We start from the raw sequence: 72,089 nt of genomic DNA on the forward strand, positions 1-72,089 counted from the left end.
ACTCGTACGGTATTGCAACGTTTTGGTGTGGTTTGGTACCGTAACGAAGGACTCGTAAGGTATTGTACCGTTTTGGTGTGGTTTGGTACCGTATGGATGTACTCGTACGGTATTGCACCATTTTGGTGTGGTTTGGTACCGTAACGAAGGACTCGTAAGGTATTGTACCGTTTTGGTGTGGTTTGGTACCGTATGGATGTACTCGTACGGTATTGCACCGTTTTGGTGTGGTTTGGTACCGTATGGATGTACTCGTACGGTATTGCACCGTTTTGGTGTGGTTTGGTTTCGTAACGACGGACTCGTAAGGTATTGTACCGTTTTGGTGTGGTTTGGTACCGTATTGATGTACTCGTACGGTATTGCACCGTTTTGGTATGGTTTGGAACCGTAACGAAGGACTCGTAAGGTATTGTACCGTTTTGGTGTGGTTTGGAACCGTGTGGATGTACTTGTACGGTATTGCACCGTTTTATTGTGGTTTGGTACCGTAGCGAAGGACTCGTAAGGTATTGTACCGTTTTGGTGTGGTTTGGTACTGTATGGATGTACTCGTACGGTATTGCAACGTTTTGGTGTGGTTTGGTACCGTAACGAAGGACTCGTAAGGTATTGTACCGTTTTGGTGTGGTTTGGTACCGTATGGATGTACTCGTACGGTATTGCACCGTTTTGGTGTTGTTTGGTACCGTATGTATGTACTCGTACGGTATTGCACCGTTTTGGTGTGGTTTGGTACCGTAACGAAGGACTCGTAAGGTATTGTACCGTTTTGGTGTGATTTGGTACCGTATTGATGTACTCGTACGGTATTGCACCGTTTTGGTGTGACTTGGTACCGTATGGATGTACTCGTACGGTATTGCACCGTTTTGGTGTGGTTTGGTACCGTAACGACGGACTCGTAAGGTATTGTACCGTTTTGGTGTGGTTTGGTACCGTATGGATGTACTCGTACGGTATTGCACCGTTTTGGTATGATTTGGTACCGTAACGAAGGACTCATACGGTATTGTACCGTTTTGGTGTGGTTTGGTACCGTATGGATGTACTCGTACGGTATTGCACCGTTTTGGTGTTGTTTGGTACCGTATGTATGTACTCGTACGGTATTGCAACGTTTTGGTGTGGTTTGGTACCGTAACGAAGGACTCGTAAGGTATTGTACCGTTTTGGAGTGGTTTGGTACCGTATGGATGTACTCGTACGGTATTGCACCGTTTTGGTGTGGTTTGGTACCGTAACGAAGGACTCGTAAGGTATTGTACCGTTTTGGTGTGGTTTGGTACCGTATGGATGTACTCGTACGGTATTGCACCGTTTTATTGTGGTTTGGTACCGTAACGAAGGACTCGTAAGGTATTGTACCGTTTTGGTGTTGTTTGGTACCGTATGGATGTACTCGTACGGTATTGCACCGTTTTGGTGTTGTTTGGTACCGTATGTATGTACTCGTACGGTATTGCACCGTTTTGGTGTGGTTTGGTACCGTAACGAAGGACTCGTAAGGTATTGTACTGTTTTGGTGTGGTTTGGTACCGTATGGATGTACTCGTACGGTATTGCACCGTTTTGGTGTGACTTGGTACCGTATGGATGTACTCGTACGGTATTGCACCGTTTTGGTGTGGTTTGGTACCGTAACGACGGACTCGTAAGGTATTGTACCGTTTTGGTGTGGTTTGGTACCGTATGGATGTACTCGTACGGTATTGCACCGTTTTGGTATGATTTGGTACCGTAACGAAGGACTCATACGGTATTGTACCGTTTTGGTGTGGTTTGGTACCGTATGGATGTACTCGTACGGTATTGGACCGTTTTGGTGTGGTTTGGTACCGTAACGAAGGACTCGTATGGTATTGTACCGTTTTGGTGTGGTTTGGTACCGTATGAATGTACTCGTACGGTATTGCACCGCTTTGGTGTGGTTTGGTACCGTAACGAAGGCCTTGTAAGGTATTGTACCGTTTTGGTGTGGTTTGGTACCGTATGGATGTACTCGTACGGTATTGCACCGTTTTATTGTGGTTTGGTACCGTAACGAAGGACTCGTAAGGTATTGTACCGTTTTGGTGTGGTTTGGTACCGTATGGATGTACTCGTACGGTATTGCACCGTTTTGGTGTTGTTTGGTACCGTATGTATGTACTCGTACGGTATTGCACCGTTTTGGTGTGGTTTGGTACCGTAACGAAGGACTCGTAAGGTATTGTACCGTTTTGGTGTGATTTGGTACCGTATTGATGTACTCGTACGGTATTGCACCGTTTTGGTGTGGTTTGGTACCGTAACGAAGGACTCGTAAGGTATTGTACTGTTTTGGTGTGGTTTGGTACCGTATGGATGTACTCGTACGGTATTGCACCGTTTTATTGTGGTTTGGTACCGTAGCGAAGGACTCGTAAGGTATTGTACCGTTTTGGTGTGGTTTGGTACTGTATGGATGTACTCGTACGGTATTGCAACGTTTTGGTGTGGTTTGGTACCGTAACGAAGGACTCGTAAGGTATTGTACCGTTTTGGTGTGGTTTGGTACCGTATGGATGTACTCGTACGGTATTGCACCATTTTGGTGTGGTTTGGTACCGTAACGAAGGACTCGTAAGGTATTGTACCGTTTTGGTGTGGTTTGGTACCGTATGGATGTACTCGTACGGTATTGCACCGTTTTGGTGTGGTTTGGTACCGTATGGATGTACTCGTACGGTATTGCACCGTTTTGGTGTGGTTTGGTTTCGTAACGACGGACTCGTAAGGTATTGTACCGTTTTGGTGTGGTTTGGTACCGTATTGATGTACTCGTACGGTATTGCACCGTTTTGGTATGGTTTGGAACCGTAACGAAGGACTCGTAAGGTATTGTACCGTTTTGGTGTGGTTTGGAACCGTGTGGATGTACTTGTACGGTATTGCACCGTTTTATTGTGGTTTGGTACCGTAGCGAAGGACTCGTAAGGTATTGTACCGTTTTGGTGTGGTTTGGTACTGTATGGATGTACTCGTACGGTATTGCAACGTTTTGGTGTGGTTTGGTACCGTAACGAAGGACTCGTAAGGTATTGTACCGTTTTGGTGTGGTTTGGTACCGTATGGATGTACTCGTACGGTATTGCACCGTTTTGGTGTTGTTTGGTACCGTATGTATGTACTCGTACGGTATTGCACCGTTTTGGTGTGGTTTGGTACCGTAACGAAGGACTCGTAAGGTATTGTACCGTTTTGGTGTGATTTGGTACCGTATTGATGTACTCGTACGGTATTGCACCGTTTTGGTGTGGTTTGGTACCGTAACGAAGGACTCGTAAGGTATTGTACCGTTTTGGTGTGGTTTTGTACCGTATGGATGTACTCGTACGGTATTGCACCGTTTTATTGTGGTTTGGTACCGTAACGAAGGACTCGTAAGGTATTGTACCGTTTTGGTGTTGTTTGGTACCGTATGGATGTACTCGTACGGTATTGCACCGTTTTGGTGTTGTTTGGTACCGTATGTATGTACTCGTACGGTATTGCACCGTTTTGGTGTGGTTTGGTACCGTAACGAAGGACTCGTAAGGTATTGTACTGTTTTGGTGTGGTTTGGTACCGTATGGATGTACTCGTACGGTATTGCACCGTTTTGGTGTGACTTGGTACCGTATGGATGTACTCGTACGGTATTGCACCGTTTTGGTGTGGTTTGGTACCGTAACGACGGACTCGTAAGGTATTGTACCGTTTTGGTGTGGTTTGGTACCGTATGGATGTACTCGTACGGTATTGCACCGTTTTGGTATGATTTGGTACCGTAACGAAGGACTCATACGGTATTGTACCGTTTTGGTGTGGTTTGGTACCGTATGGATGTACTCGTACGGTATTGGACCGTTTTGGTGTGGTTTGGTACCGTAACGAAGGACTCGTATGGTATTGTACCGTTTTGGTGTGGTTTGGTACCGTATGAATGTACTCGTACGGTATTGCACCGCTTTGGTGTGGTTTTGTACCGTAACGAAGGACTCGTAAGGTATTGTACCGTTTTGGTGTGGTTTGGTACCGTATGGATGTACTCGTACGGTATTGCACCGTTTTGGTGTTGTTTGGTACCGTATGTATGTACTCGTACGGTATTGCACCGTTTTGGTGTGGTTTGGTACCGTAACGAAGGACTCGTAAGGTATTGTACCGTTTTGGTGTGATTTGGTACCGTATTGATGTACTCGTACGGTATTGCACCGTTTTGGTGTGGTTTGGTACCGTAACGAAGGACTCGTAAGGTATTGTACTGTTTTGGTGTGGTTTGGTACCGTATGGATGTACTCGTACGGTATTGCACCGTTTTATTGTGGTTTGGTACCGTAGCGAAGGACTCGTAAGGTATTGTACCGTTTTGGTGTGGTTTGGTACTGTATGGATGTACTCGTACGGTATTGCACCGTTTTATTGTCGTTTGGTACCGTAGCGAAGGACTCGTAAGGTATTGTACCGTTTTGGTGTGGTTTGGTACTGTATGGATGTACTCGTACGGTATTGCAACGTTTTGGTGTGGTTTGGTACCGTAACGAAGGACTCGTAAGGTATTGTACCGTTTTGGTGTGGTTTGGTACCGTATGGATGTACTCGTACGGTATTGCACCATTTTGGTGTGGTTTGGTACCGTAACGAAGGACTCGTAAGGTATTGTACCGTTTTGGTGTGGTTTGGTACCGTATGGATGTACTCGTACGGTATTGCACCGTTTTGGTGTGGTTTGGTACCGTATGGATGTACTCGTACGGTATTGCACCGTTTTGGTGTGGTTTGGTTTCGTAACGACGGACTCGTAAGGTATTGTACCGTTTTGGTATGGTTTGGTACCGTATGGATGTACTCGTACGGTATTGCACCGTTTTGGTGTGGTTTGGTACCGTAACGAAGGACTCGTAAGGTATTGTACCGTTTTGGTGTGGTTTTGTACCGTATGGATGTACTCGTACGGTATTGCACCGTTTTGGTGTGGTTTGGTACCGTAACGAAGGACTCGTACGGTATTGTACCGTTTTGATGTGGTTTAGTACCGTATGGATGTACTCGTACGGTGTTGCACCGTTTTGGTGTGGTTTGGTACCGTATGGATGAACTCGTACGGTATTGCACTGTTTTGGTGTGGTTTGGTACCGTAACGAAGGACTCGTAAGGTATTGTACCGTTTTGGAGTGGTTTGGTACCGTATGGATGTACTCGTACGGTATTGCACCGTTTTGGTGTGGTTTGGTACCGTAATGAAGGACTCGTAAGGTATTGTACCGTTTTGGTGTGGTTTGGTACCGTATGGATGTACTCGTACGGTATTGCACCGTTTTGGTGTTGTTTGGTACCGTATGTATGTACTCGTACGGTATTGCACCGTTTTGGTGTGGTTTGGTACCGTAACGAAGGACTCGTACGGTATTGTACCGTTTTGGTGTGGTTTGGTACCGTATTGATGTACTCGTACGGTATTGCACCGTTTTGGTGTGGTTTGGTACCGTAACGAAGGACTCGTAAGGTATTATACCGTTTTGGTGTGGTTTGGTACCGTATGGATGTACTCGTACAGTATTGCACCGTTTTATTGTGGTTTGGTACCGTAGCGAAGGACTCGTAAGGTATTGTACCGTTTTGGTGTGGTTTGGTACCGTATGGATGTACTCGTACGGTATTGCAACATTTTGGTGTGGTTTGGTACCGTACCGAAGGACTCGTAAGGTATTGTACCGTTTTGGTGTGGTTTGGTACCGTATGGATGTACTCGTACGGTATTGCACCATTTTGGTGTGGTTTGGTACCGTAACGAAGGACTCGTAAGGTATTGTACCGTTTTGGTGTGGTTTCGTACCGTATGGATGTACTCGTACGGTATTGCACCGTTTTGGTGTGGTTTGGTTTCGTAACGACGGACTCGTAAGGTATTGTACCGTTTTGGTGTGGTTTGGTACCGTATGGATGTACTCGTACGGTATTGCACCGTTTTGGTGTGGTTTGGTACCGTAACGAAGGACTCGTAAGGTATTGTACCGTTTTGGTGTGGTTTGGTACCGTATGGATGTACTCGTACGGTATTGGACCGTTTTGGTGTGGTTTGGTACCGTATGGATGTACTCGTACGGTGTTGCACCGTTTTGGTGTGGTTTGGTACCGTATGGATGTACTCGTACGGTATTGCACCGTTTTGGTGTGGTTTGGTACCGTAACGAAGGACTCGTAAGGTATTGTACTGTTTTGGTGTGGTTTGGTACCGTATGGATGTACTCGTACGGTATTGCACCGTTTTGGTGTGACTTGGTACCGTATGGATGTACTCGTACGGTATTGCACCGTTTTGGTGTGGTTTGGTACCGTAACGACGGACTCGTAAGGTATTGTACCGTTTTGGTGTGGTTTGGTACCGTATGGATGTACTCGTACGGTATTGCACCGTTTTGGTGTGGTTTGGTACCGTAACGAAGGACTCGTAAGGTATTGTACCGTTTTGGTGTGGTTTGGTACCGTATGGATGTACTCGTACGGTATTGCACCGTTTTATTGTGGTTTGGTACCGTAACGAAGGACTCGTAAGGTATTGTAAAGTTTTGGTGTGGTTTGGTACCGTATGGATGTACTCGTACGGTATTGCACTGTTTTGGTGTTGTTTGGTACCGTATGTATGTACTCGTACGGTATTGCACCGTTTTGGTGTGGTTTGGTACCGTAACGAAGGACTCGTAAGGTATTGTACCGTTTTGGTGTGGTTTGGTACCGTATGGATGTACTCGTACGGTATTGCACCATTTTGGTGTGGTTTGGTACCGTAACGAAGGACTCGTAAGGTATTGTACCGTTTTGGTGTGGTTTGGTACCGTATGGATGTACTCGTACGGTATTGCACCGTTTTGGTGTGGTTTGGTTTCGTAACGACGGACTCGTAAGGTATTGTACCGTTTTGGTGTGGTTTGGTACCGTATGGATGTACTCGTACGGTATTGCACCGTTTTGGTGTGGTTTGGTACCGTAACGAAGGACTCGTAAGGTATTGTACCGTTTTGGTGTGGTTTGGTACCGTATGGATGTACTCGTACGGTATTGCACCGTTTTGGTGTGGTTTGGTACCGTATGGATGTACTCGTACGGTGTTGCACCGTTTTGGTGTGGTTTGGTACCGTATGGATGTACTCGTACGGTATTGCACCGTTTTGGTGTGGTTTGGTACCGTAACGAAGGACTCGTAAGGTATTGTACTGTTTTGGTGTGGTTTGGTACCGTATGGATGTACTCGTACGGTATTGCACCGTTTTGGTGTGACTTGGTACCGTATGGATGTACTCGTACGGTATTGCACCGTTTTGGTGTGGTTTGGTACCGTAACGACGGACTCGTAAGGTATTGTACCGTTTTGGTGTGGTTTGGTACCGTATGGAGTTACTCGTACGGTATTGCACCGTTTTGGTGTGATTTGGTACCGTAACGAAGGACTCATAAGGTATTGTACCGTTTTGGTGTGGTTTGGTACCGTATGGATGTACTCGTACGGTATTGCACCGTTTTGGTGTTGTTTGGTACCGTATGGATGTACTCGTACGGTATTGCACCGTTTTGGTGTGGTTTGGTACCGTAACGAAGGACTCGTATGGTATTGTACCGTTTTGGTGTGGTTTGGTACCGTATGGATGTACTCGTACGGTATTGCACCGTTTTGGTGTGGTTTGGTACCGTAACGAAGGCCTCGTAAGGTATTGTACCGTTTTGGTGTGGTTTGGTACCGTATGGATGTACTCGTACGGTATTGCACCGTTTTATTGTGGTTTGGTACCGTAACGAAGGACTCGTAAGGTATTGTAAAGTTTTGGTGTGGTTTGGTACCGTATGGATGTACTCGTACGGTATTGCACTGTTTTGGTGTTGTTTGGTACCGTATGTATGTACTCGTACGGTATTGCACCGTTTTGGTGTGGTTTGGTACCGTAACGAAGGACTCGTAAGGTATTGTACCGTTTTGGTGTGATTTGGTACCGTATTGATGTACTCGTACGGTATTGCACCGTTTTGGTGTGGTTTGGTACCGTAACGAAGGACTCGTAAGGTATTGTACCGTTTTGGTGTTGTTTGGTACCGTATGGATGTACTCGTACGGTATTGCACCGTTTTATTGTGGTTTGGTACCGTAGCGAAGGACTCGTAAGGTATTGTACCGTTTTGGTGTGGTTTGGTACTGTATGGATGTACTCGTACGGTATTGCAACGTTTTGGTGTGGTTTGGTACCGTAACGAAGGACTCGTAAGGTATTGTACCGTTTTGGTGTGGTTTGGTACCGTATGGATGTACTCGTACGGTATTGCACCGTTTTGGTGTGGTTTGGTACCGTAACGAAGGACTCGTAAGGTATTGTACCGTTTTGGTGTGGTTTGGTACCGTATGGATGTACTCGTACGGTATTGCACCGTTTTGGTGTGGTTTGGTACCGTAACGAAGGACTCGTAAGGTATTGTACCGTTTTGATGTGGTTTAGTACCGTATGGATGTACTCGTACGGTGTTGCACCGTTTTGGTGTGGTTTGGTACCGTATGGATGAACTCGTACGGTATTGCACTGTTTTGGTGTGGTTTGGTACCGTAACGAAGGACTCGTAAGGTATTGTACCGTTTTGGAGTGGTTTGGTACCGTATGGATGTACTCGTACGGTATTGCACCGTTTTGGTGTGGTTTGGTACCGTAACGAAGGACTCGTAAGGTATTGTACCGTTTTGGTGTGGTTTGGTACCGTATGGATGTACTCGTACGGTATTGCACCGTTTTGGTGTTGTTTGGTACCGTATGTATGTACTCGTACGGTATTGCACCGTTTTGGTGTGGTTTGGTACCGTAACGAAGGACTCGTACGGTATTGTACCGTTTTGGTGTGGTTTGGTACCGTATTGATGTACTCGTACGGTATTGCACCGTTTTGGTGTGGTTTGGTACCGTAACGAAGGACTCGTAAGGTATTGTACCGTTTTGGTGTGGTTTGGTACCGTATGGATGTACTCGTACAGTATTGCACCGTTTTATTGTGGTTTGGTACCATAGCGAAGGACTCGTAAGGTATTGTACCGTTTTGGTGTGGTTTGGTACCGTATGGATGTACTCGTACGGGATTGCAACATTTTGGTGTGGTTTGGTACCGTACCGAAGGACTCGTAAGGTATTGTACCGTTTTGGTGTGGTTTGGTACCGTATGGATGTACTCGTACGGTATTGCACCATTTTGGTGTGGTTTGGTACCGTAACGAATGACTCGTAAGGTATTGTACCGTTTTGGTGTGGTTTGGTACCGTATGGATGTACTCGTACGGTATTGCACCGTTTTGGTGTGGTTTGGTTTCGTAACGACGGACTCGTAAGGTATTGTACCGTTTTGGTGTGGTTTGGTACCGTATGGATGTACTCGTACGGTATTGCACCGTTTTGGTGTGGTTTGGTACCGTAACGAAGGACTCGTAAGGTATTGTACCGTTTTGGTGTGGTTTGGTACCGTATGGATGTACTCGTACGGTATTGCACCGTTTTGGTGTGGTTTGGTACCGTAACGAAGGACTCGTAAGGTATTGTACCGTTTTGATGTGGTTTGTTACCGTATGGATGTACTCGTACGGTGTTGCACCGTTTTGGTGTGGTTTGGTACCGTATGGATGAACTCGTACGGTATTGCACTGTTTTGGTGTGGTTTGGTACCGTAACGAAGGACTCGTAAGGTATTGTACCGTTTTGAAGTGGTTTGGTACCGTATTGATGTACTCGTACGGTATTGCACCGTTTTGGTGTGGTTTGGTACCGTAACGAAGGACTCGTAAGGTATTGTACCGTTTTGGTGTGGTTTGGTACCGTATGGATGTACTCGTACGGTATTGCACCGTTTTGGTGTGGTTTGGTACCGTAACGAAGGACTCGTAAGGTATTGTACCGTTTTGATGTGGTTTAGTACCGTATGGATGTACTCGTACGGTGTTGCACCGTTTTGGTGTGGTTTGGTACCGTAACGAAGGACTCGTAAGGTATTGTACCGTTTTGGTGTGGTTTGGTACCGTATGGATGTACTCGTACGGTATTGCACCGTTTTGGCGTGGTTTGGTACCGTAACGAAGGACTCGTAAGGTATTGTACCGTTTTGGTGTTGTTTGGTACCGTATAGATGTACTCGTACGGTATTGCACTGTTTTGGTGTGGTTTGGTACCGTAACGAAGGACTCGTAAGGTATTGTACCGTTTTGGTGTGGTTTGGTACCGTATGGATGTACTCGTACGGGATTGCAACATTTTGGTGTGGTTTGGTACCGTACCGAAGGACTCGTAAGGTATTGTACCGTTTTGGTGTGGTTTGGTACCGTATGGATGTACTCGTACGGTATTGCACCATTTTGGTGTGGTTTGGTACCGTAACGAAGGACTCGTAAGGTATTGTACCGTTTTGGTGTGGTTTGGTACCGTATGGATGTACTCGTACGGTATTGCACCGTTTTGGTGTGGTTTGGTTTCGTAACGACGGACTCGTAAGGTATTGTACCGTTTTGGTGTGGTTTGGTACCGTATGGATGTACTCGTACGGTATTGCACCGTTTTGGTGTGGTTTGGTACCGTAACGAAGGACTCGTAAGGTATTGTACCGTTTTGGTGTTGTTTGGTACCGTATAGATGTACTCGTACGGTATTGCACTGTTTTGGTGTGGTTTGGTACCGTATCGAAGGACTCGTAAGGTATTGTACCGTTTTGGAGTGGTTTGGTACCGTATGGATGTACTCGTACGGTATTGCACCGTTTTGGTGTGGTTTGGTACCGTAACGAAGGACTCGTAAGGTATTGTACCGTTTTGGTGTGGTTTGGTACCGTATGGATGTACTCGTACGGTATTGCACCGTTTTATTGTGGTTTGGTACTGTAACGAAGGACTCGTAAGGTATTGTACCGTTTTGGTGTGGTTTGGTACCGTATGGATGTACTCGTACGGTATTGCACCGTTTTGGTGTTGTTTGGTACCGTATGTATGTACTCGTACGGTATTGCACCGTTTTGGTGTGGTTTGGTACCGTAACGAAGGACTCGTAAGGTATTGTACCGTTTTGGTGTGGTTTGGTACCGTATGGATGTACTCGTACGGTATTGCACCGTTTTGGTGTGGTTTGGTTTCGTAACGACGGACTCGTAAGGTATTGTACCGTTTTGGTGTGGTTTGGTACCGTATGGATGTACTCGTACAGTATTGCACCGTTTTATTGTGGTTTGGTACCTTAGCGAAGGACTCGTAAGGTATTGTACCGTTTTGGTGTGGTTTGGTACTGTATGGATGTACTCGTACGGTATTGCAACGTTTTGGTGTGGTTTGGTACAGTAACGAAGGACTCGTAAGGTATTGTACCGTTTTGGAGTGGTTTGGTACCGTATGGATGTACTCGTACGGTATTGCACCGTTTTGGTGTGGTTTGGTACCGTAACGAAGGACTCGTAAGGTATTGTACCGTTTTGGTGTGGTTTGGTACCGTATGGATGTACTCGTACGGTATTGCACCGTTTTATTGTGGTTTGGTACTGTAACGAAGGACTCGTAAGGTATTGTACCGTTTTGGTGTGGTTTGGTACCGTATGGATGTACTCGTACGGTATTGCACCGTTTTGGTGTTGTTTGGTACCGTATGTATGTACTCGTACGGTATTGCACCGTTTTGGTGTGGTTTGGTACCGTAACGAAGGACTCGTAAGGTATTGTACTGTTTTGGTGTGGTTTGGTACCGTATGGATGTACTCGTACGGTATTGCACCGTTTTGGTGTGACTTGGTACCGTATGGATGTACTCGTACGGTATTGCACCGTTTTGGTGTGGTTTGGTACCGTAACGACGGACTCGTAAGGTATTGTACCGTTTTGGTGTGGTTTGGTACCGTATGGATGTACTCGTACGGTATTGCACCGTTTTGGTGTTGTTTGGTACCGTATGGATGTACTCGTACGGTATTGCACCATTTTTGTGTGGTTTGGTACCGTATGGATGTACTCGTACGGTATTGCACCGTTTTGGTGTGGTTTGGTACCGTAACGAAGGACTCGTAAGGTATTGTACCGTTTTGGTATGGTTTGGTACCGTATGGATGTACTCGTACGGTATTGCACCGTTTTATTGTGGTTTGGTACCGTAACGAAGGACTCGTAAGGTATTGTACCGTTTTGGTGTGGTTTGGTACCGTATGGATGTACTCGTACGGTATTGCACCGTTTTATTGTGGTTTGGTACCGTAACGAAGGACTCGTAAGGTATTGTACCGTTTTGGTGTGGTTTGGTACCGTATGGATGTACTCGTACGGTATTGCACCGTTTTGGTGTTGTTTGGTACCGTATGTATGTACTCGTACGGTATTGCACCGTTTTGGTGTGGTTTGGTACCGTAACGAAGGACTCGTAAGGTATTGTACCGTTTTGGTGTGATTTGGTACCGTATTGATGTACTCGTACGGTATTGCACCGTTTTGGTGTGGTTTGGTACCGTAACGAAGGACTCGTAAGGTATTGTACCGTTTTGGTGTGGTTTGGTACCGTATGGATGTACTCGTACGGTATTGCACCGTTTTATTGTGGTTTGGTACCGTAGCGAAGGACTCGTAAGGTATTGTACCGTTTTGGTGTGGTTTGGTACTGTATGGATGTACTCGTACGGTATTGCAACGTTTTGGTGTGGTTTGGTACCGTAACGAAGGACTCGTAAGGTATTGTACTGTTTTGGTGTGGTTTGGTACCGTATGGATGTACTCGTACGGTATTGCACCATTTTGGTGTGGTTTGGTACCGTAACGAAGGACTCGTAAGGTATTGTACCGTTTTGGTGTGGTTTGGTACCGTATGGATGTACTCGTACGGTATTGCACCGTTTTGGTGTGGTTTGGTACCGTATGGATGTACTCGTACGGTATTCCACCGTTTTGGTGTGGTTTGGTTTCGTAACGACGGACTCGTAAGGTATTGTACCGTTTTGGTGTGGTTTGGTACCGTATGGATGTACTCGTACGGTATTGCACCATTTTGGTGTGGTTTGGTACCGTAACGAAGGACTCGTAAGGTATTGTACCGTTTTGGTGTGGTTTGGTACCGTATGGATGTACTCGTACGGTATTGCACCGTTTTGGTGTGGTTTGGTACCGTAACGAAGGACTCGTAAGGTATTGTACCGTTTTGATGTGTTTTAGTACCGTATGGATGTACTCGTACGGTGTTGCACCGTTTTGGTGTGGTTTGGTACCGTATGGATGAACTCGTACGGTATTGCACTGTTTTGGTGTGGTTTGGTACCGTAACGAAGGACTCGTAAGGTATTGTACCGTTTTGGAGTGGTTTGGTACCGTATGGATGTACTCGTACGGTATTGCACCGTTTTGGTGTGGTTTGGTACCGTAACGAAGGACTCGTAAGGTATTGTACCGTTTTGGTGTGGTTTGGTACCGTATGGATGTACTCGTACGGTATTGCACCGTTTTGGTGTTGTTTGGTACCGTATGTATGTACTCGTACGGTATTGCACCGTTTTGGTGTGGTTTGGTACCGTAACGAAGGACTCGTACGGTATTGTACCGTTTTGGTGTGGTTTGGTACCGTATTGATGTACTCGTACGGTATTGCACCGTTTTGGTGTGGTTTGGTACCGTAACGAAGGACTCGTAAGGTATTGTACCGTTTTGGTGTGGTTTGGTACCGTATGGATGTACTCGTACGGTATTGCACCGTTTTGGTGTTGTTTGGTACCGTATGGATGTACTCGTACGGTATTGCACCGTTTTGGTGTGGTTTGGTACCGTATGGATGTACTCGTACGGTATTGCACCGTTTTGGTGTGGTTTGGTACCGTAACGAAGGACTCGTAAGGTATTGTACCGTTTTGATGTGGTTTGGTACCGTATGGATGTACTCGTACGGTGTTGCACCGTTTTGGTGTGGTTTGGTACCGTATGGATGTACTCGTACGGTATTGCACCGTTTTGGTGTGGTTTGGTACCGTAACGAAGGACTCGTAAGGTATTGTACCGTTTTGGTGTGGTTTGGTACCGTATGGATGTACTCGTACGGTATTGCACCGTTTTGGTGTGGTTTGGTACCGTAACGACGGACTCGTAAGGTATTGCACTGTTTTGGTGTGGTTTGGTACCGTATGGATGTACTCGTACGGTATTGCACCGTTTTGGTGTGGTTTGGTACCGTAACGAAGGACTCGTAAGGTATTGTACCGTTTTGGTGTGGTTTGGTAACGTATGGATGTACACGTACAGTATTGCACCGTTTTATTGTGGTTTGGTACCGTAACGAAGGACTCGTAAGGTATTGTACCGTTTTGGTGTGGTTTGGTACCGTATGGATGTACTCATACGGTATTGCAACGTTTTGGTGTGGTTTGGAACCGTAACGAAGGACTCGTAAGGTATTGTACCGTTTTGGTGTGGTTTGGTACCGTATGGATGTACTCGTACGGTATTGCACCGTTTTTGTGTGGTTTGGTACCGTAACGAAGGACTCGTAAGGTATTGTACCATTTTGGTGTGGTTTGGTACCGTATGGATGTACACGTACAGTATTGCACCGTTTTGTTGTGGTTTGGTACTGTAACGAAGGACTCGTAAGGTATTGTACCGTTTTGGTGTGGTTTGGTACCGTATGGATGTACTCGAACGGTATTGCACCGTTTTGGTGTGGTTTGGTACCGTAACGAAGGACTCGTAAGGTATTGTACCGTTTTGGTGTGGTTTGGTACCGTATGGATGTACTCGTACGGTATTGCACCGTTTTGGTGTGGTTTGGTACCGTAACGACGGACTCGTAAGGTATTGCACTGTTTTGGTGTGGTTTGGTACCGTATGGATGTACTCGTACGGTATTGCACCGTTTTGGTGTGGTTTGGTACCGTAACGAAGGACTCGTAAGGTATTGTACCGTTTTCATGTGGTTTGGTACCGTATGGATGTACTCGTACGGTGTTGCACCGTTTTGGTGTGGTTTGGTACCGTATGGATGTACTCGTACGGTATTGCACCGTTTTGGTGTGGTTTGGTACCGTAACGAAGGACTCGTAAGGTATTGTACCGTTTTGATGTGGTTTAGTACCGTATGGATGTACTCGTACGGTGTTGCACCGTTTTGGTGTGGTTTGGTACCGTATGGATGAACTCGTACGGTATTGCGCTGTTTTGGTGTGGTTTGGTACCGTAACGAAGGACTCGTAAGGTATTGTACCGTTTTGGAGTGGTTTGGTACCGTATGGATGTACTCGTACGGTATTGCACCGTTTTGGTGTGGTTTGGTACCGTATGGATGTACTCGTACGGTATTGCACCGTTTTGGTGTTGTTTGGTACCGTATGGATGTACTCGTACGGTATTGCACCGTTTTGGTGTGGTTTGGTACCGTAACGAAGGACTCGTAAGGTATTGTACCGTTTTGGTATGGTTTGGTACCGTATGGATGTACTCGTACGGTATTGCACCGTTTTATTGTGGTTTGGTACCGTAACGAAGGACTCGTAAGGTATTGTACCGTTTTGGTGTGGTTTGGTACCGTATGGATGTACTCGTACGGTATTGCACCGTTTTATTGTGGTTTGGTACCGTAACGAAGGACTCGTAAGGTATTGTACCGTTTTGGTGTGGTTTGGTACCGTATGGATGTACTCGTACGGTATTGCACCGTTTTGGTGTTGTTTGGTACCGTATGTATGTACTCGTACGGTATTGCACCGTTTTGGTGTGGTTTGGTACCGTAACGAAGGACTCGTAAGGTATTGTACCGTTTTGGTGTGATTTGGTACCGTATTGATGTACTCGTACGGTATTGCACCGTTTTGGTGTGGTTTGGTACCGTAACGAAGGACTCGTAAGGTATTGTACCGTTTTGGTGTGGTTTGGTACCGTATGGATGTACTCGTACGGTATTGCACCGTTTTATTGTGGTTTGGTACCGTAGCGAAGGACTCGTAAGGTATTGTACCGTTTTGGTGTGGTTTGGTACTGTATGGATGTACTCGTACGGTATTGCAACGTTTTGGTGTGGTTTGGTACCGTAACGAAGGACTCGTAAGGTATTGTACCGTTTTGGTGTGGTTTGGTACCGTATGGATGTACACGTACGGTAATACACCATTTTGGTGTGGTTTGGTACTGTAACGAAGGACTCGTAAGGTATTGTACCGTTTTGGTGTGGTTTGGTACCGTATGGATGTACTCGTACGGTATTGCACCGTTTTGGTGTGGTTTGGGAATCGAATGGATGTACTCGTACGGTATTCCACCGTTTTGGTGTGGTTTGGTTTCGTAACGACGGACTCGTAAGGTATTGTACCGTTTTGGTGTGGTTTGGTACCGTATGGATGTACTCGTACGGTATTGCACCATTTTGGTGTGGTTTGGTACCGTAACGAAGGACTCGTAAGGTATTGTACCGTTTTGGTGTGGTTTGGTACCGTATGGATGTACTCGTACGGTATTGCACCGTTTTGGTGTGGTTTGGTACCGTAACGAAGGACTCGTAAGGTATTGTACCGTTTTGATGTGGTTTAGTACCGTATGGATGTACTCGTACGGTGTTGCACCGTTTTGGTGTGGTTTGGTACCGTATGGATGAACTCGTACGGTATTGCACTGTTTTGGTGTGGTTTGGTACCGTAACGAAGGACTCGTAAGGTATTGTACCGTTTTGGAGTGGTTTGGTACCGTATGGATGTACTCGTACGGTATTGCACCGTTTTGGTGTGGTTTGGTACCGTAACGAAGGACTCGTAAGGTATTGTACCGTTTTGGTGTGGTTTGGTACCGTATGGATGTACTCGTACGGTATTGCACCGTACTCGTACGGTATTGTACCGTTTTGGTGTGGTTTGGTACCGTATTGATGTACTCGTACGGTATTGCACCGTTTTGGTGTGGTTTGGAACCGTAACGAAGGACTCGTAAGGTATTGTACCGTTTTGGTGTGGTTTGGTACCGTATGGATGTACTCGTACGGTATTGCACCGTTTTGGTGTTGTTTGGTACCGTATGGTCGTACTCGTACGGTATTGCACCGTTTTGGTGTGGTTTGGTACCGTATGGATGTACTCGTACGGTATTGCACCGTTTTGGTGTGGTTTTGTACCGTAACGAAGGACTCGTAAGGTATTGTACCGTTTTGATGTGGTTTGGTACCGTATGGATGTACTCGTACGGTGTTGCACCGTTTTGGTGTGGTTGGGTACCGTATGGATGTACTCGTACGGTATTGCACCGTTTTGGTGTGGTTTGGTACCGTAACGAAGGACTCGTAAGGTATTGTACCGTTTTGGTGTGGTTCGGTACCGTATGGATGTACTCGTACGGTATTGCACCGTTTTGGTGTGGTTTGGTACCGTAACGACGGACTCGTAAGGTATTGCCCCGTTTTGGGGTGGTTTGGTACCGTATGAATGTACTCGTACGGTATTGCACCGTTTTGGTGTGGTTTGGTACCGTATGGATGTACTCGTACGGTATTGCACCGTTTTGGGGTTGTTTGGTACCGTATGGATGTACTCGTTCGGTATTGCACCGTTTTGGTGTGGTTTGGTACCGTAACGAAGGACTCGTAAGGTATTGTACCGTTTTGGTGTGGTTTGGTAACGTATGGATGTACACGTACAGTATTGCACCGTTTTATTGTGGTTTGGTACCGTAACGAAGGACTCGTAAGGTATTGTACCGTTTTGGTGTGGTTTGGTACCGTATGGATGTACTCATACGGTATTGCAACGTTTTGGTGTGGTTTGGAACCGTAACGAAGGACTCGTAAGGTATTGTACCGTTTTGGTGTGGTTTGGTACCGTATGGATGTACTCGTACGGTATTGCACCGTTTTTGTGTGGTTTGGTACCGTAACGAAGGACTCGTAAGGTATTGTACCATTTTGGTGTGGTTTGGTACCGTATTGATGTACACGTACAGTATTGCACCGTTTTGTTGTGGTTTGGTACCGTAACGAAGGACTCGTAAGGTATTGTACCGTTTTGGTGTGGTTTGGTACCGTATGGATGTACTCGAACGGTATTGCAGCGTTTTGGTGTTGTTTTGTACCGTAACGAAGGACTCGTAAGGTATTGTACCGTTTTGGTGTGGTTTGGTACCGTATGGATGTACTCGTACGGTATTGCACCGTTTTGGTGTGGTTTGGTACCGTAACGACGGACTCGTAAGGTATTGCACTGTTTTGGTGTGGTTTGGTACCGTATGGATGTACTCGTACGGTATTGCACCGTTTTGGTGTGGTTTGGTACCGTAACGAAGGACTCGTAAGGTATTGTACCGTTTTCATGTGGTTTGGTACCGTATGGATGTACTCGTACGGTGTTGCACCGTTTTGGTGTGGTTTGGTACCGTATGGATGTACTCGTACGGTATTGCACCGTTTTGGTGTGGTTTGGTACCGTAACGAAGGACTCGTAAGGTATTGTACCGTTTTGATGTGGTTTAGTACCGTATGGATGTACTCGTACGGTGTTGCACCGTTTTGGTGTGGTTTGGTACCGTATGGATGAACTCGTACGGTATTGCGCTGTTTTGGTGTGGTTTGGTACCGTAACGAAGGACTCGTAAGGTATTGTACCGTTTTGGAGTGGTTTGGTACCGTATGGATGTACTCGTACGGTATTGCACCGTTTTGGTGTGGTTTGGTACCGTATGGATGTACTCGTACGGTATTGCACCGTTTTGGTGTTGTTTGGTACCGTATGGATGTACTCGTACGGTATTGCACCGTTTTGGTGTGGTTTGGTACCGTAACGAAGGACTCGTAAGGTATTGTACCGTTTTGGTATGGTTTGGTACCGTATGGATGTACTCGTACGGTATTGCACCGTTTTATTGTGGTTTGGTACCGTAACGAAGGACTCGTAAGGTATTGTACCGTTTTGGTGTGGTTTGGTACCGTATGGATGTACTCGTACGGTATTGCACCGTTTTATTGTGGTTTGGTACCGTAACGAAGGACTCGTAAGGTATTGTACCGTTTTGGTGTGGTTTGGTACCGTATGGATGTACTCGTACGGTATTGCACCGTTTTGGTGTTGTTTGGTACCGTATGTATGTACTCGTACGGTATTGCACCGTTTTGGTGTGGTTTGGTACCGTAACGAAGGACTCGTAAGGTATTGTACCGTTTTGGTGTGATTTGGTACCGTATTGATGTACTCGTACGGTATTGCACCGTTTTGGTGTGGTTTGGTACCGTAACGAAGGACTCGTAAGGTATTGTACCGTTTTGGTGTGGTTTGGTACCGTATGGATGTACTCGTACGGTATTGCACCGTTTTATTGTGGTTTGGTACCGTAGCGAAGGACTCGTAAGGTATTGTACCGTTTTGGTGTGGTTTGGTACTGTATGGATGTACTCGTACGGTATTGCAACGTTTTGGTGTGGTTTGGTACCGTAACGAAGGACTCGTAAGGTATTGTACCGTTTTGGTGTGGTTTGGTACCGTATGGATGTACACGTACGGTAATACACCATTTTGGTGTGGTTTGGTACTGTAACGAAGGACTCGTAAGGTATTGTACCGTTTTGGTGTGGTTTGGTACCGTATGGATGTACTCGTACGGTATTGCACCGTTTTGGTGTGGTTTGGGAATCGAATGGATGTACTCGTACGGTATTCCACCGTTTTGGTGTGGTTTGGTTTCGTAACGACGGACTCGTAAGGTATTGTACCGTTTTGGTGTGGTTTGGTACCGTATGGATGTACTCGTACGGTATTGCACCATTTTGGTGTGGTTTGGTACCGTAACGAAGGACTCGTAAGGTATTGTACCGTTTTGGTGTGGTTTGGTACCGTATGGATGTACTCGTACGGTATTGCACCGTTTTGGTGTGGTTTGGTACCGTAACGAAGGACTCGTAAGGTATTGTACCGTTTTGATGTGGTTTAGTACCGTATGGATGTACTCGTACGGTGTTGCACCGTTTTGGTGTGGTTTGGTACCGTATGGATGAACTCGTACGGTATTGCACTGTTTTGGTGTGGTTTGGTACCGTAACGAAGGACTCGTAAGGTATTGTACCGTTTTGGAGTGGTTTGGTACCGTATGGATGTACTCGTACGGTATTGCACCGTTTTGGTGTGGTTTGGTACCGTAACGAAGGACTCGTAAGGTATTGTACCGTTTTGGTGTGGTTTGGTACCGTATGGATGTACTCGTACGGTATTGCACCGTACTCGTACGGTATTGTACCGTTTTGGTGTGGTTTGGTACCGTATTGATGTACTCGTACGGTATTGCACCGTTTTGGTGTGGTTTGGAACCGTAACGAAGGACTCGTAAGGTATTGTACCGTTTTGGTGTGGTTTGGTACCTTATGGATGTACTCGTACGGTATTGCACCGTTTTGGTGTTGTTTGGTACCGTATGGTCGTACTCGTAAGGTATTGCACCGTTTTGGTGTGGTTTGGTACCGTATGGATGTACTCGTACGGTATTGCACCGTTTTGGTGTGGTTTTGTACCGTAACGAAGGACTCGTAAGGTATTGTACCGTTTTGATGTGGTTTGGTACCGTATGGATGTACTCGTACGGTGTTGCACCGTTTTGGTGTGGTTTGGTACCGTATGGATGTACTCGTACGGTATTGCACCGTTTTGGTGTGGTTTGGTACCGTAACGAAGGACTCGTAAGGTATTGTACCGTTTTGGTGTGGTTCGGTACCGTATGGATGTACTCGTACGGTATTGAACCGTTTTGGTGTGGTTTGGTACCGTAACGACGGACTCGTAAGGTATTGCCCCGTTTTGGGGTGGTTTGGTACCGTATGAATGTACTCGTACGGTATTGCACCGTTTTGGTGTGGTTTGGTACCGTATGGATGTACTCGTACGGTACTGCACCGTTTTGGGGTTGTTTGGTACCGTATGGATGTACTCGTTCGGTATTGCACCGTTTTGGTGTGGTTTGGTACCGTAACGAAGGACTCGTAAGGTATTGTACCGTTTTGGTGTGGTTTGGTAACGTATGGATGTACACGTACAGTATTGCACCGTTTTATTGTGGTTTGGTACCGTAACGAAGGACTCGTAAGGTATTGTACCGTTTTGGTGTGGTTTGGTACCGTATGGATGTACTCATACGGTATTGCAACGTTTTGGTGTGGTTTGGAACCGTAACGAAGGACTCGTAAGGTATTGTACCGTTTTGGTGTGGTTTGGTACCGTATGGATGTACTCGTACGGTATTGCACCGTTTTTGTGTGGTTTGGTACCGTAACGAAGGACTCGTAAGGTATTGTACCATTTTGGTGTGGTTTGGTACCGTATTGATGTACACGTACAGTATTGCACCGTTTTGTTGTGGTTTGGTACTGTAACGAAGGACTCGTAAGGTATTGTACCGTTTTGGTGTGGTTTGGTACCGTATGGATGTACTCGAACGGTATTGCAGCGTTTTGGTGTTGTTTTGTACCGTAACGAAGGACTCGTAAGGTATTGTACCGTTTTGGTGTGGTTTGGTACCGTATGGATGTACTCGTACGGTATTGCACCGTTTTGGTGTGGTTTGGTACCGTAACGACGGACTCGTAAGGTATTGCACTGTTTTGGTGTGGTTTGGTACCGTATGGATGTACTCGTACGGTATTGCACCGTTTTGGTGTGGTTTGGTACCGTAACGAAGGACTCGTAAGGTATTGTACCGTTTTCATGTGGTTTGGTACCGTATGGATGTACTCGTACGGTGTTGCACCGTTTTGGTGTGGTTTGGTACCGTATGGATGTACTCGTACGGTATTGCACCGTTTTGGTGTGGTTTGGTACCGTAACGAAGGACTCGTAAGGTATTGTACCGTTTTGATGTGGTTTAGTACCGTATGGATGTACTCGTACGGTGTTGCACCGTTTTGGTGTGGTTTGGTACCGTATGGATGAACTCGTACGGTATTGCACTGTTTTGGTGTGGTTTGGTACCGTAACGAAGGACTCGTAAGGTATTGTACCGTTTTGGAGTGGTTTGGTACCGTATGGATGTACTCGTACGGTATTGCACCGTTTTGGTGTGGTTTGGTACCGTAACGAAGGACTCGTAAGGTATTGTACCGTTTTGGTGTGGTTTGGTACCGTATGGATGTACTCGTACGGTATAGCACCGTTTTGGTGTTGTTTGGTACCGTATGTATGTACTCGTACGGTATTGCACCGTTTTGGTGTGGTTTGGTACCGTAACGAAGGACTCGTAAGGTATTGTACCGTTTTGATGTGGTTTAGTACCGTATGGATGTGCTCGTACGGTGTTGCACCGTTTTGGTGTGGTTTGGTACCGTATGGATGAACTCGTACGGTATTGCACTGTTTTGGTGTGGTTTGGTACCGTAACGAAGGACTCGTAAGGTATTGTACCGTTTTGGAGTGGTTTGGTACCGTATGGATGTACTCGTACGGTATTGCACCGTTTTGGTGTGGTTTGGTACCGTAACGAAGGACTCGTAAGGTATTGTACCGTTTTTGTGTGGTTTGGTACCGTATGGATGTACTCGTACGGTATTGCACCGTACTCGTACGGTATTGTACCGTTTTGGTGTGGTTTGGTACCGTATTGATGTACTCGTACGGTATTGCACCGTTTTGGTGTGGTTTGGTACCGTAACGAAGGACTCGTAAGGTATTGTACCGTTTTGGTGTGGTTTGGTACCGTATGGATGTACTCGTACGGTATTGCACCGTTTTGGTGTTGTTTGGTACCGTATGGATGTACTCGTACGGTATTGCACCGTTTTGGTGTGGTTTGGTACCGTATGGATGTACTCGTACGGTATTGCACCGTTTTGGTGTGGTTTTGTACCGTAACGAAGGACTCGTAAGGTATTGTACCGTTTTGATGTGGTTTGGTACCGTATGGATGTACTCGTACGGTGTTGCACCGTTTTGGTGTGGTTTGGTACCGTATGGATGTACTCGTACGGTATTGCACCGTTTTGGTGTGGTTTGGTACCGTAACGAAGGACTCGTAAGGTATTGTACCGTTTTGGTGTGGTTCGGTACCGTATGGATGTACTCGTACGGTATTGCACCGTTTTGGTGTGGTTTGGTACCGTAACGACGGACTCGTAAGGTATTGCCCCGTTTTGGGGTGGTTTGGTACCGTATGAATGTACTCGTACGGTATTGCACCGTTTTGGTGTGGTTTGGTACCGTATGGATGTACTCGTACGGTATTGCACCGTTTTGGGGTTGTTTGGTACCGTATGGATGTACTCGTTCGGTATTGCACCGTTTTGGTGTGGTTTGGTACCGTAACGAAGGACTCGTAAGGTATTGTACCGTTTTGGTGTGGTTTGGTAACGTATGGATGTACACGTACAGTATTGCACCGTTTTATTGTGGTTTGGTACCGTAACGAAGGACTCGTAAGGTATTGTACCGTTTTGGTGTGGTTTGGTACCGTATGGATGTACTCATACGGTATTGCAACGTTTTGGTGTGGTTTGGAACCGTAACGAAGGACTCGTAAGGTATTGTACCGTTTTGGTGTGGTTTGGTACCGTATGGATGTACTCGTACGGTATTGCACCGTTTTTGTGTGGTTTGGTACCGTAACGAAGGACTCGTAAGGTATTGTACCATTTTGGTGTGGTTTGGTACCGTATTGATGTACACGTACAGTATTGCACCGTTTTGTTGTGGTTTGGTACTGTAACGAAGGACTCGTAAGGTATTGTACCGTTTTGGTGTGGTTTGGTACCGTATGGATGTACTCGAACGGTATTGCAGCGTTTTGGTGTGGTTTGGTACCGTAACGAAGGACTTGTAAGGTATTGTACCGTTTTGGTGTGGTTTGGTACCGTATGGATGTACTCGTACGGTATTGCACCGTTTTGGTGTGGTTTGGTACCGTAACGACGGACTCGTAAGGTATTGCACTGTTTTGGTGTGGTTTGGTACCGTATGGATGTACTCGTACGGTATTGCACCGTTTTGGTGTGGTTTGGTACCGTAACGAAGGACTCGTAAGGTATTGTACCGTTTTCATGTGGTTTGGTACCGTATGGATGTACTCGTACGGTGTTGCACCGTTTTGGTGTGGTTTGGTACCGTATGGATGTACTCGTACGGTATTGCACCGTTTTGGTGTGGTTTGGTACCGTAACGAAGGACTCGTAAGGTATTGTACCGTTTTGATGTGGTTTAGTACCGTATGGATGTACTCGTACGGTGTTGCACCGTTTTGGTGTGGTTTGGTACCGTATGGATGAACTCGTACGGTATTGCACTGTTTTGGTGTGGTTTGGTACCGTAACGAAGGACTCGTAAGGTATTGTACCGTTTTGGAGTGGTTTGGTACCGTATGGATGTACTCGTACGGTATTGCACCGTTTTGGTGTGGTTTGGTACCGTAACGAAGGACTCGTAAGGTATTGTACCGTTTTGGTGTGGTTTGGTACCGTATGGATGTACTCGTACGGTATAGCACCGTTTTGGTGTTGTTTGGTACCGTATGTATGTACTCGTACGGTATTGCACCGTTTTGGTGTGGTTTGGTACCGTAACGAAGGACTCGTACGGTATTGTACCGTTTTGGTGTGGTTTGGTACCGTATTGATGTACTTGTACGGTATTGCACCGTTTTGGTGTGGTTTGGTACCGTAACGAAGGACTCGTAAGGTATTGTACCGTTTTGGTGTGGTTTGGTACCGTATGGATGTACTCGTACGGTATTGCACCGTTTTGGTGTTGTTTGGTACCGTATGGATGTACTCGTACGGTATTGCACCGTTTTGGTGTGGTTTGGTACCGTATGGATGTACTCGTACGGTATTGCACCGTTTTTGTGTGGTTTGGTACCGTAACGAAGGACTCGTAAGGTATTGTACCGTTTTGATGTGGTTTGGTACCGTATGGATGTACTCGTACGGTGTTGCACCGTTTTGGTGTGGTTTGGTACCGTATGGATGTACTCGTATGGTATTGCACCGTTTTGGTGTGGTTTGGTACCGTAACGAAGGACTCGTAAGGTATTGTACCGTTTTGGTGTGGTTCGGTACCGTATGGATGTTCTCGTACGGTATTGCACCGTTTTGGTGTGGTTTGGTACCGTAACGACGGACTCGTAAGGTATTGCCCCGTTTTGGTGTGGTTTGGTACCGTATGAATGTACTCGTACGGTATTGCACCGTTTTGGTGTGGTTTGGTACCGTATGGATGTACTCGTACGGTATTGCACCGTTTTGGGGTTGTTTGGTACCGTATGGATGTACTCGTTCGGTATTGCACCGTTTTTGTGTGGTTTGGTATCGTAACGAAGGACTCGTAAGGTATTGTACCGTTTTGGTGTGGTTTGGTAACGTATGGATGTACACGTACAGTATTGAACCGTTTTATTGTGGTTTGGTACCGTAACGAAGGACTCGTAAGGTATTGTACCGTTTTGGTGTGGTTTGGTACCGTATGGATGTACTCGTACGGTATTGCAACGTTTTGGTGTGGTTTGGAACCGTAACGAAGGACTCGTAAGGTATTGTACCGTTTTGGTGTGGTTTGGTACCGTATGGATGTACTCGTACGGTATTGCACCGTTTTTGTGTGGTTTGGTACCGTAACGAAGGACTCGTAAGGTATTGTACCATTTTGGTGTGGTTTGGTACCGTATGGATGTACACGTACCGTATTGCACCGTTTTGTTGTGGTTTGGTACTGTAACGAAGGACTCGTAAGGTATTGTACCGTTTTGGTGTGGTTTGGTACCGTATGGATGTACTCGAACGGTATTGCACCGTTTTGGTGTGGTTTGGTACCGTAACGAAGGACTCGTAAGGTATTGTACCGTTTTGGTGTGGTTTGGTACCGTATGGATGTACTCGTACGGTATTGCACCGTTTTGGTGTGGTTTGGTACCGTAACGACGGACTCGTAAGGTATTGCACTGTTTTGGTGTGGTTTGGTACCGTATGGATGTACTCGTACGGTATTGCACCGTTTTGGTGTGGTTTGGTACCGTAACGAAGGACTCGTAAGGTATTGTACCGTTTTGATGTGGTTTGGTACCGTATGGATGTACTCGTACGGTGTTGCACCGTTTTGGTGTGGTTTGGTACCGTATGGATGTACTCGTACGGTATTGCACCGTTTTGGTGTGGTTTGGTACCGTAACGAAGGACTCGTAAGGTATTGTACCGTTTTGGTGTGGTTCGGTACCGTATAGATGTACTCGTACGGTATTGCACCGTTTTGGTGTGGTTTGGTACCGTAACGACGGACTCGTAAGGTATTGCTCCGTTTTGGTGTGGTTTGGTACCGTATGAATGTACTCGTACGGTATTGCACCGTTTTGGTGTGGTTTGGTACCGTATGGATGTACTCGTACGGTATTGCACCGTTTTGGGGTGGTTTGGTACCGTATGGAAATACTCGTTCGGGTATTGCACCGTTTTGGTGTGGTTTGGTACCGTAACGAAGGACTCGTAAGGTATTGTACCGTTTTGGTGTGGTTTGGTAACGTATGGATGTACACGTATAGTATTGCACCTTTTTATTGTGGTTTGGTACCGTAACGAAGGACTCGTAAGGTATTGTACCGTTTTGGTGTGGTTTGGTACCGTATGGATGTACTCGTACGGTATTGCACCGTTTTGGTGTGGTTTGGTACCGTAACGACGGACTCGTAAGGTATTGCTCCGTTTTGGTGTGGTTTGGTACCGTATGAATGTACTCGTACGGTATTGCACCGTTTTGGTGTGGTTTGGTACCGTATGGATGTACTCGTACGATATTGCACCGTTTTGGGGTGGTTTGGTACCGTATGGATGTACTCGTTCGGTATTGCACCGTTTTGGTGTGGTTTGGTACCGTAACGACGGACTCGTAAGGTATTGCTCCGTTTTGGTGTGGTTTGGTACCGTATGAATGTACTCGTACGGTATTGCACCGTTTTGGTGTGGTTTGGTACCGTATGGATGTACTCGTACGATATTGCACCGTTTTGGGGTGGTTTGGTACCGTATGGATGTACTCGTTCGGTATTGCACCGTTTTGGTGTGGTTTGGTACCGTAACGAAGGACTCGTAAGGTATTGTACCGTTTTGGTGTGGTTTGGTACCGTATGGATGTACTCGTACGGTATTGCACCGTTTTGGTGTGGTTTGGTACCGTAACGAAGGACTCGTAAGGTATTGTACCGTTTTGGTGTGGTTTGGTAACGTATGGATGTACACGTATAGTATTGCACCTTTTTATTGTGGTTTGGTACCGTAACGAAGGACTCGTAAGGTATTGTACCGTTTTGGTGTGGTTTGGTACCGTATGGATGTACTCGTACGGTATTGCACCGTTTTGGTGTGGTTTGGTACCGTAACGACGGACTCGTAAGGTATTGCACTGTTTTGGTGTGGTTTGGTACCGTATGGATGTACTCGTACGGTATTGCACCGTTTTGGTGTGGTTTGGTACCGTAACGAAGGACTCGTAAGGTATTGTACCGTTTTGGTGTGGTTCGGTACTGTATGGATGTACTCGTACGGTATTGCAACGTTTTATTGTGGTTTGGTACCGTAACGAAGGACTCGTAAGGTATTGTACTGTTTTGGTGTGGTTTGGTACCGTATGGATGTACTCGTACGGTATTGCACCGTTTTGGTGTGGTTTGGTACCGTAACGAAGGACTCGTAAGGTATTGTACCGTTTTGATGTGGTTTAGTACCGTATGGATGTACTCGTACGGTGTTGCACCGTTTTGGTTTGGTTTGGTACCGTATGGATGAACTCGTACGGTATTGCACTGTTTTGGTGTGGTTTGGTACCGTAACGAAGGACTCGTAAGGTATTGTACCGTTTTGGAGTGGTTTGGTACCGTATGGATGTACTCGTACGGTATTGCACAGTTTTGGTGTGGTTTGGTACCGTAACGAAGGACTCGTAAGGTATTGTACCGTTTTGGTGTGGTTTGGTACCGTATGGATGTACTCGTACGGTATTGCACCGTTTTGGTGTTGTTTGGTACCGTATGTATGTACTCGTACGGTATTGCACCGTTTTGGTGTGGTTTGGTACCGTAACGAAGGACTCGTACGGTATTGTACCATTTTGGTGTGGTTTGGTACCGTATTGATGTACTCGTACGGTATTGCACCGTTTTGGTGTGGTTTGGTACCGTAACGAAGGACTCGTAAGGTATTGTACCGTTTTGGTGTGGTTTGGTACCGTATGGATGTACTCGTACGGTATTGCACCGTTTTGGTGTTGTTTGGTACCGTATGGATGTACTCGTACGGTATTGCACCGTTTTGGTGTGGTTTGGTACCGTATGGATGTACTCGTACGGTATTGCACCGTTTTGGTGTGGTTTGGTACCGTAACGAAGGACTCGTAAGGTATTGTACCGTTTTGATGTGGTTTGGTACCGTATGGATGTACTCGTACGGTGTTGCACCGTGTTGGTGTGGTTTGGTACCGTATGGATGTACTCGTACGGTATTGCACCGTTTTGGTGTGGTTTGGTACCGTAACGACGGACTCGTAAGGTATTGCCCCGTTTTGGTGTGGTTTGGTACCGTATGAATGTACTCGTACGGTATTGCACCGTTTTGGTGTGGTTTGGTACCGTATGGATGTACTCGTACGGTATTGCACCGTTTTGGGGTTGTTTGGTACCGTATGGATGTACTCGTTCGGTATTGCACCGTTTTGGTGTGGTTTGGTACCGTAACGAAGGACTCGTAAGGTATTGTACCGTTTTGGTGTGGTTTGGTAACGTATGGATGTACACGTACTGTATTGCACCGTTTTATTGTGGTTTGGTACCGTAACGAAGGACTCGTAAGGTATTGTACCGTTTTGGTGTGGTTTGGTACCGTATGGATGTACTCGTACGGTATTGCAACGTTTTGGTGTGGTTTGGAACCGTAACGAAGGACTCGTAAGGTATTGTACCGTTTTGGTGTGGTTTGGTACCGTATGGATGTACTCGTACGGTATTGCACCGTTTTTGTGTGGTTTGGTACCGTAACGAAGGACTCGTAAGGTATTGTACCGTTTTGGTGTGGTTTGGTACCGTATGGATGTACACGTACAGTATTGCACCGTTTTGTTGTGGTTTGGTACTGTAACGAAGGACTCGTAAGGTATTGTACCGTTTTGGTGTGGTTTGGTACCGTATGGATGTACTCGAACGGTATTGCACCGTTTTGGTGTGGTTTGGTACCGTAACGAAGGACTCGTAAGGTATTGTACCGTTTTGGTGTGGTTTGGTACCGTATGGATGTACTCGTACGGTATTGCACCGTTTTGGTGTGGTTTGGTACCGTAACGACGGACTCGTAAGGTATTGCACTGTTTTGGTGTGGTTTGGTACCGTATGGATGTACTCGTACGGTATTGCACCGTTTTGGTGTGGTTTGGTACCGTAACGAAGGACTCGTAAGGTATTGTACCGTTTTGATGTGGTTTGGTACCATATGGATGTACTCGTACGGTGTTCCACCGTTTTGGTGTGGTTTGGTACCGTATGGATGTACTCGTACGGTATTGCACCGTTTTGGTGTGGTTTGGTACCGTAACGAAGGACTCGTAAGGTATTGTACCGTTTTGGTGTGGTTCGGTACTGTATGGATGTACTCGTACGGTATTGCACCGTTTTGGTGTGGTTTGGTACCGTAACGACGGACTCGTAAGGTATTGCCCCGTTTTGGTGTGGTTTGGTACCGTATGAATGTACTCGTACGGTATTGCACCGTTTTGGTGTGGTTTGGTACCGTATGGATGTACTCGTACGGTATTGCACCGTTTTGGGGTTGTTTTGTACCGTATGGATGTACTCGTTCGGTATTGCACCGTTTTGGTGTGGTTTGGTACCGTAACGAAGGACTCGTAAGGTATTGTACCGTTTTGATGTGGTTTGGTACCATATGGATGTACTCGTACGGTGTTGCACCGTTTTGGTGTGGTTTGGTACCGTATGGATGTACTCGTACGGTATTGCACCGTTTTGGTGTGGTTTGGTACCGTAACGAAGGACTCGTAAGGTATTGTACCGTTTTGGTGTGGTTCGGTACTGTATGGATGTACTCGTACGGTATTGCACCGTTTTGGTGTGGTTTGGTACCGTAACGACGGACTCGTAAGGTATTGCCCCGTTTTGGTGTGGTTTGGTACCGTATGAATGTACTCGTACGGTATTGCACCGTTTTGGTGTGGTTTGGTACCGTATGGATGTACTCGTACGGTATTGCACCGTTTTGGGGTTGTTTGGTACCGTATGGATGTACTCGTTCGGTATTGCACCGTTTTGGTGTGGTTTGGTACCGTAACGAAGGACTCGTAAGGTATTGTACCGTTTTGGTGTGGTTTGGTAACGTATGGATGTACACGTACAGTATTGCACCGTTTTATTGTTGTTTGGTACCGTAACGAAGGACTCGTAAGGTATTGTACCGTTTTGGTGTGGTTTGGTACCGTATGGATGTACTCGTACGGTATTGCAACGTTTTGGTGTGGTTTGGAACCGTAACGAAGGACTCGTAAGGTATTGTACCGTTTTGGTGTGGTTTGGTACCGTATAGATGTACTCGTACGGTATTGCACCGTTTTTGTGTGGTTTGGTACCGTAACGAAGGACTCGTAAGGTATTGTACCATTTTGGTGTGGTTTGGTACCGTATGGATGTACACGTACAGTATTGCACCGTTTTGTTGTGGTTTGGTACTGTAACGAAGGACTCGTAAGGTATTGTACCGTTTTGGTTTGGTTTGGTACCGTATGGATGTACTCGAACGGTATTGCACCGTTTTGGTGTGGTTTGGTACCGTAACGAAGGACTCGTAAGGTATTGTACCGTTTTGGTGTGGTTTGGTACCGTATGGATGTACTCGTACGGTATTGCACCGTTTTGGTGTGGTTTGGTACCGTAACGACAAACTCGTAAGGTATTGTACCGTTTTGGTGTGGTTTGGTACCGTAACGATGGACTCGTAAGGTATTGTACCGTTTTGGTGTGGTTCGGTACTGTATGGATGTACTCGTACGGTATTGCACCGTTTTATTGTGGTTTGGTACCGTAACGAAGGACTCGTAAGGTATTGTACCGTTTTGGTGTGGTTTGGTACCGTATGGATGTACTCGTACGGTATTGCACCGTTTTGGTGTTGTTTGGTACCGTATGGATGTACTCGTACGGTATTGCACCGTTTTGGTGTGGTTTGGTACCGTAACGAAGGACTCGTTAGGTATTGTACCGTTTTGGTGTGGTTTGGTACCGTATGGATGTACTCGTATGGTATTGCACCGTTTTGGTGTGGTTTGGTACCGTAACGAAGGACTCGTAAGGTATTGTACCGTTTTGGTGTGGTTTGGTACCGTATGGATGTACTCGTACGGTATTGCACCGTTTTATTGTGGTTTGGTACCGTAACGAAGGACTCGTAAGGTATTGTACCGTTTTGGTGTGGTTTGGTACCGTATGGATGTACTCGTACGGTATTGCACCGTTTTGGTGTTGTTTGGTACCGTATGGATGTACTCGTACGGTATTGCACCGTTTTGGTGTGGTTTGGTACCGTAACGAAGGACTCGTAAGGTATTGTACCGTTTTGGTGTGGTTTGGTACCGTATTGATGTACTCGTACGGTATTGCACCGTTTTGGTGTGGTTTGGTACCGTAACGAAGGACTCGTAAGGTATTGTACCGTTTTGGTGTGGTTTGGTACCGTATGGATGTACTCGTACGGTATTGCACCGTTTTATTGTGGTTTGGTACCGTAACGAAGGACTCGTAAGGTATTGTACCGTTTTGGTGTGGTTTGGTACCGTATGGATGTACTCGTACGGTATTGCAACGTTTTGGTGTGGTTTGGTACCGTAACGAAGGACTCGTAAGGTATTGTACCGTTTTGGTGTGGTTTGGTACCGTATGGATGTACTCGTACGGTATTGCACCGTTTTGGTGTGGTTTGGTACCGTAACGAAGGACTCGTAAGGTATTGTACCGTTTTGGTGTGGTTTGGTACCGTATGGATGTACTCGTACGGTATTGCACCGTTTTATTGTGGTTTGGTACCGTAACGAAGGACTCGTAAGGTATTGTACCGTTTTGGTGTGGTTTGGTACCGTATGGATGTACTCGTACGGTATTGCACCGTTTTGGTGTTGTTTGGTACGGTATGGATGTACTCGTACGGTATTGCACCGTTTTGGTGTGGTTTGGTACCGTAACGAAGGACTCGTAAGGTATTGTACCGTTTTGGTGTGGTTTGGTACCGTATTGATGTACTCGTACGGTATTGCACCGTTTTGGTGTGGTTTGGTACCGTAACGAAGGACTCGTAAGGTATTGTACCGTTTTGGTGTGGTTTGGTACCGTATGGATGTACTCGTACGGTATTGCACCGTTTTATTGTGGTTTGGTACCGTAACGAAGGACTCGTAAGGTATTGTACCGTTTTGGTGTGGTTTGGTACCGTATGGATGTACTCGTACGGTATTGCAACGTTTTGGTGTGGTTTGGTACCGTAACGAAGGACTCGTAAGGTATTGTACCGTTTTGGTGTGGTTTGGTACCGTATGGATGTACTCGTACGGTATTGCACCGTTTTTGTGTGGTTTGGTACCGTAACGAAGGACTCGTAAGGTATTGTACCGTTTTGGTGTGGATTGGTACCGTATGGATGTACTCGTACGGTATTGCACCGTTTTGGTGTGGTTTGGTACCGTATGGATGTACTCGTACGGTATTGCACCGTTTTGGTGTGGTTTGGTACCGTATGGATGTACTTGTAAGGTATTGCACCGTTTTGGTGTGGTTTGGAACCGTAACGAAGGACTCGTAAGGTATTGTACCGTTTTGGTGTGGTTTGGAACTGTATGGATGTACTCGTACGGTATTACACCGTTTTGTTGTGGTTTGGTACCGTATGGACGTACTCGTACGGTATTGCACCGTTTTGGTGTGGTTTGGTACCGTAACGAAGGACTCGTAAGGTATTGTACCGTTTTGGTGTGGTTTGGTACCGTATGGATGTACTCGTACGGTATTGCAACGTTTTGGTGTGGTTTGGTACCGTAACGAAGGACTCGTAAGGTATTGTACCGTTTTGGTGTGGTTTGGTACCGTATGGATGTACTCGTACGGTATTGCACCGTTTTTGTGTGGTTTGGTACCGTAACGAAGGACTCGTAAGGTATTGTACCGTTTTGGTGTGGATTGGTACCGTATGGATGTACTCGTACGGTATTGCACCGTTTTGGTGTGGTTTGGTACCGTATGGATGTACTCGTACGGTATTGCACCGTTTTGGTGTGGTTTGGTACCGTATGGATGTACTTGTAAGGTATTGCACCGTTTTGGTGTGGTTTGGAACCGTAACGAAGGACTCGTAAGGTATTGTACCGTTTTGGTGTGGTTTGGAACTGTATGGATGTACTCGTACGGTATTACACCGTTTTGTTGTGGTTTGGTACCGTATGGACGTACTCGTACGGTATTGCACCGTTTTGGTGTGTTTTGGTACCGTAACGAAGGACTCGTAAGGTATTGTACCGTTTTGGTGTGGTTTGGTACCGTATGGATGTACACGTAGAGTATTGCACCGTTTTATTGTGCTTTGGTACCATAACGAAGGACTCGTAAGGTATTGTACCGTTTTGGTGTGGTTTGGTACCGTATGGATGTACTCGTACGGTATTGCACCGTTTTGGTGTGGTTTGGTACCGTAACGAAGGACTCGTAAGGTATTGTACCGTTTTGGTGTGGTTTGGTACCGTATGGATGTACTCGTACGGTATTGCACCGTTTTGGTGTGGTTTGGTACCGTATGGATGTACTCGTACGGTATTGCATCGTTTTGGTGTGGTTCGGTACCGTAACGAAGGACTCGTAAGGTATTGTACCGTTTTGGTGTGGTTTTGTACCGTATGGATGTACTCGTACGGTATTGCACCGTTTTGGTGTGGTTTGGTACCGTAACGAAGGACTCGTAAGGTATTGTACCGTTTTGGTGTGGTTTGGTACCGTATGGATGTATTCGTACGGTATTGCACCGTTTTGGTGTGGTTTGGTACCGTATGGATGTACTTGTAAGGTATTGTATCGTTTTGGTGTGGTTTGGAACGGTATGGATGTACTCGTACGGTATTACACCGTTTTGTTGTGGTTTGGTACCGTATGGATGTACTCGTACGGTATTGCATCGTTTTGGTGTGGTTTGGTACCGTAACGAAGGACTCGTAAGGTATTGTACCGTTTTGGTGTGGTTTGGTACCGTATTGATGTACTCGTACGGTATTGCACCGTTTTGGTGTGGTTTGGTACCGTAACGAAGGACTCGTAAGGTATTGTACCGTTTTGGTGTGGTTTGGTACCGTATGGATGTACTCATACGGTATTGCACCGTTTTATTGTGGTTTGGTACCGTAACGAAGGACTCGTAAGGTATTGTACCGTTTTGGTGTGGTTTGGTACCGTATGGATGTACTCGTACGGTATTGCAACGTTTTGGTGTGGTTTGGTACCGTAACGAAGGACTCGTACGGTATTGTACCGTTTTGGTGTGGTTTGGTACCGTATGGATGTACTCGTACGGTATTGCACCGTTTTTGTGTGGTTTGGTACCGTAACGAAGGACTCGTAAGGTATTGTACCGTTTTGGTGTGGATTGGTACCGTATGGATGTACTCGTACGGTATTGCACCGTTTTGGTGTGGTTTGGTACCGTATGGATGTACTCGTACGGTATTGCACCGTTTTGGTGTGGTTTGGTACTGTAACGAAGGACTCGTAAGGTATTGTACCGTTTTGGTGTGGTTTGGTACTGTATGGATGTACTCGTACGGTATTGCACCGTTTTGGTGTGGTTTGGTACCGTATGGATGTACTTGTAAGGTATTGCACCGTTTTGGTGTGGTTTGGAACCGTAACGAAGGACTCGTAAGGTATTGTACCGTTTTGGTGTGGTTTGGAACTGTATGGATGTACTCGTACGGTATTGCACCGTTTTGTTGTGGTTTGGTACCGTATGGACGTACTCGTACGGTATTGCACCGTTTTGGTGTGTTTTGGTACCGTAACGAAGGACTCGTAAGGTATTGTACCGTTTTGGTGTGGTTTGGTACCGTATGGATGTACACGTACAGTATTGCACCGTTTTATTGTGGTTTGGTACCGTAACGAAGGACTCGTAAGGTATTGTACCGTTTTGCTGTGGATTGCTACCGTATGGATGTACTCGTACGGTATTGCACCGTTTTGGTGTGGTTTGGTACCGTATGGATGTACTCGTACGGTATTGCACCGTTTTGGTGTGGTTTAGTACCGTAACGAAGGACTCGTAAGGTATTGTACCGTTTTGGTGTGGTTTGGTACCGTATGGATGTACTCGTACGGTATTGCACCGTTTTGGTGTGGTTTGGTACCGTAACGAAGGACTCGTAAGGTATTGTACCGTTTTGGTGTGGTTTGGTACCGTATGGATGTACTCGTACGGTATTGCACCGTTTTGGTGTGGTTTGGTACCGTATGGATGTACTCGTATGGTATTGCACCGTTTTGGTGTGGTTTGGTACCGTAACAAAGGACTCGTAAGGTATTGTACCGTTTTGGTGTTGTTTGGTACCGTATGGATGTACACGTACAGTATTGCACCGTTTTATTGTGGTTTGGTACCGTAACGAAGGACTCGTAAGGTATTGTACCGTTTTGGTGTGGTTTGGTACCGTATGGATGTACTCGTACGGTATTGCAACGTTTTGTTGTGGTTTGGTACCGTATGGATGTACTCGTACGGTATTACACCGTTTTGGAATGGTTTGGTACCGTAACGAAGGACTCGTAAGGTATTGTACCATTTTGGTGTGGTTTGGTACCGTATGGATGTACTCGTACGGTATTGCACCGTTTTGGTGTGGTTTGGTACCGTAACGAAGGACTCGTAAGGTATTGTACCATTTTGGTGTGGTTTGGTACCGTATGGATGTACTCGTACGCTATTGCACTGTTTTGGTGTTGTTTGGTACCGTAACGAAGGACTCGTAAGGTATTGTACCGTTTTGGTGTGGTTTGGTACCGTATGGATGTACTCGTACGGTATTGCACCGTTTTGGTGTGGTTTGGTACCGTAACGACGGACTCGTAAGGTATTGTACCGTTTTGGTGTGGTTTGGTACCGTATGGATGTACTCGTACGGTATTGCAACGTTTTGGTGTTGTTTGGTACCGTATGGATGTACTCGTACGGTATTGCACCGTTTTGGTGTGGTTTGGTACCGTAACGAAGGACTCGTAAGGTATTGTACCGTTTTGGTGTGGTTTGGTACCGTAAGGATGTACTCGTACGGTATTGCACCGTTTTGGTGTGGTTTGGTACCGTATGGATGTACTCGTACGGTATTGCACCATTTTGGTGTGGTTCGGTACCGTAACGAAGGACTCGTAAGGTATTCTACCGTTTTGGTGTGGTTTGGTACCGTATGGATGTACTCGAACGGTATTGCACCGTTTTGGTGTGGTTTGGTACCGTAATGAAGGACTCGTAAGGTATTGTACCGTTTTGGTGTGGTTTGGTAACGTATGGATGTACTCGTACGGTATTGCACCGTTTTGGTGTGGTTTGGTACCGTATGGATGTACTTGTAAGGTATTGCATCGTTTTGGTGTGGTTTGGAACAGTAACGAAGGACTCGTAAGGTATTGTACCGTTTTGGTGTGGTTTGGTACCGTATTGATGTACTCGTACAGTATTGCACCGTTTTGGTGTGGTTTGGTACCGTAACGAAGGACTCGTAAGGTATTGTACAGTTTTGGTGTGGTTTGGTACCGTATGGATGTACTCGTACGGTATTGCACCGTTTTATTGTGGTTTGGTACCGTAACGAAGGACTCGTAAGGTATTGTACCGTTTTGGTGTGGTTTGGTACCGTATGGATGTACTCGTACGGTATTGCAACGTTTTGGTGTGGTTTGGTACCGTAACGAAGGACTCGTAAGGTATTGTACCGTTTTGGTGTGGTTTGGTACCGTATGGATGTACTCGTACGGTATTGCACCGTTTTTGTGTGGTTTGGTACCGTAACGAAGGACTCGTAAGGTATTGTACCGTTTTGGTGTGGTTTGGTAACGTATGGATGTACTCGTACGGTATTGCACCGTTTTGGTGTGGTTTGGTACCGTATGGACGTACTTGTAAGGTATTGCATCGTTTTGGTGTGGTTTGGTACCGTAACGAAGGACTCGTAAGGTATTGTACCGTTTTGGTGTGGTTTGGTACCGTATGGATGTACTCGTACGGTATTGCACCGTTTTGGTGTGGTTTGGTACCGTATGGATGTACTTGTAAGGTATTGCACCGTTTTGGTGTGGTTTGGAACCGTAACGAAGGACTCGTAAGGTATTGTACCATTTTGGTGTGGTTTGGAACTGTATGGATGTACTCGTACGGTATTGCACCGTTTTGTTGTGGTTTGGTACCGTATGGACGTACTCGTACGGTATTGCACCGTTTTGGTGTGTTTTGGTACCGTAACGAAGGACTCGTAAGGTATTGTACCCTTTTATTGTGGTTTGGTACCGTATGGATGTACTCGTACGGTATTGCACCGTTTTGGTCTGGTTTGGTACCGTAACGAAGGACTCGTAAGGTATTGTACCGTTTTGGTGTGGTTTTGTACCGTATGGATGTACACGTACAGTATTGCACCGTTTTATTGTAGTTTGGTACCGTAACGAAGGACTCGTAAGGTATTGTACCGTTTTGGTGTGGTTTGGTACCGTATGGATGTACTCGTACGGTATTGCAACGTTTTTTTGTGGTTTGGTACCGTATGGATGTACTCGTATGGTATTACACCATTTTGGAATGGTTTGGTACCGTAACGAAGGACTCGTAAGGTATTGTACCCTTTTGGTGTGGTTTGGTACCGTATGGATGTACTCGTACGGTATTGCACCGTTTTGGTGTGGTTTGGTACCGTAACGAAGGACTCGTAAGGTATTGTACCATTTTGCTGTGGTTTGGTACCGTATGGATGTACTCGTACGCTATTGCACTGTTTTGGTGTGGTTTGGTACCGTAACGAAGGACTCGTAAGGTATTGTACCGTTTTGGTGTGGTTTGGTACCGTATGGATGTACTCGTACGGTATTGCACCGTTTTGGTGTGGTTTGGTACCGTAACGACGGACTCGTAAGGTATTGTACCGTTTTGGTGTGGTTTGGTACCGTATGGATGTACTCGTACGGTATTGCAAGGTTTTGGTGTTGTTTGGTACCGTATGGATGTACTTGTACGGTATTGCACCGTTTTGGTGTGGTTTGGTACCGTAACGAAGGACTCGTAAGGTATTGTACCGTTTTGATGTGGTTTGGTACCATATGGATGTACTCGTACGGTATTGCACCGTTTTGGTGTGGTTTGGTACCGTATGGATGTACTCGTACGGTATTGCACCGTTTTGGTGTGGTTCGGTACCGTAACGAAGGACTCGTAAGGTATTGTACCGTTTTGGTGTGGTTTGGTACCGTATGGATGTACTCGTACGGTATTGCACCGTTTTGGTGTGGTTTGGTACCGTAACGAAGGACTCGTAAGGTATTGTACCGTTTTGGTGTGGTTTGGTACCGTATGGATGTACTCGTACGGTATTGCACCGTTTTGGTGTGGTTTGGTACCGTATGGATGTACTCGTATGGTATTGCACCGTTTTGGTGTGGTTTGGTACCGTAACAAAGGATTCGTAAGGTATTGTACCGTTTTGGTGTGGTTTGGTACCGTATGGATGTACACGTACAGTATTGCACCGTTTTATTGTGGTTTGGTACCGTAACGAAGGACTCGTAAGGTATTGTACCGTTTTGGTGTGGTTTGGTACCGTATGGATGTACTCGTACGGTATTGCAACGTTTTGTTGTGGTTTGGTACCGTATGGATGTACTCGTACGGTATTACACCGTTTTGGAATGGTTTGGTACCGTAACGAAGGACTCGTAAGGTATTGTACCGTTTTGGTGTGGTTTGGTACCATATGGATGTACTCGTACGGTATTGCAACGTTTTGGTGTTGTTTGGTACCGTATGGATGTACTCGTACGGTATTGCACCGTTTTGGTGTGGTTTGGTACCGTAACGAAGGACTCGTAAGGTATTGTACCGTTTTGGTGTGGTTTGGTACCGTATGGATGTACTCGTACGGTATTGCACCGTTTTGGTGTGGTTTGGTACCGTATGGATGTACTCGTACGGTATTGCACCATTTTGGTGTGGTTCGGTACCGTAACGAAGGACTCGTAAGGTATTGTACCGTTTTGGTGTGGTTTGGTACCGTATGGATGTACTCGTACGGTATTGCACCGTTTTGGTGTGGTTTGGTACCGTAACGAAGGACTCGTAAGGTATTGTACCGTTTTGGTGTGGTTTGGTACCGTATGGATGTACTCGTACGGTATTGCACCGTTTTGGTGTGGTTTGGTACCGTATGGATGTACTTGTAAGGTATTGCATCGTTTTGGTGTGGTTTGGAACCGTAACGAAGGACTCGTAAGGTATTGTACCGTTTTGGTGTGGTTTTGAACGGTATGGATGTACTCGTACGGTATTGCACCGTTTTGTTGTGGTTTGGTACCGTATTGATGTACTCGTACGGTATTGCATCGTTTTGGTGTGGTTTGGTACCGTAACGAAGGACTCGTAAGGTATTGTACCGTTTTGGTGTGGTTTGGTACCGTATTGATGTACTCGTACAGTATTGCACCGTTTTGGTGTGGTTGGGTACCGTAACGAAGGACTCGTAAGGTATTGTACCGTTTTGGTGTGGTTTGGTACCGTATGGATGTACTCGTACGGTTTTGCACCGTTTTATTGTGGTTTGGTACCGTAACGAAGGACTCGTAAGGTATTGTACCGTTTTGGTGTGGTTTGGTACCGTATGGATGTACTCGTACGGTATTGCAACGTTTTGGTGTGGTTTGGTACCGTAACGAAGGACTCGTAAGGTATTGTACCGTTTTGGTGTGGTTTGGGACCGTATGGATGTACTCGTACGGTATTGCACCGTTTTTGTGTGGTTTGGTACCGTAACGAAGGACTCGTAAGGTATTGTACCGTTTTGGTGTGGATTGGTACCGTATGGATGTACTCGTACGGTATTGCACCGTTTTGGTGTGGTTTGGTACCGTATGGATGTACTCGTACGGTATTGCACCGTTTTGGTGTGGTTTGGTACCGTAACGAAGGACTCGTAAGGTATTGTACCGTTTTGGTGTGGTTTGGTACCGTATGGATGTACTCGTACGGTATTGCACCGTTTTGGTGTGGTTTGGTACCGTATGGATGTACTTGTAAGGTATTGCACCGTTTTGGTGTGGTTTGGAACCGTAACGAAGGACTCGTAAGGTATTGTACCGTTTTGGTGTGGTTTGGAACTGTATGGATGTACTCGTACGGTATTGCACCGTTTTGTTGTGGTTTGGTACCGTATGGACGTACTCGTACGGTATTGAACCGTTTTGGTGTGTTTTGGTACCGTAACGAAGGACTCGTAAGGTATTGTACCGTTTTGGTGTGGTTTGGTACCGTATGGATGTACACGTATAGTATTGCACCGTTTTATTGTGGTTCGGTACCATAACGAAGGACTCGTAAGGTATTGTACCGTTTTGGTGTGGTTTGGTACCGTATGGATGTACTCGTACGGTATTGCACCGTTTTCGTGTGGTTTGGTACCGTATGGATGTACTTGTAAGGTATTGCACCGTTTTGGTGTGGTTTGGAACCGTAACGAAGGACTCGTAAGGTATTGTACCGTTTTGGTGTGGTTTGGAACTGTATGGATGTACTCGTACGGTATTGCACCGTTTTGTTGTGGTTTGGTACCGTATGGACGTACTCGTACGGTATTGCACCGTTTTGGTGTGTTATGGTACCGTAACGAAGGACTCGTAAGGTATTGTACCGTTTTGGTGTGGTTTGGTACCGTATGGATGTACACGTATAGTATTGCACCGTTTTATTGTGGTTTGGTACCATAACGAAGGACTCGTAAGGTATTGTACCGTTTTGGTGTGGTTTGGTACCGTATGGATGTACTCGTACGGTATTGCACCGTTTTCGTGTGGTTTGGTACCGTATGGATGTACTTGTAAGGTATTGCACCGTTTTGGTGTGGTTTGGAACCGTAACGAAGGACTCGTAAGGTATTGTACCGTTTTGGTGTGGTTTGGAACTGTATGGATGTACTCGTACGGTATTGCACCGTTTTGTTGTGGTTTGGTACCGTATGGACGTACTCGTACGGTATTGCACCGTTTTGGTGTGTTTTGGTACCGTAACGAAGGACTCGTAAGGTATTGTACCCTTTTGTTGTGGTTTGGTACCGTATGGATGTACTCGTACGGTATTGCACCGTTTTGGTCTGGTTTGGTACCGTAACGAAGGACTCGTAAGGTATTGTACCGTTTTGGTGTGGTTTGGTACCGTATGGATGTACACGTACAGTATTGCACCGTTTTATAGTAGTTTGGTACCGTAACGAAGGACTCGTAAGGTATTGTACCGTTTTGGTGTGGTTTTGTACCGTATGGATGTACTCGTACGGTATTGCAACGTTTTGTTGTGGTTTGGTACCGTATGGATGTACTCGTACGGTATTACACCGTTTTGGAATGGTTTGGTACCGTAACGAAGGACTCGTAAGGTATTGTACCCTTTTGGTGTGGTTTGGTACCGTATGGATGTACTCGTACGGTATTGCACCGTTTTGGTGTGGTTTGGTACCGTATGGATGTACTCGTACGGTATTGCACCATTTTGGTGTGGTTCGGTACCGTAACGAAGGACTCGTAAGGTATTGTACCGTTTTGGTGTGGTTTGGTACCGTATGGATGTACTCGTACGGTATTGCACCGTTTTGGTGTGGTTTGGTACCGTAACGAAGGACTCGTAAGGTATTGTACCGTTTTTGTGTGGTTTGGTACCGTATGGATGTACTCGTACGGTATTGTACCGTTTTGGTGTGGTTTGGTACCGTATGGATGTACTTGTAAGGTATTGCATCGTTTTGGTGTGGTTTGGAACCGTAACGAAGGACTCGTAAGGTATTGTACCGTTTTGGTGTGGTTTGGAACGGTATGGATGTACTCGTACGGTATTGCACCGTTTTGTTGTGGTTTGGTACCGTATGGATGTACTCGTACGGTATTGCATCGTTTTGGTGTGGTTTGGTACCGTAACGAAGGACTCGTAAGGTATTGTACCGTTTTGGTGTGGTTTGGTACCGTATTGATGTACTCGTACAGTATTGCACCGTTTTGGTGTGGTTGGGTACCGTAACGAAGGACTCGTAAGGTATTGTACCGTTTTGGTGTGGTTTGGTACCGTATGGATGTACTCGTACGGTATTGCACCGTTTTATTGTGGTTTGGTACCGTAACGAAGGACTCGTAAGGTATTGTACCGTTTTGGTGTGGTTTGGTACCGTATGGATGTACTCGTACGGTATTGCAACGTTTTGGTGTGGTTTGGTACCGTAACGAAGGACTCGTAAGGTATTGTACCGTTTTGGTGTGGTTTGGGACCGTATGGCTGTACTCGTACGGTATTGCACCGTTTTTGTGTGGTTTGGTACCGTAACGAAGGACTCGTAAGGTATTGTACCGTTTTGGTGTGGATTGGTACCGTATGGATGTACTCGTACGGTATTGCACCGTTTTGGTGTGGTTTGGTACCGTATGGATGTAATCGTACGGTATTGCACCGTTTTGGTGTGGTTTGGTACCGTAACGAAGGACTCGTAAGGTATTGTACCGTTTTGGTGTGGTTTGGTACCGTATGGATGTACTCGTACGGTATTGCACCGTTTTGGTGTGGTTTGGTACCGTATGGATGTACTTGTAAGGTATTGCACCGTTTTGGTGTGGTTTGGAACCGTAACGAAGGACTCGTAAGGTATTGTACCGTTTTGGTGTGGTTTGGAACTGTATGGATGTACTCGTACGGTATTGCACCGTTTTGTTGTGGTTTGGTACCGTATGGACGTACTCGTACGGTATTGCACCGTTTTGGTGTGTTTTGGTACCGTAACGAAGGACTCGTAAGGTATTGTACCGTTTTGGTGTGGTTTGGTACCGTATGGATGTACACGTATAGTATTACACCGTTTTATTGTGGTTTGGTACCATAACGAAGGACTCGTAAGGTATTGTACCGTTTTGGTGTGGTTTGGTACCGTATGGATGTACTCGTACGGTATTGCACCGTTTTCGTGTGGTTTGGTACCGTATGGATGTACTTGTAAGGTATTGCACCGTTTTGGTGTGGTTTGGAACCGTAACGAAGGACTCGTAAGGTATTGTACCGTTTGGGTGTGGTTTGGAACTGTATGGAAGTACTCGTACGGTATTGCACCATTTTGTTGTGGTTTGGTACCGTATGGACGTACTCGTACGGTATTGCCCCGTTTTGGTGTGTTTTGGTACCGTAACGAAGGACTCGTAAGGTATTGTACCCTTTTGTTGTGGTTTGGTACCGTATGGATGTACTCGTACGGTATTGCACCGTTTTGGTCTGGTTTGGTACCGTAACGAAGGACTCGTAAGGTATTGTACCGTTTTGGTGTGGTTTGGTACCGTATGGATGTACACGTACAGTATTGCACCGTTTTATAGTAGTTTGGTACCGTAACGAAGGACTCGTAAGGTATTGTACCGTTTTGGTGTGGTTTTGTACCGTATGGATGTACTCGTACGGTATTGCAACGTTTTGTTGTTGTTTGGTACCGTATGGATGTACTCGTACGGTATTACACCGTTTTGGAATAGTTTGGTACCGTAACGAAGGACTCGTAAGGTATTGTACCCTTTTGGTGTGGTTTGGTTCCGTATGGAAGTACTCGTACGGTATTGCACCGTTTTGGTGTGGTTTGGTACCGTAACGAAGGACTCGTAAGGTATTGTAACATTTTGATGTGGTTTGGTACCGTATGGATGTACTCGTACGCTATTGCACTGTTTTGGTGTGGTTTGGTACCGTAACGAAGGACTCGTAAGGTATTGTACCGTTTTGGTGTGGTTTGGGACCGTATGGATGTACTCGTACGGTATTGCACCGTTTTTGTGTGGTTTGGTACCGTAACGAAGGACTCGTAAGGTATTGTACCGTTTTGGTGTGGATTGGTACCGTATGGATGTACTCGTACGGTATTGCACCGTTTTGGTGTGGTTTGGTACCGTATGGATGTACTCGTACGGTATTGCACCGTTTTGGTGTGGTTTGGTACCGTAACGAAGGACTCGTAAGGTATTGTACCGTTTTGGTGTGGTTTGGTACCGTATGGATGTACTCGTACGGTATTGCACCGTTTTGGTGTGGTTTGGTACCGTATGGATGTACTTGTAAGGTATTGCACCGTTTTGGTGTGGTTTGGAACCGTAACGAAGGACTCGTAAGGTATTGTACCGTTTTGGTGTGGTTTGGAACTGTATGGATGTACTCGTACGGTATTGCACCGTTTTGTTGTGGTTTGGTACCGTATGGACGTACTCGTACGGTATTGAACCGTTTTGGTGTGTTTTGGTACCGTAACGAAGGACTCGTAAGGTATTGTACCGTTTTGGTGTGGTTTGGTACCGTATGGATGTACACGTATAGTATTGCACCGTTTTATTGTGGTTCGGTACCATAACGAAGGACTCGTAAGGTATTGTACCGTTTTGGTGTGGTTTGGTACCGTATGGATGTACTCGTACGGTATTGCACCGTTTTCGTGTGGTTTGGTACCGTATGGATGTACTTGTAAGGTATTGCACCGTTTTGGTGTGGTTTGGAACCGTAACGAAGGACTCGTAAGGTATTGTACCGTTTTGGTGTGGTTTGGAACTGTATGGATGTACTCGTACGGTATTGCACCGTTTTGTTGTGGTTTGGTACCGTATGGACGTACTCGTACGGTATTGCACCGTTTTGGTGTGTTATGGTACCGTAACGAAGGACTCGTAAGGTATTGTACCGTTTTGGTGTGGTTTGGTACCGTATGGATGTACACGTATAGTATTGCACCGTTTTATTGTGGTTTGGTACCATAACGAAGGACTCGTAAGGTATTGTACCGTTTTGGTGTGGTTTGGTACCGTATGGATGTACTCGTACGGTATTGCACCGTTTTCGTGTGGTTTGGTACCGTATGGATGTACTTGTAAGGTATTGCACCGTTTTGGTGTGGTTTGGAACCGTAACGAAGGACTCGTAAGGTATTGTACCGTTTTGGTGTGGTTTGGAACTGTATGGATGTACTCGTACGGTATTGCACCGTTTTGTTGTGGTTTGGTACCGTATGGACGTACTCGTACGGTATTGCACCGTTTTGGTGTGTTTTGGTACCGTAACGAAGGACTCGTAAGGTATTGTACCCTTTTGTTGTGGTTTGGTACCGTATGGATGTACTCGTACGGTATTGCACCGTTTTGGTCTGGTTTGGTACCGTAACGAAGGACTCGTAAGGTATTGTACCGTTTTGGTGTGGTTTGGTACCGTATGGATGTACACGTACAGTATTGCACCGTTTTATAGTAGTTTGGTACCGTAACGAAGGACTCGTAAGGTATTGTACCGTTTTGGTGTGGTTTTGTACCGTATGGATGTACTCGTACGGTATTGCAACGTTTTGTTGTGGTTTGGTACCGTATGGATGTACTCGTACGGTATTACACCGTTTTGGAATGGTTTGGTACCGTAACGAAGGACTCGTAAGGTATTGTACCCTTTTGGTGTGGTTTGGTACCGTATGGATGTACTCGTACGGTATTGCACCGTTTTGGTGTGGTTTGGTACCGTATGGATGTACTCGTACGGTATTGCACCATTTTGGTGTGGTTCGGTACCGTAACGAAGGACTCGTAAGGTATTGTACCGTTTTGGTGTGGTTTGGTACCGTATGGATGTACTCGTACGGTATTGCACCGTTTTGGTGTGGTTTGGTACCGTAACGAAGGACTCGTAAGGTATTGTACCGTTTTTGTGTGGTTTGGTACCGTATGGATGTACTCGTACGGTATTGTACCGTTTTGGTGTGGTTTGGTACCGTATGGATGTACTTGTAAGGTATTGCATCGTTTTGGTGTGGTTTGGAACCGTAACGAAGGACTCGTAAGGTATTGTACCGTTTTGGTGTGGTTTGGAACGGTATGGATGTACTCGTACGGTATTGCACCGTTTTGTTGTGGTTTGGTACCGTATGGATGTACTCGTACGGTATTGCATCGTTTTGGTGTGGTTTGGTACCGTAACGAAGGACTCGTAAGGTATTGTACCGTTTTGGTGTGGTTTGGTACCGTATTGATGTACTCGTACAGTATTGCACCGTTTTGGTGTGGTTGGGTACCGTAACGAAGGACTCGTAAGGTATTGTACCGTTTTGGTGTGGTTTGGTACCGTATGGATGTACTCGTACGGTATTGCACCGTTTTATTGTGGTTTGGTACCGTAACGAAGGACTCGTAAGGTATTGTACCGTTTTGGTGTGGTTTGGTACCGTATGGATGTACTCGTACGGTATTGCAACGTTTTGGTGTGGTTTGGTACCGTAACGAAGGACTCGTAAGGTATTGTACCGTTTTGGTGTGGTTTGGGACCGTATGGCTGTACTCGTACGGTATTGCACCGTTTTTGTGTGGTTTGGTACCGTAACGAAGGACTCGTAAGGTATTGTACCGTTTTGGTGTGGATTGGTACCGTATGGATGTACTCGTACGGTATTGCACCGTTTTGGTGTGGTTTGGTACCGTATGGATGTAATCGTACGGTATTGCACCGTTTTGGTGTGGTTTGGTACCGTAACGAAGGACTCGTAAGGTATTGTACCGTTTTGGTGTGGTTTGGTACCGTATGGATGTACTCGTACGGTATTGCACCGTTTTGGTGTGGTTTGGTACCGTATGGATGTACTTGTAAGGTATTGCACCGTTTTGGTGTGGTTTGGAACCGTAACGAAGGACTCGTAAGGTATTGTACCGTTTTGGTGTGGTTTGGAACTGTATGGATGTACTCGTACGGTATTGCACCGTTTTGTTGTGGTTTGGTACCGTATGGACGTACTCGTACGGTATTGCACCGTTTTGGTGTGTTTTGGTACCGTAACGAAGGACTCGTAAGGTATTGTACCGTTTTGGTGTGGTTTGGTACCGTATGGATGTACACGTATAGTATTACACCGTTTTATTGTGGTTTGGTACCATAACGAAGGACTCGTAAGGTATTGTACCGTTTTGGTGTGGTTTGGTACCGTATGGATGTACTCGTACGGTATTGCACCGTTTTCGTGTGGTTTGGTACCGTATGGATGTACTTGTAAGGTATTGCACCGTTTTGGTGTGGTTTGGAACCGTAACGAAGGACTCGTAAGGTATTGTACCGTTTGGGTGTGGTTTGGAACTGTATGGAAGTACTCGTACGGTATTGCACCATTTTGTTGTGGTTTGGTACCGTATGGACGTACTCGTACGGTATTGCCCCGTTTTGGTGTGTTTTGGTACCGTAACGAAGGACTCGTAAGGTATTGTACCCTTTTGTTGTGGTTTGGTACCGTATGGATGTACTCGTACGGTATTGCACCGTTTTGGTCTGGTTTGGTACCGTAACGAAGGACTCGTAAGGTATTGTACCGTTTTGGTGTGGTTTGGTACCGTATGGATGTACACGTACAGTATTGCACCGTTTTATAGTAGTTTGGTACCGTAACGAAGGACTCGTAAGGTATTGTACCGTTTTGGTGTGGTTTTGTACCGTATGGATGTACTCGTACGGTATTGCAACGTTTTGTTGTTGTTTGGTACCGTATGGATGTACTCGTACGGTATTACACCGTTTTGGAATAGTTTGGTACCGTAACGAAGGACTCGTAAGGTATTGTACCCTTTTGGTGTGGTTTGGTTCCGTATGGAAGTACTCGTACGGTATTGCACCGTTTTGGTGTGGTTTGGTACCGTAACGAAGGACTCGTAAGGTATTGTAACATTTTGATGTGGTTTGGTACCGTATGGATGTACTCGTACGCTATTGCACTGTTTTGGTGTGGTTTGGTACCGTAACGAAGGACTCGTAAGGTATTGTACCGTTTTGGTGTGGTTTGGTACCGTATGGATGTACTCGTACGGTATTACACCGTTTTGGTGTGGTTTGGTACCGTATGGATGTACTCGTACGGTATTGCACCGTTTTGGTGTGGTTTGGTACCGTAACGAAGGACTCGTAAGGTATTGTACCGTTTTGGTGTGGTTTGGTACCGTATGGATGTACTCGTACGGTATTGCCCCGTTTTGGTGTGGTTTGGTACCGTATGGATGTACTTGTAAGGTATTGCACCATTTTGGTGTGGTTTGGAACCGTAACGAAGGACTCGTAAGGTATTGTACCGTTTTGGTGTGGTTTGGAACTGTATGGATGTACTCGTACGGTATTGCACCGTTTTGTTTTGGTTTGGTACCGTATGGACGTACTCGTACGGTATTGCACCGTTTTGGTGTGTTTTGGTACCGTAACGAAGGACTCGTAAGGTATTGTACCGTTTTGGTGTGGTTTGGTACCGTATGGATGTACACGTATAGTATTGCACCGTTTTATTGTGGTTCGGTACCATAACGAAGGACTCGTAAGGTATTGTACCGTTTTGGTGTGGTTTGGTACCGTATGGATGTACTCGTACGGTATTGCACCGTTTTCGTGTGGTTTTGTACCGTATGGATGTACTTGTAAGGTATTGCACCGTTTTGGTGTGGTTTGGTACCGTAACGAAGGACTCGTAAGGTATTGTACCGTTTTGGTGTGGTTTGGAACTGTATGGATGTACTCGTACGGTATTGCACCGTTTTGTTTTGGTTTGGTACCGTATGGACGTACTCGTACGGTATTGCACCGTTTTGGTGTGTTTTGGTACCGTAACGAAGGACTCGTAAGGTATTGTACCGTTTTGGTGTGGTTTGGTACCGTATGGATGTACACGTATAGTATTGCACCGTTTTATTGTGGTTCGGTACCATAACGAAGGACTCGTAAGGTATTGTACCGTTTTGGTGTGGTTTGGTACCGTATGGATGTACTCGTACGGTATTGCACCGTTTTCGTGTGGTTTTGTACCGTATGGATGTACTTGTAAGGTATTGCACCGTTTTGGTGTGGTTTGGTACCGTAACGAAGGACTCGTAAGGTATTGTACCGTTTTGGTGTGGTTTGGAACTGTATGGATGTACTCGTACGGTATTGCACCGTTTTGTTGTGGTTTGGTACCGTATGGACGTACTCGTACGGTATTGCACCGTTTTGGTGTGTTTTGGTACCGTAACGAAGGACTCGTAAGGTATTGTACCGTTTTGGTGTGGTTTGGGACCGTATGGATGTACACGTATAGTATTGCACCGTTTTATTGTGGTTTGGTACCATAACGAAGGACTCGTAAGGTATTGTACCGTTTTGGTGTGGTTTGGTACCGTATGGATGTACTCGTACGGTATTGCACCGTTTTCGTGTGGTTTGGTACCGTATGGATGTACTTGTAAGGTATTGCACCGTTTTGGTGTGGTTTGGAACCGTAACGAAGGACTCGTAAGGTATTGTACCGTTTTGGTGTGGTTTGGAACTGTATGGATGTACTCGTACGGTATTGCACCGTTTTGTTGTGGTTTGGTACCGTATGGACGTACTCGTACGGTATTGCACCGTTTTGGTGTGTTTTGGTACCGTAACGAAGGACTCGTAAGGTATTGTACCCTTTTGTTGTGGTTTGGTACCGTATGGATGTACTCGTACGGTATTGCACCGTTTTGGTCTGGTTTGGTACCGTAACGAAGGACTCGTAAGGTATTGTACCGTTTTGGTGTGGTTTGGTACCGTATGGATGTACACGTACAGTATTGCACCGTTTTATAGTAGTTTGGTACCGTAACGAAGGACTCGTAAGGTATTGTACCGTTTTGGTGTGGTTTTGTACCGTATGGATGTACTCGTACGGTATTGCAACGTTTTGTTGTGGTTTGGTACCGTATGGATGTACTCGTACGGTATTACACCGTTTTGGAATGGTTTGGTACCGGAACGAAGGACTCGTAAGGTATTGTACCCTTTTGGTGTGGTTTGGTACCGTATGGATGTACTCGTACGGTATTGCACCGTTTTGGTGTGGTTTGGTACCGTATGGATGTACTCGTACGGTATTGCACCATTTTGGTGTGGTTCGGTACCGTAACGAAGGACTCGTAAGGTATTGTACCGTTTTGGTGTGGTTTGGTACCGTATGGATGTACTCGTACGGTATTGCACCGTTTTGGTGTGGTTTGGTACCGTAACGAAGGACTCGTAAGGTATTGTACCGTTTTTGTGTGGTTTGGTACCGTATGGATGTACTCGTACGGTATTGTACCGTTTTGGTGTGGTTTGGTACCGTATGGATGTACTTGTAAGGTATTGCATCGTTTTGGTGTGGTTTGGAACCGTAACGAAGGACTCGTAAGGTATTGTACCGTTTTGGTGTGGTTTGGAACGGTATGGATGTACTCGTACGGTATTGCACCGTTTTGTTGTGGTTTGGTACCGTATGGATGTACTCGTACGGTATTGCATCGTTTTGGTGTGGTTTGGTACCGTAACGAAGGACTCGTAAGGTATTGTACCGTTTTGGTGTGGTTTGGTACCGTATTGATGTACTCGTACAGTATTGCACCGTTTTGGTGTGGTTGGGTACCGTAACGAAGGACTCGTAAGGTATTGTACCGTTTTGGTGTGGTTTGGTACCGTATGGATGTACTCGTACGGTATTGCACCGTTTTATTGTGGTTTGGTACCGTAACGAAGGACTCGTAAGGTATTGTACCGTTTTGGTGTGGTTTGGTACCGTATGGATGTACTCGTACGGTATTGCAACGTTTTGGTGTGGTTTGGTACCGTAACGAAGGACTCGTAAGGTATTGTACCGTTTTGGTGTGGTTTGGGACCGTATGGATGTACTCGTACGGTATTGCACCGTTTTTGTGTGGTTTGGTACCGTAACGAAGGACTCGTAAGGTATTGTACCGTTTTGGTGTGGATTGGTACCGTATGGATGTACTCGTACGGTATTGCACCGTTTTGGTGTGGTTTGGTACCGTATGGATGTAATCGTACGGTATTGCACCGTTTTGGTGTGGTTTGGTACCGTAACGAAGGACTCGTAAGGTATTGTACCGTTTTGGTGTGGTTTGGTACCGTATGGATGTACTCGTACGGTATTGCACCGTTTTGGTGTGGTTTGGTACCGTATGGATGTACTTGTAAGGTATTGCACCGTTTTGGTGTGGTTTGGAACCGTAACGAAGGACTCGTAAGGTATTGTACCGTTTTGGTGTGGTTTGGAACTGTATGGATGTACTCGTACGGTATTGCACCGTTTTGTTGTGGTTTGGTACCGTATGGACGTACTCGTACGGTATTGCACCGTTTTGGTGTGTTTTGGTACCGTAACGAAGGACTCGTAAGGTATTGTACCGTTTTGGTGTGGTTTGGTACCGTATGGATGTACACGTATAGTATTACACCGTTTTATTGTGGTTTGGTACCATAACGAAGGACTCGTAAGGTATTGTACCGTTTTGGTGTGGTTTGGTACCGTATGGATGTACTCGTACGGTATTGCACCGTTTTCGTGTGGTTTGGTACCGTATGGATGTACTTGTAAGGTATTGCACCGTTTTGGTGTGGTTTGGAACCGTAACGAAGGACTCGTAAGGTATTGTACCGTTTGGGTGTGGTTTGGAACTGTATGGAAGTACTCGTACGGTATTGCACCATTTTGTTGTGGTTTGGTACCGTATGGACGTACTCGTACGGTATTGCCCCGTTTTGGTGTGTTTTGGTACCGTAACGAAGGACTCGTAAGGTATTGTACCCTTTTGTTGTGGTTTGGTACCGTATGGATGTACTCGTACGGTATTGCACCGTTTTGGTCTTGTTTGGTACCGTAACGAAGGACTCGTAAGGTATTGTACCGTTTTGGTGTGGTTTGGTACCGTATGGATGTACACGTACAGTATTGCACCGTTTTATAGTAGTTTGGTACCGTAACGAAGGACTCGTAAGGTATTGTACCGTTTTGGTGTGGTTTTGTACCGTATGGATGTACTCGTACGGTATTGCAACGTTTTGTTGTTGTTTGGTACCGTATGGATGTACTCGTACGGTATTACACCGTTTTGGAATAGTTTGGTACCGTAACGAAGGACTCGTAAGGTATTGTACCCTTTTGGTGTGGTTTGGTTCCGTATGGAAGTACTCGTACGGTATTGCACCGTTTTGGTGTGGTTTGGTACCGTAACGAAGGACTCGTAAGGTATTGTAACATTTTGATGTGGTTTGGTACCGTATGGATGTACTCGTACGCTATTGCACTGTTTTGGTGTGGTTTGGTACCGTAACGAAGGACTCGTAAGGTATTGTACCGTTTTGGTGTGGTTTGGTACCGTATGGATGTACTCGTACGGTATTACACCGTTTTGGTGTGGTTTGGTACCGTATGGATGTACTCGTACGGTATTGCACCGTTTTGGTGTGGTTTGGTACCGTAACGAAGGACTCGTAAGGTATTGTACCGTTTTGGTGTGGTTTGGTACCGTATGGATGTACTCGTACGGTATTGCCCCGTTTTGGTGTGGTTTGGTACCGTATGGATGTACTTGTAAGGTATTGCACCATTTTGGTGTGGTTTGGAACCGTAACGAAGGACTCGTAAGGTATTGTACCGTTTTGGTGTGGTTTGGAACTGTATGGATGTACTCGTACGGTATTGCACCGTTTTGTTTTGGTTTGGTACCGTATGGACGTACTCGTACGGTATTGCACCGTTTTGGTGTGTTTTGGTACCGTAACGAAGGACTAGTAAGGTATTGTACCGTTTTGGTGTTGTTTGGTACCGTATGGATGTACACGTATAGTATTGCACCGTTTTATTGTGGTTTGGTACCATAACGAAGGACTCGTAACGTATTGTACCGTTTTGGTGTGGTTTGGTACCGTATGGATGTACTCGTACGCTATTGCACTGTTTTGGTGTGGTTTGGTACCGTAACGAAGGACTCGTAAGGTATTGTACCGTTTTGGTGTGGTTTGGTACCGTATGGATGTACTCGTACGGTATTGCATCGTTTTGGTGTGGTTTGGTACCGTAACGAAGGACTCGTAAGGTATTGTACCGTTTTGGTGTGGTTTGGTACCGTATTGATGTACTCGTACAGTATTGCACCGTTTTGGTGTGGTTTGGTACCGTAACGAAGGACTCGTAAGGTATTGTACCGTTTTGGTGTGGTTTGGGACCGTATGGATGTACTCGTACGGTATTGCATCGTTTTATTGTGGTTTGGTACCGTAACGAAGGACTCGTAAGGTATTGTACCGTTTTGGTGTGGTTTGGTACCGTATGGATGTACTCGTACGGTATTGCAACGTTTTGGTGTGGTTTGGTACCGTAACGAAGGACTCGTAAGGTATTGTACCGTTTTGGTGTGGTTTGGTACCGTATGGATGTACTCGTACGGTATTGCACCGTTTTTGTGTGGTTTGGTACCGTAACGAAGGACTCGTAAGGTATTGTAACATTTTGATGTGGTTTGGTACCGTATGGATGTACTCGTACGCTATTGCACTGTTTTGGTGTGGTTTGGTACCGTAACGAAGGACTCGTAAGGTATTGTACCGTTTTGGTGTGGTTTGGTACCGTATGGATGTACTCGTACGGTATTACACCGTTTTGGTGTGGTTTGGTACCGTATGGATGTACTCGTACGGTATTGCACCGTTTTGGTGTGGTTTGGTACCGTAACGAAGGACTCGTAAGGTATTGTACCGTTTTGGTGTGGTTTGGTACCGTATGGATGTACTCGTACGGTATTGCAACGTTTTGTTGTTGTTTGGTACCGTATGGATGTACTCGTACGGTATTACACCGTTTTGGAATAGTTTGGTACCGTAACGAAGGACTCGTAAGGTATTGTACCCTTTTGGTGTGGTTTGGTTCCGTATGGAAGTACTCGTACGGTATTGCACCGTTTTGGTGTGGTTTGGTACCGTAACGAAGGACTCGTAAGGTATTGTAACATTTTGATGTGGTTTGGTACCGTATGGATGTACTCGTACGCTATTGCACTGTTTTGGTGTGGTTTGGTACCGTAACGAAGGACTCGTAAGGTATTGTACCGTTTTGGTGTGGTTTGGTACCGTATGGATGTACTCGTACGGTATTACACCGTTTTGGTGTGGTTTGGTACCGTATGGATGTACTCGTACGGTATTGCACCGTTTTGGTGTGGTTTGGTACCGTAACGAAGGACTCGTAAGGTATTGTACCGTTTTGGTGTGGTTTGGTACCGTATGGATGTACTCGTACGGTATTGCCCCGTTTTGGTGTGGTTTGGTACCGTATGGATGTACTTGTAAGGTATTGCACCATTTTGGTGTGGTTTGGAACCGTAACGAAGGACTCGTAAGGTATTGTACCGTTTTGGTGTGGTTTGGAACTGTATGGATGTACTCGTACGGTATTGCACCGTTTTGTTTTGGTTTGGTACCGTATGGACGTACTCGTACGGTATTGCACCGTTTTGGTGTGTTTTGGTACCGTAACGAAGGACTAGTAAGGTATTGTACCGTTTTGGTGTTGTTTGGTACCGTATGGATGTACACGTATAGTATTGCACCGTTTTATTGTGGTTTGGTACCATAACGAAGGACTCGTAAGGTATTGTACCGTTTTGGTGTGGTTTGGTACCGTATGGATGTACTCGTACGCTATTGCACTGTTTTGGTGTGGTTTGGTACCGTAACGAAGGACTCGTAAGGTATTGTACCGTTTTGGTGTGGTTTGGTACCGTATGGATGTACTCGTACGGTATTGCATCGTTTTGGTGTGGTTTGGTACCGTAACGAAGGACTCGTAAGGTATTGTACCGTTTTGGTGTGGTTTGGTACCGTATTGATGTACTCGTACAGTATTGCACCGTTTTGGTGTGGTTTGGTACCGTAACGAAGGACTCGTAAGGTATTGTACCGTTTTGGTGTGGTTTGGGACCGTATGGATGTACTCGTACGGTATTGCATCGTTTTATTGTGGTTTGGTACCGTAACGAAGGACTCGTAAGGTATTGTACCGTTTTGGTGTGGTTTGGTACCGTATGGATGTACTCGTACGGTATTGCAACGTTTTGGTGTGGTTTGGTACCGTAACGAAGGACTCGTAAGGTATTGTACCGTTTTGGTGTGGTTTGGTACCGTATGGATGTACTCGTACGGTATTGCACCGTTTTTGTGTGGTTTGGTACCGTAACGAAGGACTCGTAAGGTATTGTACCGTTTTGGTGTGGATTGGTACCGTATGGATGTACTCGTACGGTATTGCACCGTTTTGGTGTGGTTTGGTACCGTATGGATGTACTCGTACGGTATTGCACCGTTTTGGTGTGGTTTGGTACCGTAACGAAGGACTCGTAAGGTATTGTACCGTTTTGGTGTGGTTTGGTACCGTATGGGTGTACTCGTACGGTATTGCCCCGTTTTGGTGTGGTTTGGTACCGTATGGATGTACTTGTAAGGTATTGCACCATTTTGGTGTGGTTTGGAACCGTAACGAAGGACTCGTAAGGTATTGTACCGTTTTGGTGTGGTTTGGAACTGTATGGATGTACTCGTACGGTATTGCACCGTTTTGTTGTGGTTTGGTACCGTATGGACGTACTCGTACGGTATTGCACCGTTTTGGTGTGTTTTGGTACCGTAACGAAGGACTCGTAAGGTATTGTACCGTTTTGGTGTGGTTTGGTACCGTATGGATGTACACGTATAGTATTGCACCGTTTTATTGTGGTTTGGTACCATAACGAAGGACTCGTAAGGTATTGTACCGTTTTGGTGTGGTTTGGTACCGTATGGATGTACTCGTACGGTATTGCACCGTTTTCGTGTGGTTTGGTACCGTATGGATGTACTTGTAAGGTATTGCACCGTTTTGGTGTGGTTTGGAACCGTAACGAAGGACTCGTAAGGTATTGTACCGTTTTGGTGTGGTTTGGAACTGTATGGATGTACTCGTACGGTATTGCACCGTTTTGTTGTGGTTTGGTACCGTATGGACGTACTCGTACGGTATTGAACCGTTTTGGTGTGTTTTGGTACCGTAACGAAGGACTCGTAAGGTATTGTACCCTTTTGTTGTGGTTTGGTACCGTATGGATGTACTCGTACGGTATTGCACCGTTTTGGTCTGGTTTGGTACCGTAACGAAGGACTCGTAAGGTATTGTACCGTTTTGGTGTGGTTTGGTACCGTATGGATGTACACGTACAGTATTGCACCGTTTTATAGTAGTTTGGTACCGTAACGAAGGACTCGTAAGGTATTGTACCGTTTTGGTGTGGTTTTGTACCGTATGGATGTACTCGTACGGTATAGCAACGTTTTGTTGTGGTTTGGTACCGTATGGATGTACTCGTACGGTATTACACCGTTTTGGAATGGTTTGGTACCGTAACGAAGGACTCGTAAGGTATTGTACCCTTTTGGTGTGGTTTGGTACCGTATGGATGTACTCGTACGGTATTGCACCGTTTTGGTGTGGTTTGGTACCGTAACGAAGGACTCGTAAGGTATTGTACCATTTTGATGTGGTTTGGTACCGTATGGATGTACTCGTACGCTATTGCACTGTTTTGGTGTGGTTTGGTACCGTAACGAAGGACTTGTAAGGTATTGTACCGTTTTGGTGTGGTTTGGTACCGTATGGATGTACTCGTACGGTATTACACCGTTTTGGAATGGTTTGGTACCGTAACGAAGGACTCGTAAGGTATTGTACCCTTTTGGTGTGGTTTGGTACCATATGGATGTATTCGTACGGTATTGCACCGTTTTGGTGTGGTTTGGTACCGTAACGAAGGACTCGTAAGGTATTGTACCATTTTGGTGTGGTTTGGTACCGTATGGATGTACTCGTACTCTATTGCACTGTTTTGGTGTGGTTTGGTACCGTAACGAAGGACTCGTAAGGTATTGTACCGTTTTGGTGTGGTTTGGTACCGTATGGATGTACTCGTACGGTATTGCACCGTTTTGTTGTGGTTTGGTACCGTATGGATATACTCGTACGGTATTACCCCGTTTTGGAATGGTTTGGTACCGTAACGAAGGACTCCTAAGGTATTGTACCCTTTTGGTGTGGTTTGGTACCGTATGGATGTACTAGTACGGTATTGCACCGTTTTGGTGTGGTTTGGTACCGTAACGAAGGACTCGTAAGGTATTGTACCGTTTTGGTGTGGTTTGGTACCGTATGGATGTACACGTACAGTATTGCACCGTTTTATAGTAGTTTGGTACCGTAACGAAGGACTCGTAAGGTATTGTACCGTTTTGGTGTGGTTTGGTACCGTATGGATGTACTCGTACGGTATTGCACCGTTTTGGTGTGGTTTGGTACCGTAACGACGGACTCGTAAGGTATTGTACCGTTTTGGTGTGGTTTGGTACCGTTTGGATGTACTCGTACGGTATTGCAACGTTTTGGTGTTGTTTGGTACCGTATGGATGTACTCGTACGGTAATGCACCGTTTTGGTGTGGTTTGGTACCGTAACGAAGGACTCGTAAGGTATTGTACCGTTTTGGTGTGGTTTGGTACCGTATGGATGTACTCGTACGGTATTGCACCGTTTTGGTGTGGTTTGGTACCGTATGGATGTACTCGTACGGTATTGCACCATTTTGGTGTGGTTCGGTACCGTAACGAAGGACTCGTAAGGTATTGTACCGTTTTGGTGTGGTTTGGTACCGTATGGATGTACTCGTACGGTATTGCACCGTTTTGGTGTGGTTTGGTACCGTAACGAAGGACTCGTAAGGTATTGTACCGTTTTGGTGTGGTTTGGTACCGTATGGATGTACTCGTACGGTATTGCACCGTTTTTGTGTGGTTTGGTACCGTATGGATGTACTTGTAAGGTATTGCATCGTTTTGGTGTGGTTTGGAACCGTAACGAAGGACTCGTAAGGTATTGTACCGTTTTGGTGTGGTTTGGAACGGTATGGATGTACTCGTACGGTATTGCACCGTTTTGTTGTGGTTTGGTACCGTATGGATGTACTCGTACGGTATTGCATCGTTTTGGTTGTGTTTGGTACCGTAACGAAGGACTCGTAAGGTATTGTACCGTTTTGGTGTGGTTTGGTACCGTATTGATGTACTCGTACAGTATTGCACCGTTTTGGTGTGGTTTGGTACCGTAACGAAGGACTCGTAAGGTATTGTACCGTTTTGGTGTGGTTTGGTACCGTATGGATGTACTCGTTCGGTATTGCACCGTTTTATTGTGGTTTGGTACCGTAACAAAGGACTCGTAAGGTATTGTACCGTTTTGGTGTGGTTTGGTACCATATTGATGTACTCGTACGGTATTGCACCGTTTTGGTGTGGTTTGGTACCGTATGGATGTACTCGTACGGTATTGCACCGTTTTGGTGTGGTTCGGTACCGTAACGAAGGACTCGTAAGGTATTGTACCGTTTTGGTGTGGTTTGGTACCGTATGGATGTACTCGTACGGTATTGCACCGTTTTTGTGTGGTTTGGTACCGTATGGATGTACTCGTACGGTATTGCACCATTTTGGTGTGGTTCGGTACCGTAACGAAGGACTCGTAAGGTATTGTAACGTTTTTGTGTGGTTTGGTACCGTATGGATGTACTCGTACGGTATTGCACCGTTTTGGTGTGGTTTGGTACCGTAACGAAGGACTCGTAAGGTATTGTACCGTTTTGGTGTGGTTTGGTACCGTATGGATGTACTCGTACGGTATTGCACCGTTTTTGTGTGGTTTGGTACCGTATGGATGTACTTGTAAGGTATTGCATCGTTTTGGTGTGGTTTGGAACCGTAACGAAGGACTCGTAAGGTATTGTACCGTTTTGGTGTGGTTTGGAACGGTATGGATGTACTCGTACGGTATTGCACCGTTTTGTTGTGGTTTGGTACCGTATGGATGTACTCGTACGGTATTGCATCGTTTTGGTGTGGTTTTGTACCGTAACGAAGGACTCGTAAGGTATTGTACCGTTTTGGTGTGGTTTGGTACCGTATGGATGTACACGTATAGTATTGCACCGTTTTATTGTGGTTTGGTACCATAACGAAGGACTCGTAAGGTATTGTACCGTTTTGGTGTGGTTTGGTACCGTATGGATGTACTCGTACGGTATTGCACCGTTTTCGTGTGGTTTGGTACCGTATGGATGTACTTGTAAGGTATTGCACCGTTTTGGTGTGGTTTGGAACCGTAACGAAGGACTCGTAAGGTATTGTACCGTTTTGGTGTGGTTTGGAACTGTATGGATGTACTCGTACGGTATTGCACCGTTTTGTTGTGGTTTGGTACCGTATGGACGTACTCGTACGGTATTGCACCGTTTTGGTGTGTTTTGGTACCGTAACGAAGGACTCGTAAGGTATTGTACCGTTTTGGTGTGGTTTGGTACCGTATGGATGTACACGTATAGTATTGCACCGTTTTATTGTGGTTTGGTACCATAACGAAGGACTCGTAAGGTATTGTACCGTTTTGGTGTGGTTTGGTACCGTATGGATGTACTCGTACGGTATTGCACCGTTTTCGTGTGGTTTGGTACCGTATGGATGTACTTGTAAGGTATTGCACCGTTTTGGTGTGGTTTGGAACCGTAACGAAGGACTCGTAAGGTATTGTTCCGTTTTGGTGTGGTTTGGAACTGTATGGATGTACTCGTACGGTATTGCACCGTTTTGTTGTGGTTTGGTACCGTATGGACGTACTCGTACGGTATTGCACCGTTTTGGTGTGTTTTGGTACCGTAACGAAGGACTCGTAAGGTATTGTACCGTTTTGGTGTGGTTTGGTACCGTATGGATGTACACGTATAGTATTGCACCGTTTTATTGTGGTTTGGTACCATAACGAAGGACTCGTAAGGTATTGTACCCTTTTGGTGTGGTTTGGTACCGTATGGATGTACTCGTACGCTATTGCACTGTTTTGGTGTGGTTTGGTACCGTAACGAAGGACTCGTAAGGTATTGTACCGTTTTGGTGTGGTTTGGTACCGTATGGATGTACTCGTACGGTATTGCACCGTTTTATTGTGGTTTGGTACCGTAACGAAGGACTCGTAAGGTATTGTACCGTTTAGGTGTGGTTTGGTACCATATTGATGTACTCGTACGGTATTGCACCGTTTTGGTGTGGTTTGGTACCGTATGGATGTACTCGTACGGTATTGCACCGTTTTGGTGTGGTTCGGTACCGTAACGAAGGACTCGTAAGGTATTGTACCGTTTTGGTGTGGTTTGGTACCGTATGGATGTACTCGTACGGTATTGCACCGTTTTGGTGTGGTTTGGTACCGTAACGAAGGACTCGTAAGGTATTGTACCATTTTGGTGTGGTTTGGTACCGTATGGATGTACTTGTAAGGTATTGCACCGTTTTGGTGTGGTTTGGAACCGTAACGAAGGACTCGTAAGGTATTGTACCGTTTTGGTGTGGTTTGGAACTGTATGGATGTATTCGTACGGTATTGCACCGTTTTGTTGTGGTTTGGTACCGTATGGACGTACTCGTACGGTATTGCACCGTTTTGGTGTGTTTTGGTACCGTAACGAAGGACTCGTAAGGTATTGTACCCTTTTGTTGTGGTTTGGTACCGTATGGATGTACTCGTACGGTATTGCACCGTTTTGGTCTGGTTTGGTACCGTAACGAAGGACTCGTAAGGTATTGTACCGTTTTGGTGTGGTTTGGTACCGTATGGATGTACACGTACAGTATTGCACCGTTTTATAGTAGTTTGGTACCGTAACGAAGGACTCGTAAGGTATTGTACCGTTTTGGTGTGGTTTTGTACCGTATGGATGTACTCGTACGGTATTGCAACGTTTTGTTGTGGTTTGGTACCGTATGGATGTACTCGTACGGTATTACACCGTTTTGGAATGGTTTGGTACCGTAACGAAGGACTCGTAAGGTATTGTACCCTTTTGGTGTGGTTTGGTACCGTATGGATGTACTCGTACGGTGTTGCACCGTTTTGGTGTGGTTTGGTACCGTAACGAAGGACTCGTAAGGTATTGTACCATTTTGATGTGGTTTGGTACCGTATGGATGTACTCGTACGCTATTGCACTGTTTTGGTGTGGTTTGGTACCGTAACGAAGGACTCGTAAGGTATTGTACCGTTTTGGTGTGGTTTGGTACCGTATGGATGTACTCGTACGGTATTACACCGTTTTGGAATGGTTTGGTACCGTAACGAAGGACTCGTAAGGTATTGTACCCTTTTGGTGTGGTTTGGTACCATATGGATGTACTCGTACGGTATTGCACAGTTTTGGTGTGGTTTGGTACCGTAACGAAGGACTCGTAAGGTATTGTACCATTTTGGTGTGGTTTGGTACCGTATGGATGTACTCGTACGCTATTGCACTGTTTTGGTGTGGTTTGGTACCGTAACGAAGGACTCGTAAGGTATTGGACCGTTTTGGTGTGGTTTGGTACCGTATGGATGTACTCGTACGGTATTGCACCGTTTTGTTGTGGTTTGGTACCGTATGGATATACTCGTACGGTATTACCCCGTTTTGGAATGGTTTGGTACCGTAACGAAGGACTCGTAAGGTATTGTACCCTTTTGGTGTGGTTTGGTACCGTATGGATGTACTCGTACGGTATTGCACCGTTTTGGTGTGGTTTGGTACCGTAACGAAGGACTCGTAAGGTATTGTACCATTTTGGTGTGGTTTGGTACCGTATGGATGTACTCGTACGCTATTGCACTGTTTTGGTGTGGTTTGGTACCGTAACGAAGGACTCGTAAGGTATTGTACCGTTTTGGTGTGGTTTGGTACCGTATGGATGTACTCGTACGGTATTGCACCGTTTTGGTGTGGTTTGGTACCGTAACGACGGACTCGTAAGGTATTGTACCGTTTTGGTGTGGTTTGGTACCGTATGGATGTACTCGTACGGTATTGCAACGTTTTGGTGTTGTTTGGTACCGTATGGATGTACTCGTACGGTATTGCACCGTTTTGGTGTGGTTTGGTACCCTAACGAAGGACTCGTAAGGTATTGTACCGTTTTGGTGTGGTTTGGTACCGTATGGATGTACTCGTACGGTATTGCAACGTTTTGGTGTTGTTTGGTACCGTATGGATGTACTCGTACGGTATTGCACCGTTTTGGTGTGGTTTGGTACCCTAACGAAGGACTCGTAAGGTATTGTACCGTTTTGGTGTGGTTTGGTACCGTATGGATGTACTCGTACGGTATTGCACCGTTTTGGTGTGGTTTGGTACCGTATGGATGTACTCGTACGGTATTGCACCATTTTGGTGTGGTTCGGTACCGTAACGAAGGACTCGTAAGGTATTGTACCGTTTTGGTGTGGTTTGGTACCGTATGGATGTACTCGTACGGTATTGCACCGTTTTGGTGTGGTTTGGTACCGTAACGAAGGACTCGTAAGGTATTGTACCGTTTTGGTGTGGTTTGGTACCGTATGGATGTACTCGTACGGTATTGCACCGTTTTTGTGTGGTTTGGTACCGTATGGATGTACTTGTAAGGTATTGCATCGTTTTGGTGTGGTTTGGAACCGTAACGAAGGACTCGTAAGGTATTGTACCGTTTTGGTGTTGTTTGGAACGGTATGGATGTACTCGTACGGTATTGCACCGTTTTGTTGTGGTTTGGTACCGTATGGATGTACTCGTACGGTATTGCATCGTTTTGGTGTGGTTTGGTACCGTAACGAAGGACTCGTAAGGTATTGTACCGTTTTGGTGTGGTTTGGTACCGTATTGATGTACTCGTACAGTATTGCACCGTTTTGGTGTGGTTTGGTACCGTAACGAAGGACTCGTAAGGTATTGTACCGTTTTGGTGTGGTTTGGTACCGTATGGATGTACTCGTACGGTATTGCACCGTTTTATTGTGGTTTGGTACCGTAACGAAGGACTCGTAAGGTATTGTACCGTTTTGGTGTGGTTTGGTACCGTATGGATGTACTCGTACGGTATTGCAACGTTTTGGTGTGGTTTGGTACCGTAACGAAGGACTCGTAAGGTATTGTACCGTTTTGGTGTGGTTTGGTACCGTATGGATGTACTCGTACGGTATTGCACCGTTTTTGTGTGGTTTGGTACCGTAACGAAGGACTCGTAAGGTATTGTACCGTTTTGGTGTGGATTGGTACCGTATGGATGTACTCGTACGGTATTGCACCGTTTTGGTGTGGTTTGGTACCGTATGGATGTACTCGTACGGTATTGCACCGTTTTGGTGTGGTTTGGTACCGTAACGAAGGACTCGTAAGGTATTGTACCGTTTTGGTGTGGTTTGGTACCGTATGGATGTACTCGTACGGTATTGCAACGTTTTGGTGTTGTTTGGTACCGTATGGATGTACTCGTACGGTATTGCACCGTTTTGGTGTGGTTTGGTACCCTAACGAAGGACTCGTAAGGTATTGTACCGTTTTGGTGTGGTTTGGTACCGTATGGATGTACTCGTACGGTATTGCACCGTTTTGGTGTGGTTTGGTACCGTATGGATGTACTCGTACGGTATTGCACCATTTTGGTGTGGTTCGGTACCGTAACGAAGGACTCGTAAGGTATTGTACCGTTTTGGTGTGGTTTGGAACTGTATGGATGTACTCGTACGGTATTGCACCGTTTTGTTGTGGTTTGGTACCGTATGGACGTACTCGTACGGTATTGCACCGTTTTGGTGTGTTTTGGTACCGTAACGAAGGACTCGTAAGGTATTGTACCGTTTTGGTGTGGTTTGGTACCGTATGGATGTACACGTATAGTATTGCACCGTTTTATTGTGGTTTGGTACCATAACGAAGGACTCGTAAGGTATTGTACCATTTTGGTGTGGTTTGGTACCGTATGGATGTACTCGTACGGTATTGCACCGTTTTCGTGTGGTTTGGTACCGTATGGATGTACTTGTAAGGTATTGCACCGTTTTGGTGTGGTTTGGAACCGTAACGAAGGACTCGTAAGGTATTGTACCGTTTTGGTGTGGTTTGGAACTGTATGGATGTACTCGTACGGTATTGCACCGTTTTGTTGTGGTTTGGTACCGTATGGACGTACTCGTACGGTATTGCACCGTTTTGGTGTGTTTTGGTACCGTAACGAAGGACTCGTAAGGTATTGTACCCTTTTGTTGTGGTTTGGTACCGTATGGATGTACTCGTACGGTATTGCACCGTTTTTGTCTGGTTTGGTACCGTAACGAAGGACTCGTAAGGTATTGTACCGTTTTGGTGTGGTTTGGTACCGTATGGATGTACACGTACAGTATTGCACCGTTTTATAGTAGTTTGGTACCGTAACGAAGGACTCGTAAGGTATTGTACCGTTTTGGTGTGGTTTTGTACCGTATGGATGTACTCGTACGGTATTGCAACGTTTTGTTGTGGTTTGGTACCGTATGGATGTACTCGTACGGTATTACACCGTTTTGGAATGGTTTGGTACCGTAACGAAGGACTCGTAAGGTATTGTACCCTTTTGGTGTGGTTTGGTACCGTATGGATGTACTCGTACGGTATTGCAGCGTTTTGGTGTGGTTTGGTACCGTAACGAAGGACTCGTAAGGTATTGTACCATTTTGGTGTGGTTTGGTACCGTATGGATGTACTCGTACGCTATTGCACTGTTTTGGTGTGGTTTGGTACCGTAACGAAGGACTCGTAAGGTATTGTACCGTTTTGGTGTGGTTTGGTACCGTATGGATGTACTCGTACGGTATTGCACCGTTTTGGTGTTGTTTGGTACCGTAACGACAGACTCGTAAGGTATTGTACCGTTTTGGTGTGGTTTGGTACCGTATGGATGTACTCGTACGGTATTGCAACGTTTTGGTGTTGTTTGGTACCGTATGGATGTACTCGTACGGTATTGCACCGTTTTGGTGTGGTTTTGTACCGTAACGAAGGACTCGTAAGGTATTGTACCGTTTTGGTGTGGTTTGGTACCATATGGATGTACTCGTACGGTATTGCACCGTTTTGGTGTGGTTTGGTACCGTATGGATGTACTCGTACGGTATTGCACCGTTTTGGTGTGGTTCGGTACCGTAACGAAGGACTCGTAAGGTATTGTACCGTTTTGGTGTGGTTTGGTACCGTATGGATGTACTCGTACGGTATTGCACCGTTTTGGTGTGGTTTGGTACCGTAACGAAGGACTCGTAAGGTATTGTACCGTTTTGGTGTGGTTTGGTACCGTATGGATATACTCGTACGGTATTGCACCGTTTTGGTGTGGTTTGGTACCGTATGGATGTACTCGTATGGTATTGAACCGTTTTGGTGTGGTTTGGTACCGTAACAAAGGACTCGTAAGGTATTGTACCGTTTTGGTGTGGTTTGGTACCGTATGGATGTACACGTACAGTATTGCACCGATTTATTGTGGTTTGGTACCGTAACGAAGGACTCGTAAGGTATTGTACCGTTTTGGTATGGTTTGGTACCGTATGGATGTACTCGTACGGTATTGCAACGTTTTGTTGTGGTTTGGTACCGTATGGATGTACTCGTACGGTATTACCCCGTTTTGGAATGGTTTGGTACCGTAACGAAGGACTCGTAAGGTATTGTACCATTTTGGTGTGGTTTGGTACCGTATGGATGTACTCGTACGGTATTGCACCGTTTTGGTGTGGTTTGGTACCGTAACGAAGGACTCGTAAGGTATTGTACCGTTTTGGTGTGGTTTGGTACCGTATGGATGTATTCGTACGGTATTGCACCGTTTTGGTGTGGTTTGGTACCGTATGGATGTACTTGTAAGGTATTGCATCGTTTTGGTGTGGTTTGGAACCGTAACGAAGGACTCGTAAGGAATTGTACCGTTTTGGTGTGGTTTGGAACGGTATGGATGTACTCGTACGGTATTGCACCGTTTTGTTGTGGTTTGGTACCGTATGGATGTACTTGTACGGTATTGCATCGTTTTGGTGTGGTTTGGTACCGTAACGAAGGACTCGTAAGGTATTGTACCGTTTTGGTGTGGTTTGGTACCGTATTGATGTACTCGTACAGTATTGCACCGTTTTGGTGTGGTTTGGTACCGTATTGATGTACTCGTACAGTATTGCACCGTTTTGGTGTGGTTTGGTACCGTAACGAAGGACTCGTAAGGTATTGTACCGTTTTGGTGTGGTTTGGTACCGTATGGATGTACTCGTACAGTATTGAACCGTTTTATTGTGGTTTGGTACCGTAACGAAGGAGTCGTAAGGTATTGTACCGTTTTGGTGTGGTTTGGTACCGTATGGATGTACTCGTACGGTATTGCAACGTTTTGGTGTGGTTTGGTACCGTAACGAAGGACTCGTAAGGTATTGTACCGTTTTGGTGTGGTTTTGTACCGTATGGATGTACTCGTACGGTATTGCACCGTTTTTGTGTGGTTTTGTACCGTAACGAAGGACTCGTAAGGTATTGTACCGTTTTGGTGTGGATTGGTACCGTATGGATGTACTCGTACGGTATTGCACCGTTTTGGTGTGGTTTGGTACCGTATGGATGTACTCGTACGGTATTGCACCGTTTTGGTGTGGTTTGGTACCGTAACGAAGGACTCGTAAGGTATTGTACCGTTTTGGTGTGGTTTGGTACCGTATGGATGTACTCGTACGGTATTGCCCCGTTTTGGTGTGGTTTGGTACCATATGGATGTACTTGTAAGGTATTGCACCGTTTTGGTGTGGTTTGGAACCGTAACGAAGGACTCGTAAGGTATTGTACCGTTTTGGTGTGGTTTGGAACTGTATGGATGTACTCGTACGGTATTGCACCGTTTTGTTGTGGTTTGGTACCGTATGGACGTACTCGTACGGTATTGCACCGTTTTGGTGTGTTTTGGTACCGTAACGAAGGACTCGTAAGGTATTGTACCGTTTTGGTGTGGTTTGGTACCGTATGGATGTACACGTATAGTATTGCACCGTTTTATTGTGGTTTCGTACCATAACGAAGGACTCGTAAGGTATTGTACCGTTTTCGTGTGGTTTGGTACCGTATGGATGTACTTGTAAGGTATTGCACCGTTTTGGTGTGGTTTGGAACCGTAACGAAGGACTCGTAAGGTATTGTACCGTTTTGGTGTGGTTTGGAACTGTATGGATGTACTCGTACGGTATTGCACCGTTTTGTTGTGGTTTGGTTCCGTATGGACGTACTCGTACGGTATTGCACCGTTTTGGTGTGTTTTGGTACCGTAACGAAGGACTCGTAAGGTATTGTACCCTTTTGTTGTGGTTTGGTACCGTATGGATGTACTCGTACGGTATTGCACCGTTTTGGTCTGGTTTGGTACCGTAACGAAGGACTCGTAAGGTATTGTACCGTTTTGGTGTGGTTTGGTACCGTATGGATGTACACGTACAGTATTGCACCGTTTTATAGTAGTTTGGTACCGTAACGAAGGACTCGTAAGGTATTGTACCGTTTTGGTGTGGTTTTGTACCGTATGGATGTACTCGTACGGTATTGCAACGTTTTGTTGTGGTTTGGTACCGTATGGATGTACTCGTACGGTATTACACCGTTTTGGAATGGTTTGGTACCGTAACGAAGGACTCGTAAGGTATTGTACCCTTTTGGTGTGGTTTGGTACCGTATGGATGTACTCGTACGGTATTGCACCGTTTTGGTGTGGTTTGGTACCGTAACGAAGGACTCGTAAGGTATTGTACCATTTTGGTGTGGTTTGGTACCGTATGGATGTACTCGTACGCTATTGCACTGTTTTGGTGTGGTTTGGTACCGTAACGAAGGACTCGTAAGGTATTGTACCGTTTTGGTGTGGTTTGGTACCGTATGGATGTACTCGTACGGTATTGCACCGTTTTGGTGTGGTTTGGTACCGTAACGACGGACTCGTAAGGTATTGTACCGTTTTGGTGTGGTTTGGTACCGTATGGATGTACTCGTACGGTATTGCACTGTTTTGGTGTGGTTTGGTACCGTAACGAAGGACTCGTAAGGTATTGTACCGTTTTGGTGTGGTTTGGTACCGTATGGATGTACTCGTACGGTATTGCACCGTTTTGGTGTGGTTTGGTACCGTAACGACGGACTCGTAAGGTATTGTACCGTTTTGGTGTGGTTTGGTACCGTATGGATGTACTCGTACGGTATTGCAACGTTTTGGTGTTGTTTGGTACCGTATGGATGTACTCGTACGGTATTGCACCGTTTTGGTGTGGTTTGGTACCGTAACGAAGGACTCGTAAGGTATTGTACCGTTTTGGTGTGGTTTGGTACCATATGGATGTACTCGTACGGTATTGCACCGTTTTGGTGTGGTTTGGTACCGTATGGATGTACTCGTACGGTATTGCACCGTTTTGGTGTGGTTCGGTACCGTAACGAAGGACTCTTAAGGTATTGTACCGTTTTGGTGTGGTTTGGTACCGTATGGATGTACTCGTACGGTATTGCACCGTTTTGGTGTGGTTTGGTACCGTAACGAAGGACTAGTAAGGTATTGTACCGTTTTGGTGTGGTTTGGTACCGTATGGATATACTCGTACGGTATTGCACCGTTTTGGTGTGGTTTGGTACCGTATGGATGTACTCGTATGGTATTGCACCGTTTTGGTGTGGTTTGGTACCGTAACAAAGGACTCGTAAGGTATTGTACCGTTTTGGTGTGGTTTGGTACCGTATGGATGTACACGTAAAGTATTGCACCGATTTATTGTGGTTTTGTACCGTAACGAAGGACTCGTAAGGTATTGTACCGTTTTGGTATGGTTTGGTACCGTATGGATGTACTCGTACGGTATTGCAACGTTTTGTTGTGGTTTGGTACCGTATGGATGTACTCGTACGGTATTACCCCGTTTTGGAATGGTTTGGTACCGTAACGAAGGACTCGTAAGGTATTGTACCCTTTTGGTGTGGTTTGGTACCGTATGGATGTACTCGTACGGTATTGCACCGTTTTGGTGTGGTTTGGTACCGTAACGAAGGACTCGTAAGGTATTGTACCATTTTGGTGTGGTTTGGTACCGTATGGATGTACTCGTACGCTATTGCACTGTTTTGGTGTGGTTTGGTACCGTAACGAAGGACTCGTAAGGTATTGTACCGTTTTGGTGTGGTTTGGTACCGTATGGATGTACTCGTACGGTATTGCACCGTTTTGGTGTGGTTTGGTACTGTATGGATGTACTCGTACGGTATTGCACCATTTTGGTGTGTTTCGGTACCGTAACGAAGGACTCGTAAGGTATTGTACCGTTTTGGTGTGGTTTGGTACCGTATGGATGTACTCGTACGGTATTGCACCGTTTTGGTGTGGTTTGGTACCGTAACGAAGGACTCGTAAGGTATTGTACCGTTTTGGTGTGGTTTGGTACCGTATGGATGTATTCGTACGGTATTGCACCGTTTTGGTGTGGTTTGGTACCGTATGGATGTACTTGTAAGGTATTGCATCGTTTTGGTGTGGTTTGGAACCGTAACGAAGGACTCGTAAGGAATTGTACCGTTTTGGTGTGGTTTGGAACGGTATGGATGTACTCGTACGGTATTGCACCGTTTTGTTGTGGTTTGGTACCGTATGGATGTACTCGTACGGTATTGCATCGTTTTGGTGTGGTTTGGTACCGTAACGAAGGACTCGTAAGGTATTGTACCGTTTTGGTGTGGTTTGGTACCGTATTGATGTACTCGTACAGTATTGCACCGTTTTGGTGTGGTTTGGTACCGTAACGAAGGACTCGTAAGGTATTGTACCATTTTGGTGTGGTTTGGTACCGTATGGATGTACTCGTACGGTATTGCACCGTTTTATTGTGGTTTGGTACCGTAACGAAGGACTCGTAAGGTATTGTACCGTTTTGGTGTGGTTTGGTACCGTATGGATGTACTCGTACGGTATTGCAACGTTTTGGTGTGGTTTGGTACCGTAACGAAGGACTCGTAAGGTATTGTACCGTTTTGGTGTGGTTTGGTACCGTATGGATGTACTCGTACGGTATTGCACCGTTTTTGTGTGGTTTTGTACCGTAACGAAGGACTCGTAAGGTATTGTACCGTTTTGGTGTGGATTGGTACCGTATGGATGTACTCGTACGGTATTGCACCGTTTTGGTGTGGTTTGGTACCGTATGGATGTACTCGTACGGTATTGCACCGTTTTGGTGTGGTTTGGTACCGTAACGAAGGACTCGTAAGGTATTGTACCGTTTTGGTGTGGTTTGGTACCGTATGGATGTACTCGTACGGTATTGCACCGTTTTGGTGTGGTTTGGTACCGTATGGATGTACTTGTAAGGTATTGCACCGTTTTGGTGTGGTTTGGAACCGTAACGAAGGACTCGTAAGGTATTGTACCGTTTTGGTGTGGTTTGGAACTGTATGGATGTACTCGTACGGTATTGCACCGTTTTGTTGTGGTTTGGTACCGTATGGACGTACTCGTACGGTATTGCACCGTTTTGGTGTGTTTTGGTACCGTAACGAAGGACTCGTAAGGTATTGTACCGTTTTGGTGTGGTTTGGTACCGTATGGATGTACACGTATAGTATTGCACCGTTTTACTGTGGTTTGGTACCATAACGAAGGACTCGTAAGGTATTGTACCGTTTTGGTGTGGTTTGGTACCGTATGGATGTACTCGTACGGTATTGCACCGTTTTCGTGTGGTTTGGTACCGTAACGAAGGACTCGTAAGGTATAGTACCGTTTTGGTGTGGTTTGGTACCGTATGGATGTACTTGTAAGGTATTGCACCGTTTTGGTGTGGTTTGGAACCGTAACGAAGGACTCGTAAGGTATTGTACCGTTTTGGTGTGGTTTGGTACCGTATGGATGTACTCGTACGGTATTGCACCGTTTTGGTGTGGTTTGGTACCGTATGGATGTACTTGTAAGGTATTGCATCGTTTTGGTGTGGTTTGGAACCGTAACGAAGGACTCGTAAGGTATTGTATCGTTTTGGTGTGGTTTGGAACGGAATGGATGTACTCGTACGGTATTGCACCGTTTTGTTGTGGTTTGGTACCGTATGGATGTACTCGTACGGTATTGCACCGTTTTGGTCTGGTTTGGTAGCGTAACGAAGGACTCGTAAGGTATTGTACCGTTTTGGTGTGGTTTGGTACCGTATGGATGTACACGTACAGTATTGCACCGTTTTATTGTAGTTTGGTACCGTAACGAAGGACTCGTAAGGTATTGTACCGTTTTGGTGTGGTTTGGAACCGTATGGATGTACTCGTACGGTATTGCACCGTTTTGGTGTGGTTTGGTACCGTAACGAAGGACTCGTAAGGTATTGTACCGTTTTGGTGTGGTTTGGTACCGTATGGATGTACTCGTACGGTATTGCACCGTTTTGGTGTGGTTTGGTACCGTGTGGATGTACTCGTATGGTATTGCACCGTTTTGGTGTGGTTTGGTACCGTAACGAAGGACTCGTAAGGTATTGTACCGTTTTGGTGTGGTTTGGTACCGTATGGATGTACACGTACAGTATTGCACCGTTTTTTTGTGGTTTGGTACCGTAACGAAGGACTCGTAAGGTATTGTACCGTTTTGTTGTTGTTTGGTACCGTATGGATGTACTCGTACGGTATTGCAACGTTTTGTTGTGGTTTGGTACCGTATGGATGTACTCGTACGGTATTACACCGTTTTGGAATGGTTTGGTAACGTAACGAAGGACTCGTAAGGTATTGTACCCTTTTGGTGTGGTTTGGTACCATATGGATGTACTCGTACGGTATTGCACCGTTTTGGTGTGGTTTGGTACCGTAACGAAGGACTCGTAAGGTATTGTACCATTTTGGTGTGGTTTGGTACCGTATGGATTTACTCGTACGCTATTGCACTGTTTTGGTGTGGTTTGGTACCGTAACGAAGGACTCGTAAGGTATTGTACCGTTTTGGTGTGGTTTGGTACCGTATGGATGTACTCGTACGGTATTGCACCGTTTTGGTGTGGTTTGGTACCGTATGGATGTACTCGTACGGTATTGCACCGTTTTGTTGTGGTTTGGTACCGTATGGATGTACTCGTACGGTATTACCCCGTTT

This window comes from Rhododendron vialii, chromosome 10a (genome assembly GCF_030253575.1).
Source record: "Rhododendron vialii isolate Sample 1 chromosome 10a, ASM3025357v1".
Lineage (NCBI taxonomy): Eukaryota > Viridiplantae > Streptophyta > Magnoliopsida > Ericales > Ericaceae > Rhododendron > Rhododendron vialii.